This window comes from Crocodylus siamensis, chromosome 4, assembly GCF_052110815.1.
Source record: "Crocodylus siamensis isolate JL-2025a chromosome 4, ASM5211081v1, whole genome shotgun sequence".
Taxonomy (NCBI): domain Eukaryota; kingdom Metazoa; phylum Chordata; order Crocodylia; family Crocodylidae; genus Crocodylus; species Crocodylus siamensis.
Window position 1 is genome coordinate 84596778 of NC_143398.1, and position 72089 is coordinate 84668866.

Below are 72089 nucleotides of genomic sequence, written 5' to 3' on the forward strand. Positions count from 1 at the left end.
CTTTGCTGGACTCTTTCCAATCTGTCCACATATTTCTTGAAGTCTGGGAACCAAAACTGGACACAGGACTTCCGGTGGGGCCTCACTCAGACTGACAACTTTTACTTGAAAAAGAAAATTAAAAATTCTGCTTCATTTCAGGTTATAAAGATATTCATTTTAGCAGTCACTAGTGGCCCCATTCACCAGCCCCAAGACTCAAGGAGGACTCATTTGGATGGTCCCATGTGTACAAGAGTATTTGAAATGTGTATGTTGTCACCAGAGCAGCTTTTATGATGTGCCCTTATGGCCTTAGAAAAAGGGGGCAATAATTAGACTGGCTTCCTGTCCCAGCAGTTTCTGAATGTCCCAAATTTCCCTTAATTAATGTGATCTTGTGCCATAAATTAGATAGGTCCTCTTCTGGCCCTAGAACCAAGAACACAATAGATTCACATCTACCTTCCTCAGCTGTGCCTACACAATGCCTCTAGCATAACTAATGCTGAGACTGGGGTCCAAACTTCACCATGCATTCCAATAGTTCAGGTTTCTCTTCAGTAGAGCTCATTTATACATCCTAGTCTCTGGGTAGAGTTTTAAGGTATTCTTTATGTCATATAAAGTCCTAAATGATCTGGGGCAGCGCTATTTGAGAGACTACCACTGTATTTCTCTGTGCCACCTCGGTAGGGCTGGGGTCAAAGGAGCACAAGTTGAATGCCCTTGCCAGAACACTGAGGCAGCGCCTAGCAGGGCATTGTCTGGGAAGGTTCCAGGACTCTGAAATTCACTTGATAGGGTTTGTGGCAGAGGCTGGGCATTTGCTTCCCAGAATGATGAAGGGATGTAAAGGAGGTCAGGTAGGCATTTATCTAGATAAGTTCCTTATGAAATGCTACTAGGATTTTACTTATTTATCAGTTCAAGATATATTGGCTGTCCTCTGGTATCTCAGCCTGTTTTACAGCCCCTACAATCCCTCCCTTGCAGGGAGGAGTGTTAGCGTTAGGCCTGCACTCAGGTGCTCCAGCCAAGCACCCAGCAGGCCCTGCCTCCAGGCAGACCCAGTGCCAATCAAACACAGCCCCACCTCCAGCCTCCATTCATCCATCAGTTACAGGCAGGCAGCAGGGGGAAGCAGGGCACCTGTGACCCCCGCATAAGCCCTGGGACTTGGGCAGGCTGGGCACCTGGGCCCTCAACATGCTATCATGAAGCACCCCATGACACACAAACAGATCCCAACACTGAGCAGGAGAACCCCTGCACTCAGGCACAGCCCCATGGACCCTGACACCTGCACATCCATCCAGAGACCCCCATGTCCCTGTGCTTGGGCACAGGCCCACAGATCCCAGCCCTGGAACCCACAAGCCTCATTTCAGAGGCCAGACCCCAACACCCTGCAACTCAGATGCCAACACAGACATCCCACCCTGCAAGCAGGATCCAATGCAGGCAGCTTGCCCATGGTGGGTCAGGGAGGTGGAAACAGAACATGGGGATTGGGTCTGCATGGAGGCAAACTTGTGAGGCCTGCTGCTAGCAGGTATCAGGGCCATGTGCACCAGGTGACCCACATCTATTGGGTCCCAGAGTACTAGGATTGGGGGGGGGGGCACTAAGCATCCAAGCCAGGTCAAGCAGTCTGATGCCCTTGGAAACTTCAAGAGTAGGTTGGGCATGGCCAGCTGCCTCAGTGTTGCAAGTAGATGTCCCTGGAAATTTCCAGGCCAGGGTATGGGGCATTGCCAGCATCATATGGGTGTCTGCTGAAAGCTCCTGGAAAGTTCAAGGTCTTTGGGATGACCTGGTCAGTGGAGCACTCATCACTCTAGAGCAGAGGCTGCATGCAGCTGAAGTGAGAGGGACAGCCACATGCTGGGACTCACATCTACACATACACACCCAGTTCTTTCCATTCATTCACCTTTCCATCCACCTTCAAGGCCATGGCCTTGAACCCAGAGCCTTGCTTTGCTCGATGACAGCTGAGTCTGGTTTGCCACCTCCACAGTGCAACACTGGGGTAGACAAAGGTGGCCAGAACCCTCCACCTGGGCCTAGCCATACACTCACTGATCAGCTATGGTCAACTGACCTCTTACTCCTTTCCATATAAACTTCTGGCTTGGAGGAGGAAGTATCCAGACAACAAGGCTCAATCTTCTACCTAAATTGTTGCACCCTTGGCTTGTGCTGCTATTGGCTGACAAATTCCTTGGATACCTGATCTGGCTAGCCTCCCAACTTTGCTCTCTGCCTGACCCTCCAGCACTGCCTGATGCAATCCCAGCACTGTCCTGATAATTGGCCTGGATAATTGACCTGACTAGCTTTCTGACCTTGCATTCTTCCTGACTCTCTGGATCTATTTCTTTGTTCCTTGGATAGATTCTCCTGGCTTCTGATCCTGAGGTGACCCCTAGATCTGGCTACTAATGGCTCAGAATGACGCTTCACAGCTGGACCCTCACCCCCTGTGGATGCTGACCATGGAAGACCCCGTCCTGTCCTCCTCCAGTACCCAACCCTGATTACGCAGCTGGGGCCATGGGGAGATGAGGGATCTCATGCCCATCTAAGGTGAATAGAAGATCTAGGACTAGCTCTTCAAAGGGCACCATGACAGGGATGTGTTCAACCATATAGCCTAACAGTTGCAAGTGTGGGACTGGATGCAGTGCCACGCCAAGGCTAAGTGGATGACAATCCAATATAAGTGCATGCATGACACCAATAAAAAGTCCAAGAGCAGGAGGCACAGTATACCCTTCTATGAGGAGCTGTTCTGCTTTCTCACCACAGACCACGCTACTGTCACCCTGCACATGTAGGACACAACCAGGGACCTGGAAGAGTTGTCAGCAAGGTTCCCACCACAAAAGGAGGAGCAGGAAAGCCCCAGGATGATGGGAGAACTGGGTGCTCAGGAGCAGGTTTGCAGAGGCCATAGGGCGCAAGGTCTGCTGCTGCCAGTGGTCCCAGAGGACTCCAGCCCATTGGTGGTGGTCCCTGAATCATTGCAGGATCCAACAGCAGAGGTGCACCTGCAGCTGTACCTGAGACCTCTCTGGAAATCTTCTTGGGGATGGTCAAGTATGAACATGGCATACAGGATAAGAAGGAAGCTTTGACACCATGGTAGTTCTGACCCAGGACCTGGACCCCAATGCTGTGCCCTCCACACTATAGGAGCCCCTCCACCCTAGTCCCCAGTACACAGACCAAGGCCAAACATGAAGCCCCCAGGACACCATTTCCAGTGCACCTGCCATGGATGAAAATGTAACTCATAGCATCAGAGAAAATTAGGGGTGAAAAGAACCTCAGGAGGTTATCTAGTCCAACCCCCTGCTCAAAGCAGAACCCTCCTCAATTATATCATCCCCACCAAGGCCTTGTCTAACTGGGTCTTAAAATACTGGGTGCAGGCATTCAGGGACTTAGTCTTCTGGCTCTACTCATCCAGGGAGCACTCCTGGCCCCTTGGCTAGGAAATTGCCAGCCAAGGCTTCGCAGATCTGGACTCCCTGCTGGTGTGCAGGGCCGGTGCTCTGAAGATCAGTGGGGGGGCTCTCTCTCCCCAGCCTCCGTGTGCTGTGCATGCTCAGCATGCCATGCCTGGTCTGCAAATCATGACTCCCTTGCCCAACCTTTGTGGAAGACATCTCCCCTGGTCTCACAGATGTTGTGGACGACATGTGTGGTGACAATGAGGCATGGCAGGTTTCTTCCACCTTGAGGCGCATGCTGAGAGCCTGCCAGCATGCCTTGAGGCAGCTGAAAGTGCATTCCACGGGCATGCTGCTCTTGCTCAGACAGTAGTTGAAGTGCTCCTTTTGGTGATCCAGCTGCCTCGTATAGGGCTTCATAAGCCAGGGCAGAAGGGAATAAGCTGGGTCCCCATTGATGAGAAGTAGGACAAGGATGGCTCTAGTGATGAAACTGGGGGCCCCAGGAATGTAGCACTCATTCTCCATCATCTGGGGGAGGTGGAGGGAGTTGTAAACAATGTGGGCAACATGGGTGCTGCCCACCCAGCCTGTGAAGCTGTGTATGAAGCAACCCTGGTAATCAACAACACCCTGCAGGATGACTGAGAAGTAGCCCTTGCAGTTGATGTATGCCTGGGTGCCTCAGGGTGGGCCATCCACAGTGCAGTTGGGGAAGTCAATGTGGCAGAAGCTGGCACCCACCAACTGCAGGTTGATGAGGTAGATGAAACAGGTGGCCAGGATGTTCTGGATGTCCAAACCAGACAGCCTCTCTGACCATGGACCTGCCCACACTAAACTAGTTGGCAACATAGTGGAGATGGCCAGGGGTGGCCAGCTTCAAGATGGTGATGGCCACCTGCTTCTCTGGAGTGAAGAGTTGTCCACATGCTGATTTCTTGGTGTGTGATGTCGGGGGGTCACCTGGGAAATAATGCTCATGAAGGTAGCCCAGTCCATGAAGAAGGTCTGGATCTACTGTTCATTGTCTCCGGTGTCTAGAACAATTTGCTCCCACCAGTTACTGGTGGTCTGGAGAATCAGTGCTTGACAGTCTGGAAGTGATGACAGAGCAGTCCAGCATCCAGGGCATCCTGGGTGCCCTCATCCTGATTGGCCACATGCAAGTTGGTGGCCCAGTCCAGAGTGCTTGATGGGCACAGGGTGTAGTAGCTGGCCCTGTGTGGGACAGCCATCTGCTGACTCAGGGTTACAAAGCTGCATCCTATGACAACCAGATGCTAGACCAGGTCCAGATGGCTATGTGTGATATCCTGCAACCTCCAGCAAAAGTTCCACAGGGCAACAAGCAGGACATGGTGCAGCTCCTGGATCTGTGGGCTTTGGCAGTGGGGTGCCATGGCAGGGTGCAGGTAGGCTGGGGCACAGAGGCATGTGCAATTAACAAAGGAGAACACTTGCTCTGAAACTCTTCTGGAAGCCTCTGGATGGGGCATAGGGGAGAGTCTGTGGTGAGGCAGCAGTAGGTTGGGGGCATGGTTGTCTGCACCCAGCTTCCAATCAGGGGTTGCACTCTGCTGCACTTGGCAGTCTCCAGGAGCCCAGGGAGCTGTAGGGCACACTGGGAGGTATGCAAGAACATCCCCCACTTGCAGGCCTCTGCCAGCACAGGCTGCCTGTGTGCCCACACTCCCAATAAGAGTAAACATGTATCCTGTTCACTCCCAATCTAAACTAAATTGCATAGAGGAAACCATGTAACTTAGATTCCTCCTCCAGCTTTTTGCTTCTATGTTTTTATCCAACAAGTTTAAAAATAAAAGCACGCACAGTGCCTCTATACTTGCATATGTTTAGACTCAAAAAGACAAATTCAGAGATGTAGAACTTGGACTTTATTCAATCATACTTCATTAATGTCAGCCATCTTACATTTTCATAGGTGGACATTAGTAAAAATAACAGCATTTAAGATAGTATACTTTATACTCTAAGAAACTGCAATGTCTGGTAGCTAGTGTAGGAATCTCCTTAATTCCCTCCCTCTCATCCTTTTTTTTTTTTTTCTGTTTTCTTATATTTCTGTCCTCTGGCTTCACAATCTGTGAGTTAAACTGACTTGATTATTTAATCTACTTGAGTATTTAGAAATCTGTTAGGCCTGTGTGAAGCAGCTAGTATTCGCTTCGGATTTGGCCACTTCGGGGGACAGTGATTCAATTCAGTGATTTGAATCACTGTCCCACATCAATCAGCTGAATCTGAGTAGGAATCTCCGATTCAGCCAGGCCCATTCCCCTCCCCCAACCCGGCAATGGCTTCCCTGCCCGCCCCAGCTCCCAGCGCTTGTTAAAAAAAAAAGCCCTGACTCAGCAGGCACTGCTGGATGGGAGGTGATCCCTGCTGCCCCCCACTGCCCCATGCCACATGGGGAGCTCTACACAAGCCCCTGATCCTCCCCCCACTTCCTCAGTCCCACCACCGCATGGCTGTCCCTCCCAACACGGCTCTGACCGTTTAAGAAAAAAAAAACCCCAAACCCCCTGGACTCACCGTTCCTGCCAGTGGGGGGGCAATCCCCACTGCCCCCCACTGCCCTGCACCATGTGGAGGGCTCTGCATGAGTCTCTCAAAGCCCCAAGGCTGCAGCAGGAGCGGAGAATCCCAGGGCTTTTCTCAGGGGGGTGTTTCTTGAAGGGCCGGAGTTGACCCAGTCAGGGTACCCGTAGTGGGGGGCTAGGAGAGGGGGAAGGGGTTGGGGGTTCATGCAAAGCCCCTCATGCAGCCCCTCATTCAGTGAGGGACAGCGGGGATTGGCCCCCGCTCAGCAACACCTGGTGAGTCGGGGCTTTTTTTTAAAGCACCGGGAGCTGGGGCGAGCAGGGCAGCCATGGGCGGGCTGGGAGAGCAGGCAGGGGATGAGGGCTGGCAGGGGTCCCCCCCTGGTCCCCTCCCCTCTCTCCTGCCCCTAGTATTTACCAGCTCAGAGTTGGCTGCAGCTCCCTGCTGCAGCTACTGTGGACTGCCCAAATCATCATGGTCTCTGAATCTTTTTTGAAGATTCGGAGAGCTTTGAATCGATTCAGACATTTTAATCGGTCTCCTTATTTGTTTCAGATTCAGAGATTCAGCCACTGAATGAGGCCGAATCTCCTCCAAATTGAATCACCACCCAAAGCTTTGCACAGGCCTAAAATCTGCAAGCTCACTTCAATCTCTTACCCTCAAACCTTTTAGTCTGAAGTCAGAGAATAGAATGTGTGGAGTTATTTTGCTTTAGCTTTTCTGAAGGTGAGTGACAAGAGATTTACAAACAAGAAAGGGTTAAGTTCTTGGCTCCTATGTTATCTAGTTTATGTTGTCCAGCAGTTAGAAATCTAACCTAAATGGGCAGTCAGTGATCCTCCTGAGACCACAAGATATTTTAGGTGGAACAAAGCCACCTCTATACTACCCATTCTACCTCCATCTTTGTAAGGTGACCTGTCCATAGTGGGAGGTAACAAAACAGAGCATATGCTGGTTAACTAGATCCTTGGCTAGTGCAGTGGGTCACTGCAGACAGCAAGGTTTGCAGAAGTCCCGAGGTTACCTATATTTGCATTTATGCAAGTTCAAGGGCTGGCCCAACTCATGGTTAGCAATCTAGGTCTCACAGCTTTATCAGCAACCTCAGTGCAAATTCTGTGCAACAGGAGACTGATTTTAAAAGGTGCAGTTTTTCACCTTAATCAAACACAAAATTGACTACGAAAATTTTCATAGGATCGGAAAGACACAGGGATAAAAGGGTGTCTTTGCACATGCTCTGGAGGGGGGGAGCACTTTAATTAGAATGGCTCTGAGAGGCTCTCTAATTAAAGTGCCCGCAGTATCATATGTATTCACCATCCCATGCTTCAAAATGGCCGCGGAGGCACTTCAACTAAAGTTTGTTTGATGAAGTGCAGGGACTTGATTAATCTGCTGCTAATTATCACACATTGGAGCAGACGTTCAGCACATCTATAGATGTCCAAAGAGACTTCAGGTCACCCCTGCTCAACATAGAATCATCCCTGTCTAAATCATCTCATCCAAGTATTTATGTATCTTACCTGCTCTTAAAAACATCAAGGATGGAGTTTCCACAACCTGTCAGGGTAGCCAGTTGCAAGGCTTAACCACCTTCAGTGGAAAAGTTCTTCCTAATACAGGAATCTCTTGCTTTATGCAGATTATCTATGTGCAAATTTGCTTTTATGCAATGACCCTTTTTATACCAAAAATTTTTTATATGCGAGGTAAATTCACTCTTATGCAATCAGTGTGGTAGAAGCCCTCAGTCAGCTGCTTTGTGCATTTTGGGAGTGATGTGCACCAAAATATAGTCTCCTGTGTGGATCTGTGCTCCTCACTCATTGCCTGCGACACACGTTTCTGTAGTTGCCATCCCCATTATGATAGTGCCCTGTGCTTGTGTGCACTGTCTGCTGTTGGTGAGTACAAAAACTGGCTTGTAAAAGTGGTAGAAATGGGCCTGGGGGTCAGTACAATTGAGATCTTGGAACGTATACCTATTTGTAACATGGTAAAGTGGGTTCCCTTTATGCGATTCCGAGTTATGCACTGTTTTCCAGGAACACATGTACAGCATAAAGCAAGGGAAACCTGTACCCACTCTAAATTCCCCTTGTTACAACTGAAAACTTTTTGTCCTGCCCCCTGAGGCCACAGGGATTAATTTATTATTGTCCTTTTCAAAACCATCTTTCACGTGTATGAAGACTGTTACCAATATTTCCTTGTCAATCATGTTTCCCAGACCTCTAATCATTTTTGTTGCTTTCCATTGGGTTCTTTCAAATTTATCTAGGTCTTCCTTGAAGTGTGATAGCCAAAACTGAACACAGATGAAACCTCACCAATGATGGATGGAATAAAAGAATCACTTCCCTAGATTTGCAAGTGACACTTCCTTTTATACAACCCAGTTTGCTATAGGTTTTTTTCAGATTACATGGTCAGCTCATTCACTTTTCAGTCCCCTATTTTCCAAGGTCCTTTTCTGCAGTACTGCTGCCCAGCCAGTCATTCCCCAGCTTCAATTTTTGCATTTGATTGTCTCATCCTTTACATTTGCCAAAGCAAGAAAAAATATCACCTTTGGGCAAAGTCCAAACTTATACCATTCCAACCCAACATGTGAACATCTTTGTAAATTTGCAATATAAGGAAACAGGAATATTTTTTTAATCTTAATTATGACAGATGCCACCAACATTATTCATTATGTTGCACTTTAGTAAAATTCCCAGTCATGAACCAAGATTCAATTGTGCTAGGTATTATACACAACCTATAAAGATGGTCCATATATTCAAATGTTGCAGACCTCACAAAAATCAATTTATAAAATATAGTGGAAGAAATCTTAAAAATATATGTGAAGAAAGATTTAATCAAACTACTGCTTGCTGAGATATATGTCAGATTAATAATATGTTAGAATGACATCTTTGCAGACTAAAGATCATAAGGCCTGTTTTATGGTGCATTAAAATCTCATAACAACAATTTCAGGGAGTTAGCATAATGTATTATTCAAAGTTAAACATTGTCTTGAATGATAAGACAACCATGCCATCAGGCTATAATAAACTAGAGCTCTAAAAGATCAATTTTTATTTATCTGTTAGGTCATTTACATAGTTAGAGCTAGAACATAATGATGTATTTTTTCTGTCTAAAAGGGAAAAAAATGCACTTATTTTACAACATAACCAGAAAATATGAAAATTCTGATAGAAAGCCATTATTACACCATTTAACCTTTTAGATTAAACAAATTGTCATGGATTTACTTATGAAGCTTGAAGTAAATACATTTCTAGTTTCTTATACTGCATGTAAATAAAACTATTTTAAATTATACAGAAAATATTTCACTAGGCACAAATGTAATTTGTCAAGAACTAACTATAGCAATATAACATATTTGTCCAACATTTCAGTCAGTGACACTGTAAAACCATGCACCACTCCTTTGCAATTTTAATTCCAAAGCATCAGCATGAGTTACTTAGGGATGTACATTACCCTTAATCTACATATGAACTATTTAAAGTCTTTACATGAATAAAAGAGTGCATTCACATATCTAGTAATGGGTTAGAAAAAAGGCAGCTGAAAGAGGAGACAAGGGGAACTGGTACAAAAATGCCTTTATCCTCAAATGTGAGTCTACTCCTGCCTCATCCTGATCTAGAAAGTTACAGGAGTGATCATTGCCAAGCCGTATCTTTCAGTTTGGTATGCCAAAGGAATGGTGCAGGGTCCCTTACGCCCAAACCTAATGACTCGTGTTTAGTGGTGGTATGTGTATAGCTATGCTTTCTGTAAACTTTCCTTCTGAAAATATGTAGCAAGAGAAGTCCTGGAACACAAACGAGACTTACAGCTACAACAAGAGAGGAGACAACAGAGATTAGCTGTTTTGTAGGTTAAAGGATGAACTGCTAAAACAGCAGCGATCAAAGTGCCTTTTTTGCCATAAACCTGAGGGAAAGAGATTATCACGGATAGATAACAATATAAATTGCCACAGAAGACATAAGATATCAACAAGTCATCAGATGCTCTTCTCCTGTACCATATGAGCACTATATGCCAGTGAAAGATAAACTGGCTATCACAAACTGTCAACACAATAGCACCACTGCAAATACTTATTTAAGAAGATATAGGACTAGTAATTTTTCTTTTTTACTAAAAGTTCAATCAGTCCTTGAGCCCACCATTGAGGCAGTTAGGTGGATAGAAGTGACTATAGGTGCCTGAAAAAACATACCACTGGAAATATGCCAACTTACACCCAGCTGAGAATCTGGCGCTCTTTATGCAGTGGCTCCTCATCTATTATGGCTTTGTCTACTGTGACATCTTTGGCAACAGTCTGAATTGTAATTTATATCATAATCCTTAATCCAAATACTAGGAGGGTCAAGACCAGAGCAGTGATTTATAAACACATTATAATGCATATGCATTTGAACCTACTGTAAAGGCTCCCTCATTTTTATAAAACTCTTGGAAATGTTTACTTGGGGAAAAAAATTATATCCCATTTGGCTTCATTCCATTAATCTATTATGCATCCCAGTCAATGTTGATTTTATAGTGTAATTAAAATGTTTTTGCCATACCTGAGGCAATCTACAGCTTTATATATAGAATGGATTAATTTAACTGAACAGTCAGACTCACAGTGAACTCCCAGAATACAGCATAACCCAAACCCTAAAACTGAACAGCATTTCAGGTCCAAGTTCTGCAGCAAAGAGAAGGATATTTTGCACCAGGTCTAATTAAATTCTGGAGCCAGAATAAGCTCTCGCTACCTACAATTCTTTATAGATGAATTTCATTGTTACCACAAAAGCACAGAATGCTTTATATAAACCTTTGTTTCCTTAGATTTCTTCTCCCCTTTGGTCAGGAATAAAAGCAGTCATCTCATCTTTTATAGCAGTTGCCATAAAAAATATGTGGGGGATGGGGAAGAACTGGCATTTCAAATAGAAGATAATGCTGAGTCTCTCCTTACTTATTTATTTTGGCAGGTAATTGCAGATGCCATTTGCTCCATTCATGTGCTGTTCTCTGCACTGGTGACAAAAAAAAAAATTCAATAGAAAAGCAAATTTAAATGAATATTTCTTCCTCCGTCTTTCTAAATAGTCCCCCCTCTATTGATCCTATGTTTTTTTTTGTTGCTACCCTTATTAGTGATGTAGTGGAATAGGATTGTGAGGGACCTCAGCAGAATGAAAGGATGTTGTCAAGCATATGTCAGGTCAGATTGGACTCTGAAGAAAGGATCAAACAGCCTCTTTTCAAAGTGATTGATGCCTACAGCTTTAAATTAATCATTTTGTTCATTGCTATCTGGTACACTGAAGAATGAAACCTCCAATTCTGCTCTTATCACTCTTGCTAAATAAAGTGAATTGTTCAGATTTCCACCTGGTTTGGGCCATTACAGGTCACCACAATTAAAAAGAACCCATGCCCTATCTCATCCCAACGCTCAGTGTACTGGGAGCACTCAAAAGTAATGGCATTACTCTGATGTTTTCAGACTTGGGATCTGGGTACAATTTAACAACAAGGATTTTGGTGGTCTGATTTTCAAAAGTGCCAAAAAGTTGCTTGGGGTTCTCTTAAAAAAAAATCAGAGAACATACAGAGACACCTAAATATGGATTGTAGACACTAATGTTAAGTACCAAAGTTTAAAAGCCTTGGCCTGCTTTGTTTCATTTACATAATATGGGGACTTAAAACAAAGTGACAGCATATTGTTATTTGTTTCCATTTTGATTCACTGAGACCTGCCATTGACAAATGATTCTGAAAATAAATGAACACAGTTCAATTGCAGGAAGCTAGGGTGTCATTTTTAATCAATAATGATCAAGGCTCAAGATAGATTCTGAAGACTAATGACTGGTAGGGAACTGTTAATCACATCAAGCCATTTCTCCGAATGGATTGCTAAACCCAGAACATAACCTGAATCCTCACTCATTATGGCTACTTGAAACATTAAACAACAACCAAGAAAAACATTTGGGTAGGTATTTTACAGATTATATACTAGGTTTGTATAAAGGTTGTCCATTGCGGAGGTACCTGTAGATTTGTGTTTCATGTCATGGACCTAGTAGCACAGGGCATTTCTGGACAAACACAGTCTGGCACATTAGCCATTGAAGATTCATCAATCTTTTCCCAGAGTTTCATTTAGTTTATAACATAGCAGGTCACACTGAAAAAGTTATGGAGATAAATCTGACTATTCAGCATTCTGAAGAGGAACCTCTTCATAAAGTTCACACTTGATGTATTCCAAGAAGCTTTCTGTTTCCGTTTATTTTATAACCTTATTGTACAGCAGGCAGCCTGGTTGTTTGTTCTAATCATTTGTTTCAATGACCTTCACCTTTATTGATTTGTTTCTTTTTTCCTATGTTTAATGTTGTCCATGAGATTAAAGTCATTTTTCTCCAGCAGTAGCTGGTTAACATTAGCGTTGCTTTTAAGAGGTGTAAACCATTTTAATTAGTAAAAATTGATTTGTCGCCATAGAGAATATGTTTTTAAGTAAATAAAAACTATTTGCAGAGCAATGCACTATAGACAGGCTTCCAACTCTGTGACACAAGCAAAGACAACATCTTTAAAAATATAAAAATAGGACATAAGAAGGAAATAAATAAAAGACAACATTGCTCATGGCATATTTATGAGTGTTGTCAAATACAACAAAATTGAAGAATAAGGTACACAGAATCTTATTTTTCCCTCCCAGATGTTATTTTAATCAAGTTTACTGTTGCAATTGATGGAGAATCATATTATGTGAAGTAATTTTCCCAACAGACACAGGAATATAACTCAGCATTTTGAAAGTGAAGCAGGTGAGATTATAAATCAAAGACTGAATTTACTGCAAGAATCTAATAAACCGGAGCCCGTTTTTCTTAACAATTTATAGTTCTTATTTGATTATACAGCTTCTTTGTTTAGTTCTGTTACTGGATTAAATCCCTGTCCCTCCCTACCCATCCCACCCCGCTTTTTTTTTCCTAACAAAATTCTTTCTTTAAAATCTACACTTTACCTTCAGTCGCTATATTTCAATTGTCAGGGAACTTTGGCTATTTAGCATATGCCAAGTAACACTGACTGCCTTTCCTTATTTACACATGTACACATTAGGTTCTGTCATCACTATACCTCACTTCAGGGTATAGTAAGCAACTGGAGACAAGCAGCATTAATAGCTTGATCCAAAGCCTGCTGCAGTAAATGGAAAAGCTCCTAATTAACCTCAAAAGACTTTGAACCAGACCTTATATTCCTTTCTCAACAGCCGGCATTTCAATTCATGGTCTCAGACTCCACCTGCATAATAAATATATTACACCCAATTTAACTCTATTCTATATTAAAATGAAGCAATAAGAAATATCTTCTAAAGATTCTCTGTTGTTACTTGTCTGTGTGTATCCTATATAAAATGTAAGGGTCTCTACTTCAAAATTATTCAAGTTGAAAACAAGTTCCAGCAAAGTCTCCAATAATGATTTTTTCCTTCCCCCATTCCCTTTTTCAAATATTTTGACTACTGCCATTAACTTGACATTAGCACAATATAATAACTATTGGAAAGAGAGAGACATTTGTGCATGAATTATACATTTGTCTTATAAATATTTGAAACACTTACTGCTTTCTGTTTAAATGTTACAGAATTACTGGAATCCAAAGCAAATAGTAACTCTTCAGTCACCACTTCCTGTTCATAAGAGAAACCCAACCTATACGAGCTTGCAGTTCATGTATGTCTGGAGTTTCCCTTTAGTGGATTACAATGGCTTCCTTCACTATTGCTTTGATTTTGTCCCTGGGAGTTTCCTGTAATTTGCCTGTAACTGAACAATGAAAACTCATCAGTGTTATTGCTATGCTAACAAAAAAGATAAACAAGGTAAAAAAAGTATGCTTCAAAATGCAAGTTTCAGACCATCCTATAACATACACTTACACTGTTTGGTACATTTGTAGTCAGACAAGTGAACTTTATTTACTCCGGAAGTCCCTGTTTAAAGGTGTTAAACTCAAAGGATGTGTTAAACTCAAGGGATGTATTTAAGATAGAGCCATGGCATTCTCTTATTAAGAATAAAAGTTTCTCTTTGCTTTGCCACACCCTTAGGGTATGGGCAAGATAAACCCCTGTCCCCCCACCAAACAAAATACTTACATGTGAGATATATTCCCTATAAAACAATATTTCAAGAAAATATAAAGGTCACACATCCAGGTCAAGAGAGTCACCATTAAGGATGTACATTTAATTTTGTGCCCCTTTACAGGAATGCACAAAACATTTTTTATTTATACATTCTTTAATTATAATATCACATTACATCTGTCAGATTGGAATAAAAGGGTGCTTGTACACATGACGGGGGTTTAGTCCCCTAAACTGAAACAGTGCATTTTTAATTGTGATGATTAAAAACCCACTATTTCAATTTAGGGGCTTCTGTCACTGTTAGGGGCCCGATCCTTCTTATTTTTCGCAAAGCCTGCCTCCCTCTCCTGTGGCTGGGGGTGAGCTGCCAGTGGGCTGAGCAGCCCCTGAGCTGCAGGGGTCCTGGTTCTTCCCTCTACAGTGGTGGCATCCCCCAGGGCCACCTGGGTGGGCTGCTAGCAGGCCGGGAACTGCCCCAGCTCAGAGATATCCAATTCAACACTTCCCCGAACTCACTCAGGTTTCCAGCACTCCATGCACCGTCCCTGCTGCCTTCTCCAGCTGCTAGCACACTAAGCTGCCTTTTGTGCAGTTTCCCAGCACTACCCCAGGGACAAGCCAGCTCATTCCTGGACAGTCCCAGGTGGCAGGAAGGCAGTGGGACAGTGGGGTGCTGCAATGGGGTACTGCTTCCCAAGCGGGCTTGGGGAAGAGTTGGATCTGGTGGGTGCTGCCTCTGAGCTGGGACAGCATCCAGCCCACTAGCAGCACACCCAGGTGGCTGTGGGGGGCACTGCTGCCATGGAGGGAAGGACTGGGGCCCCCTGCAGCTCACTGGCCACTCAGCCCACTGACAACTTGCATGGGAAGGCTGCGAGGGGCCTGTTCCTGTTTTGCTGGGGGTTTTTGGCAGAGCCTGCCTGCAGCCAAGGGGTGAGCTGCAGGGAGCCCCAGTCCTTCCCTCCACAGTGGTTGCGCCTCCCTGTAACCACCTGGGTGAGCTGCTAGTGGGCTGGATGCTGCCCCAGCTTGGAGGCAGAGTCTGCCAGATCCAACTCTTCCCCAAGCCTGCCCAGGGAGCAGCACCCCATTCACTGTCCCTGCTGCCTTCCTGCCATTTGGGATCACCCAGGAACAGGCTGCTTTGTCCCTGGGGCAGCACAGGGAAGTGGCAGGAGGGCAGCTAGGTTTGCTGGTGGCTGAACAAGGCAGCAGGGATGGTGCACAGTGCATTGGAAGTCCAAGCGGGCTTGGGGAAGCATTGGATCGGGTGCAATGGGGTAGCATCTACTTAGCTAGCAACCCACACAGGCAGTCCTGGGGGTGCCACTGCTGCAGAGAGAAGGACTGGGACACCCTACAGCTCAGGGGCCACTCAACCTGCCAGCAGCTCATCCCCCAACTTCAGGAGACGTGGACAGCCTCCACAGGGAGAAAAAAAAGGATTGAGCTGCTCGCCGCTTCTGCCTTCAGCCCTCCTCTCCCATGACCAAAGGGCGAGCTGTAACATTAAAGGCTCCAATTAAAAGTAGATAGAGGCTGCAATGTCACACACAGATGTTGTTTAGTTTGCAACGTAACAAACTCATTTCAATCGTAAGAAAACCCTGTATGTGTAAAGTGTGATGTAATTAAACTTCAAAAATGGACAATTTTTGTCATGTGTACAACTTCCCAAAGGGTCTCTTGGGTTATTGTTTCCAGTCTGCTGCAACTGCAGGCAAACACGTCATATACATGTCCCACAAGCTCTATGAAGCTCCATCTTGAAAGCAATTAGTGGCTTTTTTGCCCCCAGTAGTTCTGTTACAATGCTGTTCTGGAACCTTGTTCCTCTGGTGGTTACAAAACCTTTTAATTTCCAGGTCTTTTGCTTTCTCTGGTGTTTACGCCCCTCCCAACACACTCATACGCATTTTTACAGAGGGTTCCTAACCTTTCCTGTGCTAAGTTAAACAAGCTAAACTCTTCTAGTCTGCTTTCCTGGGACAGGTGATCACCATCCCCCAGATCACATTAGGGGCCTTATTCTACACCAATTCCATACTGAGTTAATTTTCCTTGAACACAAGTGACTAGAACTGCACACAGTATCCTGGAACAGTTCTCATCACGTCATTACACAAAAGAAGTAATACTTCCCTATCGCTACTGAACATCTCTTATCTGATACATCCTCGGATACAATATCGTGCATTCTTGCTGTGTTGCATGCTAATGTGCAAGCAGAACTGAGACAGTTACAGCGGTTTATCTGAAAATTACACAGTAAGCAGCATATTACATCTTAAGTTTCACCATTTCATAGACAGTAGTGCCAGTAGATGACTCAAGTGACCCTCCAGCATGTCACAGGACATTAAGTTAACTGTATATCAAGCGCAAAGATTTTAAGTTAGGCCAAATATTTTAGTCCTTAAAAACTAAAACACATGTCAGAGGCAAAGAAATGGGACCAAGTCACCACTTCTACTGAAGGGCCAGAAGCATTGCAGAGTGTTTCAGAATGCAACAGTGATATAAAAAAAAAAACAATAAATACTCAAAAGACAAGTCAAAAGAATTCCAAGTTGAAGACTACTCATTCACTCGGTGTCACCTAAATGACACCAAATCGTGTCCATAAGTCACAAATGAAGTGGCTATTTACAAAGTTGCAGGGATGCTAATGGACTAACTGCATCTAGAAATGAAAAGAGTATGGCAGAGGGCACGGCAAGGAATGGAGCAGGAATAAGAGGCTAGATGAAGCGATCAAGACAATTTTTTTTGTAAGAGAGTTAAGCTATTTCCATCAGTTTTGCTGCAGAAATAAACATGGGAATAATTTCCTTTAACAGCTTGCTTTAAAAGTAATTAATATCTTTTTACAACAAATATGCCCCTCTATCTCAGTCCCAGAGTAAAAAATTGTAAATGCCTGGAACAACACTGTCTAAAAGCTGATGAAAGGAGGCAGTCAAAAATACATTTTTCTGGCATTGCAAAGTGTAAACAAGAAGCTGAAGGAAGTAAAGCAGCAGTGGAGAGAAATAAATCACAGTGCTTTGCACAGTGAAAGCCAAATCTTGATTGCAAAGTCTAAATTTCACTAACAGCACATATAAATGCTTTGCAATTGTGCTGATACAGTGTTTTGAATTAGATAAGAATCCTTGCTAGTGTATTTTGTGTGAGGTGATAACTCAGAGAACTAGAAAAGCCTGTAAGATGAACAAAATTTTGCAATACACTATCCCTTCAGTTGACAAATGCTCACATATGTAGCATAGTGTCACTTTGGTAAAATGTAGGCCTAAGTCATATAATATAATATGTTTGCAATTCAGTGCTCATATAAATGTGAAACTGAGGGCATTGGCTAATGCAGGCCAAAGCTCCAGCAAGCAAATTGCTGGCTTTTCTCCCTTTCAGTCAGGATCCATTTCACTCTTGTTACTATAGCACAGGGTAGGGAATACCAGATGTGTCACTGTGTCTGTCTGCAATCAGAGTGTTGGTGCCGAATAATAAGGCTAGAGGTTAAGACAAACTCACAGTCCCTTCTGATCTCTGCAAAAATTTAAACCAAGCTCTTCCAAAGCAGCAAGCTAACTGAAAATATTAAATATTGTGGGGAGGGGGGCATTAAGAAATATTTTGCATGAAAATATTTAATCAAAATTTGACAGATGAAAAGAAAGTACAACCAGCTAGCTCTCTAGTGTGGAGAATGATTTGTGATGTACTTGAATCCACAGTGCCACTTTGAAGTGTATAAACATACAAGACAAAAGTAAGACATCAAGCATTCAGCAAAATTTTACAGACTAGAATGACAAGTATCAGGATGATGCCAAGGGCCTAGTGAAGCATTATGTTTCATCCTTTCCTTTCTTACCTTTCCTTGGATATTCATGTCTTCGTCTCTCAGACCAGCAGGTTGACTACACATGTAACACAGTTCATCCATCTGCTTGAGTTTATTTACATATCAGAGTCCTAAACAAAAAAAATATGATATGAACGAATTAAAAAAAAAAAAAGGAAATGGCAATTTATACATGATGAGCAATAAACGCAAGATTTTCTGCTGGTTTAATTAGACCTCAGTGCAGCTATGTTCACTTACACATCTTTGAAGGACTTCTACCATGGTTTACTACCATGAAAGGGTCACAGAAGCCCCATGTTAGTCTGAGCCATAGAAACTATTGTAACAATTGCATCATGATGAATGAAATAGGTTCACATCAAGTTAGAGCAACTTTAGACAGGCCAGTATACATTTCTACCAGCAGACAGATTTGATCACACATGGCAGCAGAGATAAGCTAAAGTACAGATTCATATTACTATATCCTGGAGCAGGTATACAGGACCCAAGATGGGGGTTTTCAAAGGGACCTAATGAAGCCAACTCAGGCACCAAACTGCCACTATATTTCAGAGTTATTTGAAAACCTAATTCCCTTAGGCACCTTTACATTTTAGACTTGGTTCAGATGCTTTTAGGTGTTTAAATTTGATATATTACTAACAAGTCTGATTTTCAGAGGGTGGGTGCATAGCACTTTATGGAAAATCCAGGCCTTCTAAAGTGTCTCCCGTTTGCCACTTCACAGACCTGAACATGGAGAGAGCTTAAAGCTTGATTCTCTTTTGAAAATTAATCCACTTATATTTTGAGGGAAATGCATCATATAATACTTCCAACATCTACAACAAAAATGAGATATTTCCTTACGTATTGTTTCTTATTGTCATCTCTTAAGAAATCTTGAATTAATTTCCAGTGCATGTAGAATATTCCAGGGGGTTCATACCATAACCATGTAGAAAATAAAACCAGACTGGATTATGTATGTCCTACCCTTGTTTGTATTACAAAATTTATCACCAAAATGAGATTTTAATGCCAACACAGACCTGCTTAATCTGTGCTTAGTTTATCCATATGTCTGGCGAGCTGACAGACTTAAGGGGTATCTAATCTGAACAACGTATGTACTGCTGATTTATTCATCTTAATTTTATTTTAATTCAGGTAAAAAATGACCTTGCCAACTTATTCAGATGAATCAGATGTGACCAGTCTTCTTTGAAAGCCAGGAATAAAATCTGCCGCCTTAAACTTTTGGTGTTCTGTAACTGAATTCACAGGCCTTTGTTACTGTCTGCTTAGAGTCACAGAAACCTATAGGGAAAAAGAGGAATATATGGACAATCAAAACACAGAATGCTGAAAAGATCACACCATATGTATGTATTTCCCCTCCTGGGACGGACGGACACACACACACACACACACACACACACACACACACACACACACACAATTATGCATGTAGTACAGTTTGGGGACTACATCCGATGTTTGTGGCAATGCCGAAGGTTTGCCTGAACTTTATACTTTAACAATTTAAGTTGGTTACAGCATTATACTGACAATGGAAATCAGAAGATGACTGATCTCATAGTGGTATGTAATGCCCAGACAGTAACTCCTCTACACAGACTTTTTGAGTAGATCTATACACAAGCAGTCCTTGACTTACAATGCTTCAAGTTACAATGTTTTGTACTTACAACGTTTATAAATTGAAACCTGTTTCAACTTTCTGATGTCAGTTTTGACTTTACAACGCTTGATCCGATGCCACGCCAATGAACGAGTTCGCTGCGTCGCTCATCTCCCTGGACAACATCTATCCAAACTTCCTTGGACGCTTTCTTGAAGAAAGCAGCCAGAACTCCAGAAAAACCTGCAGCCAAGGCTCCTGAGAAGACTCCAACCAAAAGCCAATCAAAAAGTCCAGCAAAGTCACCTCAAAGAAGTCCTTCCAAATCAATATGATTGCTATTTACAATATAAATACATTAATGTAGCCATATTACTCATCTATAATTGACTGAGTGCAAAATTCTGGGTTATTTTTGGTGAAAATAGGGTTTTGAGCCTTGGTTCAAGAACCAATCCCCCATTTATAACGTTGTTTCCTATGGGAAAATCGGTTCCAGGTTACAACGTGTCAACTTAAGACATGGTCTTCAGGAACCAATTTTGTTATAAGTCCGAGGACTGCCTGTATAGCCTTCTCCATGAGCAAACTTGTTTGTACACATATACAACAAACCTGTACATATGAAGTACTGTATTTTATAAACATTGCATGAATTTAGTTTGCTCACATGCATACAAACACCCCTCAAAAGTAGTTAATAAACATTAATCCCATTTTACAAATGGGAATATAGAACAGAAAGATTAGCAGACAATAAACCAGTTACAGAGCAAATCAAACACAATTACTATACAGTTCCCCCATGCTGTCAGTCCCATGCCTAACCCTCTAAATGAAGCTAGTTGCCAGGCAAATTATTAACCATTGTGTAAGTTAAGTTTTCCTATACCAGCTCTACACCGCAGCAGTCCAACTGCGGTAAAAAGGAAAGAGGGGAATAAAGGAGAGCTATCAGTCTATCATCTGCTTAATTTACTGAAAAGATGTATACTAAATGATACTTAGGCCCTTTGTACATGCAGGCCTTTAACGTGGCTTAAATGTCCTTCTGCACCGCTTTAATGGCATTGCTGTCTGCACGTTCAGTGGCATATTCCACTTCAAATGACTTTGTAACATAGCAAGATAAAACCCCTCCAAGGGGTTTTAGTTTTCTACCTAAGAAAGTTCAATGGTGTATAGGGCATTGGAAACCAATGTGCTCAGGGAAGCTTGGGCTTGGCAGGCTTCCACCGTGCCGTGCACCGTCCCTGCTGCCTTCTCCCACTGCCAGCAAACACAGCCACCTCCTGCCTCCTCCTGCTGCTTTTGCCCCAGGGGCAAACCAGCCATTCCCAGGTAGTCCCAGGCAGTGGGAAGATGGAGGGGATGATGCAGGGATACTGAAGCTTACCTGCCTCTCCCACGCCAGGGGGAAGAGCTGCCGGTGGGCTAAGCAGTCCCTGAGCTGTGGAAGACCCCAGCACTTCCCTCCACAGTGGTGGTGCCCCTCAGGCAGCACACGCCTGCTGGCACCCAGCCTGGGAGGACCCGGGGGGGCACCGCAGCTGTGGAGGGAAGCACCAAGCCCCGCACAGTTCTGGGGCTGTGAGACCAGGCAGCAGCCAGTTCACTGAAGAAAAAAAAAAGTGAATGTTTCAATCTAGGGAGAACTAAACTGAACTAAACCCCCATGGCATGTACAAGCACCCTTAGATAGCATCACATGCATTCTTACTGCTGCAGTGCTCATTCCCATTTTCTTCCTGTTCAGTCTTCCTCCAGAAAAGCTGGAGCTCAAACATGTACAGACAATTTCATCTCTGGTATGGGTGCAACAAAGCCATGGGCCACTCAAAACAAGTCTAAAATCAATGCAACAAACCTCAGCTTACCCAGCTGCAGAAGAAGGATATGCAACACTTACATAATTCATAAGAATATTATCATGCTTAATTAGTTCAATCTCTGCCTAATTAAATGTTTACAGAATATTATTAACGTCACTGGAAGGATTGGACTAGAACTCAAAAGTCTCTCTTCCCCAGTGTTACTCCTCAGCTCCCGCTCTTTCCTGTTTGCAGAGTTTCAGCACACTGAACCAGCTGGATATAAGCTTCCCAAACTGCCCATAAGTGCTACACATGCTTTCAAAATGCCATATGGCTCAGCTGCTCCAACCCAGGCTTGCTGAGTCCTGCATCAGAACAGCAGCTGCATTATTCAGTGTTCAAAAACTGCTCATGAATGTCACATGAGCCTCCAGAAACTTGTGTCTGTTTGATAGAGGTTTGCAAGCTCTGAAAGGGCCTGATCCTTCTCCCTGTGACGTCAAAGTCCTTTTTGAACCAATAGGCAGACCGTTCATAGCCTTGTATCTATCCTGAAGTAACCAAAGGCAGAAGTCTCAGCCAAAACCAACAGTCACAAACAAAGCTGAAGTTTTTCTAGGCCAACCCATTATACAGTACAAAGTAAGAATTTTCAACTGAAGGACCTCATAATTTGAACTTTCATTTCCCCCAAATCCCTTCTCCAATTTGTTTCAAACTTTCTGGAACCTGAGGATCACCTCTGTAAAATTTAGACTGATTTAGTTGAAGGGATGTGAACGATGACAGGTACGTGACACATTTTAGCAGACAGTTTATGAAGAGCAGGACTAAGTGGCAAGAGTGGGTTTTCTGGGCAGTGGAGATACACCCATAGTGTGCTTGAATAGTATGACTCTCGAAAGTTGGTTTAATCCATATAAAATAGATCTCACAAGCTGCTTTACAGAGGCCAAATATTAATACCAATTTTTCCATTCTGCAACATGACATTTTTCATTATTAAATAAATGTAGACAATTCAGAGAGTTTAGCAGTGACTTGGTCCCTTCAAATATGACCTAGCTTAGTAGCATGAAAAGACTGTGCAACCTTAAGGTGTACAGATCATGTGTCATTATCAACTCAACATCTTCGCAGTCACCCTTGACAGGACTGGACAGCCATAGTGACTAGGCTACTCAAATTCTGAGGATTGTGGTCAAGTTACGCTTGCAACAAGAAAAAAGGAAGAGCCCCGTGTATTTCACCTTTCATATTCTAGTTCTAGTAGTGGATCCAGGAATGAGGCAAGGGAGGTATGGCTAACTACACTGACTCTGCTGCCTATGTGCAGTGAACTCTGAGCTCACTGTCTGGTCACAAACCTGAGCGCCACATAAGCAGTGAGCTTTGTACACACCACCTAACTTGAACAGGTTCTGACCAGAGTCCCTGCTTTTGTGTCCCTCCAGAGCCCAGGGGCTGAGTGTTGCTTCTGATCACCCTTCCCTTCCCTTCCCTCCCTCTTCTTACTAAATTCAGCAGGAAGGGAAAGGAGAGGGAGAGCAATGGCAGCTCTGTTTTCTGTGGCTCCAGAGCTACAGGAAATCGGGGACTCCAAGCAGACCCTGCACTGAAAGCTAATGTGGAACAGCCAAAGATGAAACTACACCAACACACCCTTTCTCTATCTGCCCCTGTCTGGACCTGGACCTCAAGTTGCATTAAATTACACTCAGCAACAGTGAGCTCCTTAGGGTGATTCAGTATTTGAGACCCAGCAGAGTTCAGCATGAATTATAAAGAAAAGGGATGACACAGAACAGTGGTTTTCAAACTTCCTGAAGTCACAGAACCCTTTCATATCATTTCTGCCATAGACCCCTACCGCTATCCTAAAGACTGACATAGAAGTAGGTGACTTGCCTCTCGGCCCACTCTGCTATTACCTGTAATCCCTTTGCACAACCCTATCATGGTTCAGCCCCGGGTTCCATGGAGCACAGTTTCAAAACCACTGGCACAGAGTAAGAAGCCCTCCTTTTATACTAACGTAACACACTGGGGCCAAAAACTGGGAAAAGCTTTCACATGACATAGTTCTGTGTTTAGAACACAAATTCCTTGGGTTGAGGTTGGTTTACAGTGTGGTGCAGTTTGTTGTGTTCCATTTACATGTATCTTGTGACCCAAAAGATTTCAGGCACCAAGGCTACTCTTTATGAGCATTGAATAAATCAAAGTAAAGAGTGCCTATACATGAGTATCAAGGCTGCTCTGACACACTTGATACTCTACATAATATATCTACATACACACACAATGACACTCTGGACCACTATATATATAGATGTGGCAGGCTGGCTGTCAGGCTCACTGGCAGCCTGGATTGTTAACTTGAGCCCAAAGGGCTTGGGCTCCGACTGGGGGAGGCAGTTTCCCTTCTTCACCAAACAGGGTATGGCAGGACGAAGGCAGCCCTGCCCTGACCCAGGGGTGAGGTGAGAATGAAGACCTGAAAGGGAAATAACCCCACTGAGCTCCCTGATCGGTCCATTTCCAAGCTGGGGGCAGAGCCTCCAAAAGGAATAAAAAGCCAGAGTGCCTAGCACGCGGGTGGCTTCAGCTAGGGATGATGAAGAGGGCAGATGAAGAGCTGGTGTAGCTAACCAGCAGGGTGGAGCAGTTGCCCCAGAAGTGCCCAGAAGACGTCTTCACTGGAAGAGAAGCAGCAAGAGGCTGCATCCCAACCCTGCCATGGAGACAGCTATGACGATGGTGCACAGGTCGGTGCACGGAGAGTCCAGGAGTGGATGAGACTGTGGCAGCTGCACAAGGCAGCATGGGTACCCAATCCTGCACGAAGGGACAGAAGCCCTTTGTGTATGGAGCTGTGCACAGGGCTGGAGAGCCAATGTATGGAGCGGTGCACAGAGAGTCCAGGAGTGGATGGGACTGCAACAGCTGAACAAGGCAGGAAGAGTCCCCAATCCTGTATGAGGCAGGAGCTGGGCCATCGGTGCCCAGGGCCATAGAGCTGATGGGACGCTGGGGCTGCACTAGGCAGCACGGGCCTTTCCTAGCCCTCCCAGCCCCCCACCTGCATGAGGCCGGTGTCCCTTTGGTGCACAGGGGAGTGCACAGAGCAGACAGCAGGCTGACTGGCTGGAAGAGCTGCGTAAAGCAACTCGTGCCTTGCCGCCACACACAGTGCGGGTCAACCACCCCAGTGAGGTGGGTGACACCTTGCCCCCAACACACCGCTAGAGACGAGCCCAACCCTTCAAAAAGCCACAGAAGTCATGAGTCACCTGGGAAGAGGATTCCCACAGGGGAAGAAGGGGACCTCCCCACTGCAGGTGGCTGAGGGGAAGTCCCTGATGGGAGGGGGCAATTTGACCTGGGATATAAAGAGGGATCCCTGGATATAAAGAGGGCTCTTGTTTGTTATGAGGGGGTTCCTGCTTTAGGGCCCTACCTAGCTGAGTAACCTAAAGAGGGTAATGGTGTTCTGTTAGGTGACAGGGTGCCTGCCTGGGTTGCTATTTCTTCTTTAGGCACAGCTGCTGTTCCACAGTTGGGTTCTGTTTTTTCCGTGCTGCTGGGATTCTTGTTGCTACCCTGCATCTTTATTGTTCCATTCAAAGAGGAACATAAGCTGCCCTGTATTTGTATTTATGGTATTGGTTATTTAATGAATATGTGTTCTAGTTGACATAACCTTATTGCATATGTTTATATACTCTCCTATCATTGTCAAGTATTCCTGTTTTTGGTGTAACCTTATTGTGTATGTTTAATTATTGACCCATAACTGTCTGTTATTCTTGTTATTGGTCTGTTGATTATCCTCCATTTTATTCGTTGAGTGCTCCCTTCCCCTGTGGCCTGGAGGGCCCTGACGAGGGTCAGGGGCTGCAGGCTAACCCAGAAACCACTGGGAATTAGGCCTATGCTTGAGTTCAGGATTCACTAGAGCTTTTGTTTGGGTGAATTCATACTTTAAATAGCATTTATATGTATACATATATGTATGTAGGTCTATGGCTGTAAATCATTGAGTAACATTAAACCTGTACATAGTTAAGAATCACTGTGACTCCTGGTCCACTGTGCTGTGCTCTGAAGGGAAGGAGGTGAGCTATTTATTTATATATATATAGAAAGAGAGAGAAAGAGAGAGAGAGAGAGAGAGAGGTCCAGAGTGTCATGTATATCACTGTCCCTCCACTGAAGAATGGCAGCATTGAATAAGCTCTAGGTACAGCACCCCCATGCCATATTTCAGCATAGGGATGCTGATGCATGTGAGACTAGAGTCTGCTGGAACATGGTAATTACCATACCAGCTCTGATGCACTGTAATTACAGTGCGTCGGAGCAGCCTTGATGCATGTGTATATGTATATATAGAACAAAGACCAGAAAATGTAACTGGCTGAAAAAGTCCATATTAACAACAGCAACCTGTTTCCCACTTCCTATAAGGAAGCCAGGATACAAAAGAAATTATTGTATTGGTCAGTCTTTGCCCACAGATTATGCCCATTGGCAATTCTTCTCTTACCTTTTGGAATAAAGAGCACAAGGAAGAAACACTTCTATTCTTGCCCTTAAAGACTAACCCAGGACTTGGCCAAATCTTCCTCTGGACTCAAGGAACAAGTTACATCAACATCAGAGTTGAAAGCTAGATGGCATTTTTGGAAAGCCTAGCAATTCAATCTCAGTGAGGGTCCAAACAGGATCATGCCTTTGTTCCACTTTGACAGATGGTGATTGTATACTTCCAATGGAAAGCGAAGATAAATCTTGGCCCCCTCTTTAAACTGTTACCTTCTTTTCTGATCAATATCACCTTAGTTTGGCTTGGGTTCATTCACCTTGACCCAGTTCCTGTTCACCCAAGAGATAATTACCTGGATGCTATGTCACATTTTACTGGTGACAATGTAATAACCGAGTATCATAAGAATGCTATTTGCAGCTAAGGCCACAGCAACTTATCATCTCTCCCAAAAATTCAGGCAAAGTACAGACATTCAAAAAGCCCCTGGCAAAAGCGCTCTAACTATTATGCTTTACTTAAAGTGCTATAAGAGTGGCAGCAAACTGAACAAGCGTTCACTGTTTGGTGAGGGGTAGGGGCCCAGAGTCTGCTCACACTGGCCAAGGCAACAGGTGGGTGCACTTCTGCACATCTTCTAGGAGACAGCCAGCATGTCCCCTTTCCCAAACCCTACCCCCCTGCCAGCTGGCAACTGTCAGCAGCAGCTGGAGTGGTAAGGGGAGCCCCCATGTCATGCAGGTCCCCCCCAAATTGCTGGGTCTTTGTGGTGGGGGAGGGCTTTGTTCCCCAACCCCAGTTCCTGGGGTGGCCAGTATCATGCTGCATCTCCTGCCAGCAGCTGCCAAGAGGCTGGGCTGGGGGGGAAGGAGCCCCCTACTATGTGGGCCCAGCTCAGCCCCCCCTCTAAGACCCAACCCAATAATCAGGGGCAGGGAGGGAAGGCACATGACATGGAGGCTCCTTCCCACCCACATCCTAGCTTGTTGACAACTGCAGGCAGCAGCATCATGAGATTTCCCAGTACAGCTTTTGGCTGCCTGGGGAACTGGGGGTTGGAGGAGGGAGCCCCTTGTCATGTGGACCTATCCTAGCTTCCCCCAAATCCTGACTCAGCAATCCAGAGCAGCGTGTGGCACAGAAGCTCTGTTCCCCCACCATGTGCCCAGCCATGCAGAGAGGAGACAGAGCATTTTCTGTCTCCTCTCTTGTGACAGCCCAGGAGCAGAGCTGGACTGGTGCTTGCCCAAAGGAGATGAGCACCGGCTGAGGCTAGCAAGCTGCCCAGCGAGGGCCCCCTGGGATGTCAGGAAAATGCAACCTACCTTGACTCAGGTTGGGGTGTTGTACAAATAGATGTTCAATAAAGCTCTTTAACCTAAAGCACTTTAGTCTGATACCAAGGTTCATAGTACTGATCCGTCTTTCAAGGTTAACTCAGAGAGGGACCCACCTTTTTTAAAGAACTTTATGTGCCATGACCATTTGTTCTGTTACAGCTGTAAAGCAACTTCTGTATACTTAATGTATGGTAAGTGTAACATCTGTACCTAGTCTTAGAGTATGGAGTGGGGAGGGCTCTCCATTTACCCTATGTGCTCCTGAGATTTGATCTCATCCTTTTTATCCATATTTTGACCAACATGCCAGAGGCCCTAGTGAAAATTCTTCCAAACTGAAGGAAGGGTTAGAGTCTTTGTCTCCGATGGAAGGCAGGGCAGGGTGGAACTTTAGAGATTAACTGATTCAGAAAGGCATAAGCTTTCACAGGCAACAGCCTACTTCTGCTGGTCCCTGATGAAGTAAGCTTTTATAGGCTACAGTCCATACCTCTCTGAACCAGTTTGTCTTCAGGTACCACCAGGCCCCACCTTCTACATGACTTGACTAATGCAGCTAACTACCTCTCTCTGTCTCTGATGGAGACAGCATTCTTTTCCAGATGCTGCTAGCCTACCTCTGCAGGAGGTAGAGAAAAGAGGTCCCCAAACACCTTAACAACACTGTAAATCAGCAAAACAAAAATACATGTTAAAACATTATAAAATACTTCTGAAAATCAAATGGTTTGCTTTTAAAATGTACTGGATGTCACTGTGTCCGGCCTTTTCAGTAACAATTTTCTATGGGAGATCTAATAGTCCCTTTTGATTTTCATCGGCCATCTAAAATAATAAAATGGAACACTGTGCCATATCACCAATACATTTAGTTTGATTTTCAGGAGCAAAACATAAATCTTTCCAGCCAGTTCACTTAAGATAAGACAGAATGGCATTGCTATTGTATATAGTCATGGTTATGAAATATAGTATATGGGGGTTAGATGGGAAAACAAATATAGATCCCTCTGGCTCTATAATATCCGACTCTATAAAATTATAGAGCTTCCACAAAATTAGAATCAGAACATACTAAGATCCTGAGCCTACAAAGCAGGCATATGAATAAAAACTGCTTGCACCCATAAATGTTTGTTTGTTAGAGAATACTTTTGGGAGCCTCTCTTAAATTTCTGTTAAATAAAAAAATATTGGCGGTGTACATTTTCCCCAGCTTTGTATGTGGAATTGTCATCCTCATCACTGCAGCTAGTAATGAAGAAAAATGCTGCTGAAAACAAAGGTAATGGGTGCTGGTACAGTAATGAAGAAAAACGATTGCAAGTGTTACAAGAATGGCACATATAACAGTTTTCTGATGTAATTGCCATGATATAATTGCTTTTTCATCTTTCCTTGTTTTTGGCCTAGGCTTACAAAGAACTCAAAAATTCCATACATACTATTACAAAATAGAAACCCGAGCTGAGAAAACAAATTAAAGAGAAAAAGTAGTAGCCATTCTTGTATTAACTCTGATAGAAATAAATAAGTACATTCACAGGTTCAACAAAGAAAAAGATAATGGTTGAGGGCAAAACTATTCATTCTCATTGTATTTCTTGGCAGGAAAGCCTAAGCCTCCTGTCAGAGAAGTATAAAGATAGAGACTGCATAAAGAAAAACACAGCCATCTTCACAGCATGCCCAATATACTCTACAGGAAATACGCTCTTCAACTAGGCCCCCATTGTTCAATCTGTCCCACATAGGTGCACCTCTATGTTCCTGCATAGCCCTTGCAACCTTAAACATGATGGATCAGATGCACTGGTGATGGTATATAGGGGATACCTTCTACCCTGCACAGGCCTGCTACATCCTAAGTGAGACAAACCCATCGGAAAGTTTAATTCCTCCCCCATTCCAAAACAAACAAGCAGTCTCACTATCACTGAACTCTTTCACATTTTTTACCATAGAGGGTGTTCTGATGAGGCCACTATGTCCAACTCCTATTGTCCTGGGTTACTTTCTTGCATCTTGGCCACTTCAGTTTTGTCAGTATTTAAAACCATTTAGATTAAAATGAATGCTAGGTGTATATAAACAGTGCATGTTAATTAACACTGCTGTCAAAGCTTAGTTTCAAAGAGCAGGCATCCCTCCCTTGACAGGTCTTAGAACTATTCTTTCATAACAGGGGAGGGCAGGCAGAAATAGGTTATGGTGTAAATATGGAACTGGGAATCAAACTGGATGTTTTATTTTCATTCACTGGATTTTATTTCATTTCACTTGATTAGTCATTTACTGAGTGACCTTGAGCAATTCACTGACCTCCTCTGTGCTTCAGTTATACTGCCCACGCTAGGAACAATAATAATTAATACTTGTGCTTTATTAAACTAAATCAAACCATGTAGGTATTTTAAAAATCATTATTCAAGCAAATATATTCTTGTCCTTCGCATTTCATTTCAGTAATCCTGAAACTGGATGTTGTCCTTTTAGGTTTCTTTTGCAACCATATTCTGACTGACACTAGAGAACACATGAGCTCATGATATGCTGCTTATAATATCCAGCATTCACTACTATTTACAATTATAGCCCATAGACATTTAATTTAAAACAAATCTAATCATGTTCTTTAATGTTAATAGAAGAAGGCAGCTTGGGTTTCAAGGATTTTTTTTAAGCTTGCATGTTTTTTTCTGAAATTGAAATCCCTATCTGTGTTTAGATTTCATATTGACATTTTCAAACATGAAAATTACAGAATAGAATGAAGAACTGATGTAGAGTATCAGCCTTTAGAAAGTAAACAAGCATTGGGTTGCGGCTGGAAAAAGATTCATAAAATGACATGGCTGCAAGAAAGAACCAAAGTTAATAGTTTCCAGCCATCCTAATTTTAGCAATGTGGTATCAGCTGGGTTTGAACTACCCTACATATTTCTAGGGAAGTCTTTTGTGAAAGTGTGCCATCTTCTCAGGAATAAGAGGAGGAAAACATAGCAGAAACAAGAAGTATTTATCTGTTGAGAGGGAAATGCGACAACCAGTTACAAAATGGCTACTCTAAAGCTGCACTTGCTTTCCTCTCTCAAATTTAAGGGCGCTTTCCTTAAAAAAAAGCATGCTGGGAAACCTGCTGTGGGAGGACTTGTGGACTACGGACTGAAATTCAAAAAGACTGAGCCTGAATTAATTCAATCTTTGCAGGTTAGTCTAACCTGCCTAGGCTGAATCAGTTTGTAACTGTACAGACATCCCCTCTGAACTGAAAAAATGCAGGCACATGCCTGCAGTGGCTCAGGCTAGATGCTGGGGGGTGCTAGAGCAGCCCTCCCTTCCCTTCTGAAGTGCTGAACTGAGGGGGGGCATGGCCAGGCCCTTGCAGGATACTCTGATTAGGGAGGGTGTCCCCCCTCGCTGGTCAGTGATGGAGCCAGCAGGGATTTATACAGCATTTAGTCACACAGTAGGGAACATTTATTAGCCCATCAGCAAAACAAAAGGATCTCTGATTAGTTCAAGCTTCTCTTAAATAAGTTGTTCCAGAGAAGGAATGGAGGGACAGTACCAGCTACCTGTTGATTAGCTCCAAAAAGCCCTAAGCAGCACTATCCTGTTTGCCTTTGTCCCGTCTCCCACAGCACAGACCGTAGCCAGCATGTGGTATGCTAGCTAATGCTGAGAGGTGTCTATGTAAGGCAGAGGGCAGGGGGAAATCCCTGCTTCAGCAGGGAGTATGTGGGGGAGCAGGAGGAAGCCAAGCAGATGCCCTGTACCTGCAGTCTCTACTGGAGCTGCAGCCAGGGAGCAGAGGGGAGGTGCCAGCCCAGCTGTCTGGAGCAGAGAGCCCCACCCAGCCCACAGAGCATGCCAGGATGCTGCAGAACTCTGATTTAACTTAAACCAGGAAGGAGTCTGGGACAGACATTGCATAAACCAGTTTGACCCAAATCAGTTAAGTCTGATACTACACTCAACCAGATTTATCTCAAACCAGTTGCAGTCATTTTCAAACCGGCTTATGTACACTGAACATCTGTTCTGTTACAGGTTTAAACCAATTTCTGATCACTTAAACCAGTTTATGTGTAATGTCTATCGCTAGCTGTGAGGACCTAACAGTCACCAAGAAAGGTGTTAAGAAATGGGTGCTGGTTTCAATCTTAATTGACTTTAGACAATTTGAAACCCGATACCACAAATAAACTTAGTGAGAGAGAAATCCTGCAGCTAGATTCACTGAGTCTGAGTATCATCTTGACTACATCAGTTTGACTATGCTGTCTCCAAAGCAGTTATTCCTTGTGTAACAGGAGAGGAATTAGATTCATATATATGCCATATGTATATACTCCCTTGTGCTAATCTCAGAATGGGACCTTAGAGAGTCTATTTTGTTAGCTCCATGTTACCTGAGTTAGGAGGAGCTATGTTTTTCAAAGCTGACAGATTTATACATAAGGTGCACATTAGCTCATATGCTGCTGGCAGTGCATAATGTCAGATAATTCAGCACTTTTACATCTTCCATCAGTTCTCTTGCACTTCTGTGCTCTGCTTCCCTTGGCACAGACTGCTTAACCTTTTCTACAAGGGATATAAATAAACTCTACATCATATGCAGGTTAGGTGGATCTGTTCCAGAGAGGAAACTACTCACCCTGAGGAATGAAAGCACCAGAACCAGAAACATCCAGAAATCTATCAACACCTTCCTGTTGCTCTGTGGATGTAGATCTTAAGCTAGATGCTTGAGCACCTGCCTAACTTTAGGCATTCAAAAAGTCTCATTAAGAATTCAAACCAGTGGGCCTTGTCTTTTTAAATATACTTAAGAGCTGGGTTCCTGGGAAAAAGAAATTGCTTTTTTTTCTTACAACCAAAGGGTAAAACAAGATCAGGAAGCTCCAGGCCACATGAGCAGGAGATGGGAAACAGACCAACTGCGTGACATAAAATGAATAAACTCTTTTCACTATATTTAAAGATTGTTTGTCTTTCCCTAGCTGTGGCAAGCCCTCCTTTGTTAATCATTTTTAACCTTTTTTTGGACCAGGTTGAAGAAATTCCCCATTCCCTGAACACTGACTAGAGCAGAAACTGTACTGTGCAAAGTTATGTGTGCCTTCTAGGGACAGACTCACTGCTCCATTTCTTTTCTTTCTTATTTTTGTTTGCTACCTATAGCTGGGACCTTGGGCCACACCTGCATACTATCCGATTTTTCTTTGTTAGGGTAGATATTTCCTATAACCTGGACATGTTCTAGTCCTCCCTCCATCTGACCTAACTTATTATGTTCTGAAACATCACCCCACCCATCCAAAATGCTGTACTGCACCCCCTGCTACACTGACCACATTGCACACAAAGGACTTGGAGGAAAAAAATGTTTACACTGCCGTACACCAGTGGAACCAGCCTTTGTGTTAATGCAAAACGGAACAGACAATGCAATCCCTAGCACTAGGGTATCTTACTAAAATCTGTTGTAGAATTACCTGTGGGGGGAGGCAGGAATCAGAGGTAAAAATACTCCAGTGTAATGTATACTGGTGTAGGCTTTTTCAATCTACTTCCATTCTCCTCAGTACAACTGTAATTACCTGCTGCTGCACTACCCAGTGGCAAGGTGCCATAATATTACCTACTGGTATCCTAGAATAGCTTCATACCTGTCTACCTGAATCCAAGTTTAATTTATACCACTATACAAAATGAACATATTTACATCTGTGTCATCTGTCCACAGTCACAGATTCACCACCTGTTCCTTGAAAACATGCTCTGGCTCCCTCTCTCCTATTGTATCATATTCAAATACCTCACATCAGAAGCTCTGCTGTCTCCCATCACCCCCATGCTTGGGCCCTGTGCTCTGTTGAGTTTTTTCCTTCTGATATTTCTTTTGTGTCCTCCCACACTTCCCTACTTTCCTCTTTGCAGACCCTGTGTTTGGGTTTTACATAGCCTTTTCCTTTTAACCCCTCCTGCAAATATATTGCCTTCAGCTCTTCCCTCTTTGTGACTTACCTTCTTCATTCAGCATGATAAATATTGAATTATTTAAATAAATACTTAAACAACTCCCTCCCCAAAGACTTCTAGAATGCAATGGATACAAGTAAAATAGTAACCAGAATAAAACTCCTGTTCCTCATCCCAAACCACTAGTACCATCTTCATTTATATTTTATCATGCCTTATCCAACCTAGATTGTAGGATCCTTGGGAAAGGGTCTCCCCTGTGACCATAAGCATTGTATGACCATTAGGGTGTGCATAGACAAAACAGGGGTTTACTTCACCCTAAATTGAACTGGTGGGTTTTTAAAAACACCATTTCAGTTTAGGGTGAAATAAACCCATGTGGTGTGTACACCCATGTTTTACCTGCCTCTCTGGTGGTAGGGAGGGGAGGGTGAGCTGCCAGCAGTTGGATCAGTCCCTGGGCTGCAGGGGGGCTGATGCTTCCTTCTGTGGCAGTGGCGGCCCCCGAGGTGGCACCTGCCCACAGGTACCCAGCTCAGGTGATCCCAGGGGACACTGCAGCTGCGGAGGGAAGGACTGGGTCCCCGCACACCTCATGCAGGCAGGCTTCGGTGGGGGGGAGGGGGAAAAGATCAGGCTCAAGGCTTTTCTTTTTTTTTCTTCAGTGAAGCCTGCCTTCCCAGGATGCTGCCAGGCTGTCTACACAGCCCCTGAGCTGTATGGAGCCCAGTGAACACACCTTCAGAGGTGTTTTAGTTTGCTGTGCCCCAAAGTCATTTAAGGCGCATTATGCCGCAGAAGACACTACAGGGGCTGGAATTAATGCGCAATACACAACCAACACTTGCAAACACTAACACCATTAAAGTGGTGGAAAAGCATTTAACCCACTTTGGAGTGTCATGCACACAAGCCCCTCATTTCAGCTTCGGACTTCCTATGTCATCATTACTGGAAAGAAAGGATGCGGCTTGAACAGTAGGCTGGGATTCATAAGGCCTAAATTCAGTCCCCAGTTCTGCCACAAATGCCCTTGTGCAAAATATTCAAACCTCTCTGTAAAATAGGGATAGCACTCCTTTCTTTCAATTCCTCACTCTGTGTCTGGCATATTTAGATGACCGTAAATTCTTCAGAGCAAGGTTTCTCTCTCTCTCGTGTGTTTGTACAGTGCCTGGCATGATGAAGCCCTATTGTCAGCTGGAAGCCTCCTGGTACAATTGTAATACAATAAATACATATCTGGTTCTCATCAATGTATCAGTTTATTGGAAAAGATAAAATGTTTTCCCCTCTCTCCTTTACAGGCTTTCTTTGGCCACCAAGACACACACACACACACACACACACGCACACACTGACCTTTGAAATATGAAAATAAAAGTGCTCTGAAATCAAGCTGGCGGGAACAGCAGTCTGACTGTCATCATTTGGAGCCTGAAACAAGTGGGGCTATAGTTTGCAAGCTGTCTTCATAATTAGTTGAAGCAGTTGTCACTCTGGCTCTAGTTTGTTCATTACACCCCAAACAAACAGCTGATATTTGTTAAAGCACATAAGTCACTGTTGGTGCAGTGCTCTACATTGTGGGAAACCCTGCAGCTGCAAGTCACATATAGTTCATAGTAGTTTTTTTTTTTATTTCCATTGTTTTATTTGCTTGCATGCATTCCCTCTATAGCAATGCCCTTTTCCTGAAGAAAGAGAATCACAGTAGGGTAAATATTAACTAACAAGAAAGCTGGATGGGCTTAAGGTTTATGACCCAAATCTGGTTCTCATTAAACAACTATTTTTGCAGGGGAAAGGAATTCTTAGTAATAAGAAAGTCATTGCTGGAATTCAGAGCTTCTGAAATTCAGAGAAACTGCTGCCTCCTAGTTCATTGTGTTCCATTTTTCAACAGATTGATTTGGAAATTATTTGACAGCATCAGTTTGAGATGGGTTAGGCCAATTCTTCAAAGCTGAAACTTGGGTTTCTTTGCTTTAGATCCTTTCTTCACCCTAAGGCTAGGGGCAGACATTCAAAAAGCCCAAGCCTAAATTGATTCAATCTTTGCAGGTTAGTCTAACCTACAGAGAGTGAACCAGTTTCCAAGTGGATAGACAGTCCCTTTCCATTCAGGAAATGCAATGCTGGGGCTGCTAGAGAAGCCCTCCCTTTCCCAGGGCAGCTGAGCTGAGGAGGGGGAGTGTGGCCAGGTCTCCGCAGACTGGCCCAGCAGCTCCCTGACAGCTGGGAACAATTTGGGCACACAGAGCTGCTCAGCCCCAGAGGAGAACTCTTCCCCTTCCTCCCTCAACTGCCATGGGCCCAGGAGAGGGGCCCTGTTCAGTGCTGGGGGGGGCTCTTCTCCCTCCTCATCCTCCCCACCCCTTCCCACCACTGTGGGGTGAGGCTGCCTGGCCCCAAAAGGGAATCCTTCCCCCTGCTTCACTGCAGGGTGGGGAGGTGAGGTGGTGGGAGGGGGGGCTCTGTGGGATGCTGCCCAGCCCCAGAGGCAGGGGGAGGCTCTGTTCCATGCTGGGGGGAACTCTGTGTTCCTCAGAGGGGCAATGGGAACACAGAGCTCAGCTGGGTGTGTGGGTGGGGGCTGTAGGGATCCCCCACCCATTCCCCAATGGCTTGCAGTCCCTGCTGCCTGGCAGCAGCATCAGGTGGGGAGGTCAGGGTGCTTGTGCCCAGCGCAGGCCCAGCTCCAGCCAGCGCTGTGCGGGAGAAGGGATGCTCCCCTCACCTGTAGCTCCAGCACTTGCAGTAGGGGAAGCCCCACACTGGAGCATGCTGCCTCCCCAGCTCCCAGCTTCCCCGTGGAGTCCAGCACAAGGCGTCTGCTCTGTGAGTGTGGAGCTATAGGCAAGCAGCACAGAGCCCCTGCAATAGAGGCAGCCAGCTCTGCACTGGGGGCAAGGAGTACAGCCCTGTGCAGCCTGCCCAGCCATTTCTATCCCCGGGGCTCCACGCCATGTGCCTGCAGCTCCATGCTTGCATAGGGGAAGCCCTGTGCTGGACTCTGCTAGGGCTGGTCCCTGCTCAGGCTGGAGGGTGCAGGGTCAGCAGAGCAGAGGGGCAGAGCTAGCCCTGCTGTGGAGCAGAGAACTCCGCTCAGCCCACAGAGCATGCCAGGATGTTGGGGGAGTCTGGTTTAATTTAAACCAGCAAGGGATCTGGGACAGACTTTACATAAACCAGTTTGAGCCAAATCAGTTAAGTCTGATACTACATTCATAGTTTCATAGTTTCAACCAGGTTGATCTTAAACCAGTTTCCACCATTTTGAAACTGGTTTATGTGCACTGAATGTCTGTTCTGTTACAGGTTTAAACCAGTTTCTGATCACTTAAACCAGTTTATGTGTGATGTCTGTCCCTAGCCTAAGAAGGAGGTGTCCAGTGGGTATCCTGTTATATTCATAACTTAAAAGCTAGGTGGTTGTATGTTTTCTCTTTGATGGGGCACTCTGTGATCAGTTGGGAAGTGGTTTCCCTTTGTGTTCTTAGGTGGACAGATCTCTGGAGACCAGGGTGGGATGAGAAAGATGCAGATGGTGATTTGTAAGGCAGCTGAGGCAGTTTCAAGTTCCCTTCTAGTACCACTGACTTCAAAGATGATCTGGCAAGATGTTCTGTTAATTCTGACAGAATAAATAGCCAAAAAGTCAAAGGTGGCCATGTGACCCTGTCATGGCCTAGCACTAAATAATTCAACATCATTTAGGATTTTGAGTACAGAGACTCTTGGTCTGCTTAGACTAACCATGGGAAAAAACTACTAATAAAAAATCTTTTAACATTTTATTAAAGATACAGACATTTTTTTTAAGCATGAAGTGTTAAGTTAAAGCCTTCATTTGAACAGTACCCTATTTTCCTGTACCTTGTAACTATTGAGAATTGTTATAGCAGAGGGAAACAAATATACACAGGAGAGGAGGGGGGTGGGGGAAATAAAATTAGAAAATGCAGCTGCTGTCTCTAATGCTGACCCTCACTAGCAGAGGCATAGGGATGGTAACAGTTTTGTCAGGCACACCCAGACTTGGTAATATCTATCAGGCTGTTTAAGACATTGCTTTTACTGTTTTTCTGGTCACAAGCCTGCATCAGTGTTGGAAGACATGGAACCTGGCCCAACTAAGACAGACTCTTATTAAACTGAAGGCAGAAAGAGAGTGCTAGGAAAGAGAGGGAAAGTACACTCATGGGAGGAGTGGCAGCAAAAATCAGAAGTCCCATATACTGAGTGTTCTTCAGAGCATAGTCAAAGCTGAAGGAATTATAGACATCACCTGAATCCCCTTCTCTGGCCTGGTCTGATCAGAATGCAATTTAGGCTCAGAATAATGAAAACCCAGTGCTGGCACAGAGGGCCCAAAGGATGGGAGCAGGGGAGGACAGCCAGTCTAAGTATGACTATACTGCTTTTGTGGGAGTGCCACTCTCGAGCATTGAGGACAAATTTCCAGTATGTCAAACTGAGTTCATTAATTCTCAGCCCCATTCTCCAGCTGTTTACCAGACAGGATCTTAACACAGTCCTTGGGCAGTATCCAAGGATTTGTTCTGTTTGGACTAGTCTTGTCTAACTTCTAGAAACAATTGTATATAATGGTCTTTGTTGGGTGTTTATTAACCTGCCAAATTTAGACTACCGGCTGCTGCACTGGGGCAGGCACCTTGGAAGGACACACAAAAGTGTTTGTGGGAGTCCTGCTCAGCACAACAGCCATTTGGCCCTACATCCTCCTCCCCATACACTGCTGAAATGTTAATATGCAGTATGTGCCCTATGCCCCCTTTGCAGCATTTCTGAGAAATGCAGGAGTGTTTCATTTGCAGCAGCTGTAACAGTGACAAGAATGGCAGGCAAACTTATAGCACAATGGAGCCTTGTCTACGCCGCAAAACTAGACCAGTGGTGACCTGGGCTAGCTGCAAGGAGAGACAAAGGAAAACTGTTTTCTGTACCATATCCATAACAATCATTCAGCCTTAGCTGAAACAGAAGTAAATTCAGTCACTCTTTTTCTATACCTGCAGCTAAATCATATTCAACACAACTTCAGCTGCAACTACTCTGTTTTGGCAGTGATGGGACAATTTTGTAGCATGAACAAAGCGTCAAGGATCATCAAAATCTGGGGAGGTTCATTTCAAATGATCCTTTGAAATGAAATGCAAACTTAATTAACTGATTTCTATAGAGTACAAGCATCTACTGGCATGTAGCCTATGCTACCGGTAGGTAGGAAAGGAAAGCATCTTTTTAATACACTTCTGCAAATTTAGGTTTCAAAGCAGAAGTTTATCATTGTGTCCCTGTGCTTTTTTTGTCAGGAGAACATGCAGGTATACCACTCAAAATGACAGCACTATGATTAGAAGGTGCAAGATGACAAGCGAGGGACTCCAAAATATATTCATGTCATTGTATGAACATGAGATTAGATATTTCAATTTGAAACTATTGAAACAGGTTACAATCCAGATATAAAAGCTCTAGGGCCGATTCCCTGCTGCCTTAACCTTGTGCAGTCATTAACACTTGTGCAAATAAAGTGGACAATTTGACTGAATTAGTGCTGAGTATTGAAAAAAATCAGGCACATTATCTTTAAAGATTCTTAGGGACAGACAAAGGATTCCAATTAAGTATTTTGACAATAGGCAGGTGTTGTTTAACTACAGGAGGGTTATCTGTTTGGACTGGGAGGCAGTTTTTATTATTATAGGCTAGCAGATCTCTCTCTTTTCAATAGAAGTCTTCTTTATTCCACCTCTGTGACAGAAATGTCTTTGTGGCCAACATGAAAGTGTCCTGTGTGCCTGTTTTCAGCAATGGAGAGTTAGGAGTAGCCATATACGGAGACAGATTTGAAAGCCTTTGATAAAACCATAATGCAGCTTGCATTTTCAGTCCTAGGGCTTGCTTAACTGTAATACAAATTACATTCTTACAGGCAGATCTTGTAGAAAAGATATTTTAAAGGCGAGTTCTGCTTCCTTCACTTCCTGTACTCCCCCTCCTCCCCACTACTTCCTAAGCTTGTTTCTTTCTTTCTTTAAATATTTTACAAAGACAAGCAGCATTCTTCTTCAATTTGAGCCCTTATAACAGGACATTAGGGGAATGTGACAAGCCCATCATTCAAGGATGAGGGTTACACTAGTGCCTTGTTACTCCATTTTCATGACAAAGATTGCATCTGACATTTAATACCCAACATCTTTCAAGAAATATAGTGAAGTGCTCCACCATTTTGACCTTTCTTTCGCTCTTTATTTCTGATTGGCCTAACCACTGCACTCCTCCCTAGTTATTATAACCTTATCAATCAATGAGAAAGAGATTACAGTCGATTGTGAAACAATACGCATTGCATTTAGATGTTTAGGCCTTATATGTGCTATATGTTAGCATTATTACAAATGGATCATTGGAATCCAAAATATTTTCTTGAATTTTTATTCCTCTCACCACAGGAAATTAAAATTAAAGACTGTGTGGTCCACAAAAATAACTACTCTCTTCCATCTCTGCAGCCACAGCTGAAACACGTACTGGATATATGCTGGGCTGTGGGAAGGAGCAGTGGATTTTAGTATGGATTTTGTCCACCTCATAAAACTAAGATGTGGAAAAGACTTATTCATTCATCTTCCAGCCATTGCAGTTCATTCCCTGCTATATATTTTTCTTAGGCTTTATGGAGCCTAGCTTTAAATATTGGCACAAACGTGGCTTCCAGAAATGTAATAATAATGCCTTGCTCTTATACATAGATTTCAGAGCACTTTATCATGAAGGGTATAATCATTTGACTGGCCCAGGCTCACGTAGCAGTGAGCAGCAGGTAAATTATGCTAAATTATGGAGTCAAGTAACCCCATATTGACATGCAGCATGCTTTGCCTGCTTTTATCAACTCCTGGATCTTACTACAGTGTTATACATGTAGCAATAAGCTCTGGTTTGGAGGATGTGTATGTTGAGCAAGCTCAACATGTCTTAGCACAGTGCTCCCTGATACCACACTAGAGCAGTGTTGACAAACCTCCACATCTCCTGAATCCCAATCCAGTGTTCTGTCCACAAAACCACACCACTGAAACATAAAAATCAGAAGTAAAGAACTATATTCAGGATTCTAAAAGGTTAATAGAAAGAAGACAGAGAACATTTTATTAAGGGTTACTCACCTACACCCACTTTACCCACTCTGGACATATCCCCACAAGCACACACATGCATTTCCCTGGGGACAAATAACAGTAGCACATAGTTGTGCTGCTACTTCTTGTTCCTGGAGAATGCCCTGCATGCACAGTCTGGCACATGGCAAATTGCCCCATATGGGGAAGGGAAGGCTGGGGTCAGCACCTGGGCTGGCCCCAGTAGCCTTACCTAGTGTCCTGGAGGCTTCCCAGGATTGCAGTGGCAGCAATCTGGGTGCATGAAGCCTGGCCAGCAGTGGGAGTGTGAATCTGGCCCGTTACAATCCGGTTGCAAGCAGCACCCACTGCTGCCACATGTGCCACCCCGCTTTTTTTTTTTTTTTAAGTGTTTTTTTTTTCCAAATACCAAGATTTCCTGGTAACTAAATTTGTCTCCAGCCTGCAAATAGCAGTATGGAGAAACTTTTGATATGTGCTGTGTGTGTTTTGCAGCACCTCCAAAGCCCTTGAGGGGCCACTAAGTGCATGTTTCCAGACATCTGGGTGTGCCCCCTTATTATAATCTTCCTCATACAAGGTACTACTATGTTGCAGCTCACAATAATGACAATAAAACAATGAACTCATCATAGTTGACATCAGACATGATTTATGGGGCAGAGTGCTCCAAATTATTACCCATATTATCACAAACACAAGAAAGTAACCATCATTTCCCTTGGAATCTACATGTAGTTAATGCAGTACATCACAGCTTATTGCTTACTTGCCCATCAGCCAGCCTACAACCCTCTTATGCGAGTGCAAGGGAGTTGGTAGAATCACTTTTACATTAGCTGATGGGAAATGGGCACTTTTATCGATGTCTTTTGAAAATTTGATTAAATGGAATCTTAAAGGCAAGCCCACGTCTATAGTACTCATGTAATGGTGTGAGGTTGCTTGAATAAGTAGTTTGTAAAGAGCTGAGCAGGCATCACCTACTTTAATGAAAACCTCCACCAAAAGAATCATTCAATTAGTTTGCCATATCTGTCATATAATGCATGAAAAAACTGAACTGGAAAATTATAATCTAAAATGAAAAGGGCCAGTGATGTGCATACCATGTAGATGTTTGCAGCAAGTGTCTTGGGAAAAATAAAAAATATGTTCCTTTTAGAGATGAGGTCTTGGCCCTCCTTTCTGCTCTGAAGTGTGAATGTAATTACATCTGAGATTTAAGGCAGCAGAAAAAATATAAGTTATTATTTCACAGTGAACATGGCTGATCCCCACCCCCACGCTTCTAGTACTACTTTTAGCAATTTTCCTTAAGGGTTGGGGGTGGTCAGGAATTTTTCAACAAAACATTTGTTTCCATTAGAATGCCAATCATCAAAACGCAAACTCTTTATAGGGCCATAGCAGTTTAGATGAACCTTCCACTAAAAAACAGATCTAATGTCCAGGATAAAATTTGTGGTCAAAACCAGAGAGACCCACCCCAGAATAGCTGATGCCTGGTCAGTAGCACACCAGCCCAGGACCTTTAAGACCCAGGTCCCTGCTCCAAATTAGAGCAGGGACTAGAAGCTAGGCCAATGGAGTCCTGGCAGTTCCAGGGCAGAGGGCTCTCTCTCTTCTCCCAAGAAAAAAATAATTAATTTTGGAACTTCTTGATTTCATCCCAGTGAGGAATAGGGAAAAAATGAAATCTCAAAATGTTCCCTGTGCCATGTTCCAGAGGCAAGTGTTCAAATGGTGCCATGTTCCAGAGGCAGAGAAATAAAGTGGTTTGCACAAAGCCACACATCAAGCCCACAGCAGAACAGCAATTCAAACTGAAGAGTTTCTGTTGGCATTCCCAGCACACTCCTCACACTTCACAGCTCATTTTTCTGGATGGATCAAGCTACCTCAATATAGATACTGCTATTCTTCAATTATTCTCCATGTCAAACCTACCACAGTTATTTTTAACCCTTTTATTGTCCATTATGTTGTTCCAGAATATAAGTACTCCCAAGTAATAGCATTTTCCTCTCCAGCTTAATAAATAAATAACCCACATCCAAATATTGTTATCAGATTCTGCACAGGTCCCCATTTTGTAAAGAGAAGTGACACTCATAGATCTTGCAATCCTGTAAGATGGATTTGACATTAAGACTCCCATTATTTCCTCTGTTGTTTCCTTCACTGTTCATCTTTTCCCTATTTTTTTTACTCATGATACTGATGGCTTTAACCTGAAGCATTCTTGGCTTGCCTTAAGGTGCAGCCTATTAAGTGGATGTGGCCCAAAAAGCTCTATCATTTTAGGTGTGGTGGCCTCACCACTTTTGCATGGCAAGCCAGGGTTGGAGAAGGACATTTTGAATTGGTGGAACATTTCCACCAATCAGGTAACAGCTGGGAGGGGCTTGGAGGGGCAGGGCAAAGAGCCCCTGAACCTGATCGAAGACTGCACTTTGCAGGTCCAGCAGACTTCGGGGCAGGGCCTCCGGTGTAAATAAAAGCTTGATGCAACAAGAAACTCAAGAAGAGTGGGTCCCAGAAGAGCTGAGAGCAGCCCAGTGGGCACAGCCAGCACCCTGGAGAGCCACTGAAGACACCACTTGGGGATCCAAGCAGCGGGAGGCTCCAGTGATGCACGGATTGGTGCACAGAGCCCAGACCCTGGGAACAGCATGAGTCTGCTTGGGTCCACCCACAGTGCACAGAGCCGAGACCCTGGGAGCCACTTGGGGTGGCTTGGGCCAGTGGTCCTGGCATGAGGCAGAGCAGCTGAAGCTGCTAGCATGGTTTGGCATTGCGGAAAGAGCCCCTGGAGCCTTGAGTGGGCTGGCGCGAGAGAAAGCCCTGGCGCGAGGCCGGACAGCCAAAGCCCAGGTAGTGTGACTTGGCTTAGCCAACAGAGCTTTTGGTGCCTGGAGTGGGACACAGAGCCATCTGGGAAGCCCTAGCAGGAGGTTGGGTGGGCCCAGAGCCGGCAACAATGCTGCTCCAGGCCAGCAGAAGAGCCCTGGGTGCCCTGGGTGCCCAAAGCAGGGCACCAGGCCATTGAGAGGAGCCAGAGGCACTGCCAAAGAGAGGCTCTTGCGAGACTGGCCACCAGGGGATGAGCCTTGTCTGCTTCAGAGCAGGAGTGGGAGCAGGAGTTGTCGGGCAAGCGGTTCCCACAGGGGAGGCAGCCTTGGAAGAAGAGAGTCTGCAGCCTCCACCCTCCTCCATTGTGGGGGAGCGTGTTCACATCCGAGTCCTAAAGGGGAAGGACTCCAGGGAACACCTTATGGGGTGCTGAGCACACCTCATATTTTGTGATTGATGTTTGTTTCATACTGTTGATGTTAATATAGTTATGGGTACCCCTTAAGAGGGGTTATATTGGTTTTCCTGTTTCATTGCCTATATATGTTTACTGCCTACTACCTGAACAAAGTGGTGCATTGTGTTGATTGCACGTTATTATATATGGTATTACATACCAATTCTCCTGTAAATATTTAATGTCTCTTATTCGTATTTATTTTGTATAGCGATAAATTTATATATAGTTAAGTATTTTGTCCCAGCCTGGCTCTATAGAGAAAAGAGGGAACTGCTCCCCAGTGGCAGGCCCTTCTCACAGCACTCTTGCCTGACCACCCCATCCCTTCCACTTACAAACAGTGCACACCCCTGGGTATATCTGGGCTGCATAGGGCAAAGAAAAAATAACCCCCACAGACATGATTCCATGTTTTTATTTTGATCCAGGACTGAATTTAAAAAGCTTTAAAAGATATTAAGAATTAGGTTAGAAAAAAGTATTTCAAAGGCCAGTTTTATGGAATACCCTTTGATTTAAGTTGAAGGTACAAGGAGAATCAATACAGGTCCTTGGCTCTGGTTTTGCAGATGGTTCACATTAACTTCAAATTAAATATACATTCGGTGTGTCTACACGAGGCATTTACTGTGGAGCTGCCTAAGTTAGCTCTACAGTAAGTCTTCACCTCTACACATGCAGCCCTATTATGTCACAGTAAACTAATAAATGCTGCCATAGGTTAGTACTTGTAAATACAAGTACTATCCTCCAACAGTGTTATTTACTGTGCTAGCCCCACACTGAATCACCCTTGTGCCCCAGCCAGCCCCTCCACAGCACACTGAGCTGAGTCAGAGCAGCCCTAGGCCCCCTGGGGTTGCTCCAACCTAGCTCAATGTGCTGCAATTCCAGGTACACATGTAAACACAGCACCTAGGAGCAATAAACTCCAGTGCAACATGCGCCAGAGTATATTGCTACACATTAATCGTACATGTAGATGCACCCATTTAGGACAAAGTAGCCATGTTTTGAGTATGTTCCTTGTGTTAGGTAAAGGTAGTGATTTGAATTGAGTAGCAGCTTAAGCCACAATGGACACATCTGAGAGCCATGGGACTCTTTAGCCTGGAAAAGCGCAGGCTCAGGGGTGATTTGATGGCCACCTATAAGTTTATCAGGGGTGACCACCAGGATCTGGGGGAACATCTGTTCACCAGAGCGCCCCATGGGATGACGAGATCGAAAGGTCACAAACCCCTGCAAGACCGTTTCAGGCTGGACATAAGGAAGAATTTCTTTACTGTCCGAGCCCCCAAGGTCTGGAACAGTCTGCCAGCGGAGGTGGTTCAAGTGCCTACATTGAACACCTTCAAGAGTAAATTGGATGCTTATCTTGCTGGGATCCTATGACCCCAGCTGACTTCCTGCCCTTTGGGCAGGGGGCTGGACTCGATGATCTCCCGAGGTCCCTTCCAGCCCTAATGTCTATGAAATATGAGAAGTTTACTGTGGAGTTGCCTAATTAGCTCCACAGTAAACATCTCAGCATCTACATGTACAGCACCATTAGGACAGAGTAGATGAATTAACTCACGTCCTATCCTGTTTTTTACTCCACAGAAACACGTGTAGATGCTGACAGGGCTGGCTGGGGCATGAGGATGCTTTAGTGCAGGAGATGCCTGCTCACTAGTCCTGCTCTCAAGCACTCTTGTGTCCCAGCCAGCCCCCTCTCCCCACCTCCTCTCACCCCTCCTGCAGCACATTGAACTGGGTTAGAGCTGTCCTGGGCTGGCAAGCTGACCCCCCCAGGTCCTCTGCCAGCCGGACCTGCTCCAACTCAGCTCAACATGCTGATTTTACAATATGTGCCAGACTTTATTGCTGCACCTTAATAGCACATATAGATGTGCCCAGATAGCCCCAGCAAAGTCAATAAGACTAACTGGGGTAAAAAGGTGCAATTAAACAGGAATAAGGATATCAAAATCTGGATATAAAGAATATGCTCTGGCATACTCAGAAATATGCTGGGCTTTTTTTGGAAGTGCAACTTGGGTTGGAATGAGTAACACTGTTGTGGGTGTCAAGCTTATGATGGAAAGGATTTTTCACAGAAGAAGATTGTGTATGATCACCTTATTGTCACTAAAAGTTCATTTCATGGCTAGACACCCTCAACGAGGAAAGTTTGGTTCCTCACTCACTCACACTTCAACATGGGAGAACTGGAGATTAGCCCAAGATGAATGACATGACTGGGAAACCCTAACTTTCAGCCCAGCTATGGCTTCTGCTGCACACTAGGGAGCATAACTACTGGAGAAACTCCAGATGTATCAAATGTTAGACTCAGTAGTTGTCTTACTGCTCATGCCAAGGTTATGTATATATATTGCACAGTCTTTCAGCAGTCAGAGATTACTGGAGCTTTCTTGCTGTAGTTGCATAGACCCTCTCCCACTGGCTCTAAAAAGGGTCCTGGGGACAGCAGCAGCTACCAGTATAAATAAGCAAAGAAAGAAGGCTGAGAGCAGAGACTGCCTTAATAAGTTTGCACAAAGAGCTTCCAGCTGCTGAGCTGATAGAGCCAGAACTTCATTCTAACCCATCTGAGGCTACTTTATTCAGTCAAGAGTAAATAAAGGTTTTAAATTCCACAAGACATTTCAGGGCTAGAATACTAGTGGAATAATTCATGAAAAGGTGGTGTGCTGGTAGCAACCAGTCTTGGGAAATATGCCTGTGAATCCACTTCAGCAAATTACTGCACAATAATTCAAGCTCTCTCTCATCTTACTGCTTAATGAAATTAATATTGTGATAGGAATCAAGAAGTCCTGAAGTAAAAACAAGCGACTTAGTTACTTTTTGTTCTGTAAGTAATGTGAGAAAGCGTTGTGCGTATACTCTGACTCATTTCATCTTTCAAAAAGAAAGCAAAAACAGAAGGCTCCTGGAGTTTTATTTGTCATGGAAGTAATTCAGCCCTTTCTCCAACTTCCTCTAGTGACGGAGAAAGGAATGATCTAATGTTGTGAGCACAGTACTGGGAGACAGGAATGCCTTGATTCTTAACTGGTCCTACAGAGCTTCCTGAAATAAAACAGCAAGGGAAAAGAAACCTATTACTGCTCTTTTGGTAAGACACCTGAATAATTTCTGCCAGGCCATGATTTTAAGAGCAAGCTACTGCCCAACTCTTCCCTTCTCCTGCTCTCCTCCCAACAGGCCCCCTAATAGGCCAATAAATAAGTATCAGCCCTGAACCTAGCACCATCTCAAAGATCATGTAGTGGAGTTATTGCCGATTTTGAGCTGTACAACACCAGACTGACTGAAAGGTCTGAGAACAAGCAGCTGTAAAGCATGTTTAGCAAACATTCCTTCTTTGCTCTTTTACGCAGGAAGGTGTTTGGAGCAAGTTGGCCTTTTCTAAAGAGGTCATTCTATCAGGAGTCAATATGCAGCTTTACAGCTTGTACAGTTCAAAGGACTGCCAACTAATGCATGTGGGGCTTGTCTCAATGCAAACAAACATTTTGGTTTTCTATTTATATAGAAAATAAATGAACTAAGTCACTTTATTTGGAGACTCGTTAAACTAAAACTGGCTCCCAGGCTAAAACTCTGAATGCTTATGCACAATTTAGAGACTTTTTTTAAATCTCCAAGATGTAATTGCTCCAGAAAATAGTGATTATAATGGCCATACTAACTTCAAGCAAGACTGAGCTATAATGGACTCATGAGTAATGTCCAGATAAATAAAATATGCAGATTCCTATTAGGATATTTAACAACACTTTATTTACCAATTATTCCTGTTACTCCAGCACTCAAGAGCTCCAGTCATTGGACCCTGTTGTGCTATGTGCTGTACAAAAAGAAGCAAATAAGACAGTTCAAAAGCCTGTTCTCACCTTTTGCTATGCTCAGATGTGTATTGGAATAGAACAGAGAATAAAAATAGGTCAGAGAAACTGTGATATCTACTCATTGTGTTTTTAACTGGCCTAAGCATGTCTCTGTTTGGGTTGGGAAACATGTACATACTAGTTCTGGAATTTAACAATAATAAGAAAAGTGTTAGCTTTGCTTTAAAAAAAGTGAGAAAAACCCCAATCTCAAACACAGCGCACTTCTACCTCATCAGAGAAGTTTTTATTAGGACCTTGTATTTTGAAAGAGCAAAAAAATCAGGTTCTGTTTCAGCGTACCCCTCCCTTTAACCTGGGGTATCAAAGATATGCCCAATAGTTCAGATCTGGCCCACATAGTCACATCATCTGGCCCCAGTGCCTGCATGGGGCCTGTTCACTCTCCACTTGTCACATGTCAGATCTAGCACCCACGGCACATGCTGGCCAGGCAGGAATTGTGCTGTATGCAGTGCCCACTCCTGGCTGGTCACAGGTGAGCGCCACGTGCAGTGCAGGTCCCAAAGCAGGTGCCATGTTTGTTGCAGTAGAGCATGCATTGGCTCTAGCATGGCGGGAGAGGAGTGCTCCACAAGTCCCTCATGCCAGACCTAGTACCCATGACTGTGCTGCATGTGGCAGCTGCTCTAACCAATCCAGGACCTGTACTGCATGCTGTGTCCACCCCAAACTAACTGGAGCACGTGCCACCCCTATTTTAACCCATGTAAAGAGTGATGTACTTCTTTTTAAGCTGCTTCCCTAGTAGATTCCCAGAGATCCTTCTGCATATATTAAATGATTTAATTGGGGTTCCACATGAATGAGGAGCCCCTCCACATAGACGTAGTTAAAGGACTATGGCCTAATTTAGAAGATGTGCCCTTGATCCCCAGCTTTGTTTCCACTCCTCAACCAGTGAAAGCTCTACCACTAGAACTGATGGATATTGACATTCAGTTCACCTTTCTAAAGGCAAAAAGTATGTAAGAGGCAAAAAGTTCAAGGAAGGGTAAAAGGACACAGAGGGTGCATCTACATGAGATGCTAACTGTGCAGTAGCTGAATAACGCTGTGCAGTAGTGTGCCGAGCAAACCTGTGCTAATATGCTACTGCACCGTAGTATTAAGCTGTTGTGCAGTTAGTGTTTGAAAAAATGAATGTGCCAGAGTTACTGCACATTGACTTAGTATTTGGTTATCCAAGTACTAAATTAATGCTTAGTAACTACAGTGCATTAATGAATGTAGGCTCACCCAGATAGTAGTGGGACAAACCTTTTGGGCAGATGTGCCACAAATTAGCCTTGCATCTTCCCTGAGTGTCACTCTGATCCCCCTCCTCTGCCTAAACTTTGCTTTCTGCTTCCCTCTTTGTGCTCCATGCCTGACCTCCTCCTCTGCCTTCTGATTCCAGCCTTGCGTTCCCTGCCTGATCTCTTGCTCTGCCTTCTGCTTCCTGCCCTATCTGCAGCTGTACTGCTTGCACCCTCTCGGATCTGCCACATGCCACACTTACAGACTGCCCATGCCACTTAAGGCAGCCATGCAGCACATTAGCCACCACTAGCTTAGAGAAAGTAAACTATCTCAGAGAGAGAAAAAAATTAGGTCACTGACTCTGGGCCAGGAAAAACACACACACGTGGAAATGAGAGCAGCAGAAGTATTTTGTATTAGCTCATCCAAAGATTTGACATGCATGGGCAGCAGATTGTTCTGTCTTCTGGAAAACGAGTGTGGGCAGGGAAGACTGTCAGAAATTTCTAAATCATCTCCAAAATCTAACCAAAGCTATCCAGCAAATTATGTGTTGTGGTGCACATGTGATACAAGATGCTTCAAAGCCTAAAGTCTAAGTGCGGGAGTGACTCTAACAAGCAATAGCAGAAGGCATGTTTGTTATCCCATTGCACATATTCTACTAAACAACACTACCTTGCAAGCTCATTAGTTTATCTCTGTGATCATTTGCACTGTGATACAGTGTTCAATTGCATGATCGCAATCTTTTCTGTAGGATCATTGCCTCACTCAGGGCACCAAATAGATATAATTGTGGAGAGAAGGAGGGGGAGGAAATCAAGGTTGTGCCATGACTCTCTATAGAGCATCTGCTTCATTTGTTGAACAAGCTGGAGGGAGCAGAGTGAATGAAGCAGGGACAGGTAAGAGAAAAGGATGGTCTCACAGTTAAAAACCTGGAAGGTCTGAGTCTCTCCTGGCCTCTGCCACAGAGATACTTCAGGATGCTGGGTGGGTCACTTAAACCAAAATTTTCACAAGTGGCCACTACTTGAGCATTCTTCTTTATCTGACTAATTGTCTTGAGATACTGAAGTCTGATTTGCAAAAGAGCCAGATGCTAACAGCTGCAGGTGAAGTCAATGAGAGCCATATTTTGAATGCGAAAGTGCTAGGCAGCGCTTAGTTCACCACCCCACCCCACCCCCAAAAAAGTGTCTACCTGGTGCATTGAACAGTCACAGAGCTATCTTCTTTCTCACCTCATCATTTCCTATGCTCTCATGCCAAATATACACTCATGCACTACCAGTCACATAGGCTGTTTATAGATGTTACATTTTTCTAAATTAATCCAGACTACAACCATCACTACATACACGGACGTCTGTAGTCCGAATTAAAATTGGTTCCAGTCCAAATTAATTAATCCTCAGTGAATGAGGATTATAATTAATGCAGACTAGGGCAGTCCAAACTAGGCAATTTTAACTGTATTAATTAACATGTATACATGGCAGGTACTTAGGGCTTGCTGTTGCTCATGCCCATAGGCACCAACTTTGGTTTTTTCCAGTGGTCGCTTTCTGACCCCCGCCCAATAGTGCTTTATTTTAAACCCAGCACATTCCCTGCGCATGCCCAGAAGAGGCATCCTGTTACTTCAACCTGGCTCTGCAGCATCTATAAAGATTAGGTGATTTAGTGGGGCATTTTTGACACTTTTATCTAATAGCTGATTGAATCACATTTAGCTAAAAGTGCCAAAAAGCCTCACTGAAGCAATCATTTTTTACAGACGCTGCAGAGCCAGGTTGAAGTAACACACTGCTCTTCCAGTGAAGAGCGGTTTGTTTGTTTCTTAATGTCTGCAAGCAGCCTTCAGCTGTGGCTTGTGGTGAGCACTCACTAATTTTTTTCAGTGGGTGCTTGAGCGCCAGAGCACCCACAGAGTTGGCGCCTATGCTCATGCCTACCACCAGGTATAGCAAGTGAGTGCAGTTTTGTGCCCCTAATTGTGAGTGGTTTGTGATTGCAGCCCTGTGCCACCACTAAAAATGCACAAAAACCTTCCTGATGCTCAATGATCATCAGGGATCCTAGTTTTCTCTGTTTAAAAATCACAAATTCTCTGATTAAAAACCCCAAAATCTTTGATTAAAATGAAGCACCACTATATAAATTTTGGTATCAATGGAGCACAATGTTTTATTGATATATTTACAATTTTAAAGCAATTTGGAAGCCTACCAGTGCCTCAGTCACTATAATAAAATAAATTCTAAATACCAGGCAGTGGTAAGGGGCACAACACCACACCGCCACCCCTGCTGCTGCTGGGTGGACAGGGGGCACCTTGCAAGGGTGTCACGGGGCTGGCAGTGGCAACACCAACCTTCCCCACCAAGCCTCACTCTTCCTTGCCATGCTGGATCCTGTCTGCTGGGCTGCAGAGACCCCAGGGAGAGGGCAGCAGAGAGGAGAGCCCAAGCCTGCAGCTGGTAGCCCACACCTAACCCGCACACAAATCTGGGGGGCACATCCCCCCCTACTCCCCCAGGAGTGTGCACAGCTGCACAGAAAGAGAGTCCCCCACCCCCAGACAAGCTGCCCCTGGCCCCATTCCACCCCCTGCCTGGGCCCTGTGGCCATGCATTCCTGATGATCTGTTAGAATTGATGATATATTAGAACTGAAATTTGATTCAAACTGTATGGTCTGAAGCAGTTAACACAATTTAGAAAACAGTGAGTATGTCTACAAACAGCCATACATGCAGGCCCTCTGCTATGCCAAAACCACTACTTACCCTACTGACCATGACTGTCACATTGTTTTGCCCCCTGTTTGCCTATAGCCATCTGCTATATTTTGTTTTAAGCTTGGATTTTAACACTCTTTGGGGAAGAGACTAACTTTATGTTCTAGGCCAGAGCCACTGTTAGCACAAATGGGATCCTGATCCAGGACTGTAGCTGCAGCACCCTGATTGAAAATCACTGGTTTAAGGCCTCAGGGTTGATTTGGTTCTGGAAGTTGCTCTGACTTTCACCCCTAATATAATGGATTCTATAGAGCAGGACAAAGGTGCATCATAATAAGGACATAAGAACACCAGGTACAGCTTCTTTTTGCTTCAGCTCAGCCCCATTACACCAGCCTCCCCCTACACATCCCTCTACTTGGGAGCAGAAATGCAGCTCTCCTGATGTTACAAGCCTCTGCTTAGCTGGGGATCCTATGACTACCCTAAAACCCTTTTGTTTCAGCCTATTCTGAATCAAGTCTAAAGGCACTAGATATGCTAAGGAAGGTGACATCATGTCTCATCACCCTCTTCCCCCTATAATGGTTTACATGATGTGCAAAGCCTAACTGCTATTTTAGAGACTCAGGATTGCAACAGGAATACTGTTGCCATTACCTATGTCACCGATACATGCAACGCTGCATTTTGGAGGAAGAGAAGCATTCTAATGGTTCTTTACCCTGGAAAACATTAAGACAGCTGAGGCCATTTAGCATAATTTGCAAGACGTCCAAGACATAGCCTAAAATAGAATTCCTGTGTATACTTACCACTAGTGATAAGCTGATCAAATTTGCCATTTTGTGGAAAACCTGGTCAAAGCTGATCGTAAGATTTTAGGAAACTCTACAGAAGTTAGTCTGTAGGGCCTCCAACAGTGAGACCCTTCCCCCCAAAGACCCAGTACCCATGCCATGTAAGCATATGTAACTCTATAGCCAGAAACATCTAAGTGGAAGGAACCTTCTGCTCCCTTTTATAGTAAAAAAACAGAAGTATGACTACAGAGACCCCCACTTACCATATTTACCCAAACCCGAAACAACCCTGAATTTAAGATGACGCCCCAGTAATTAGATTATAGACATGGAAAATGTATAAATTTGTTATCTAGAATGTATTATTGGAAAGTCACCCCCTACTGCAGTGGGGAAAGTGGCGGCAGGGGCACAGGCAGTGGGGAAGGCAGTAGATATGCTAAGGTAGGCAGGCAGGCAGTGGGGAGGAAGCAGTAAGAGGGGCTGGTGGTGGGGGCATCAAGCATTCTGTCATCTGCCTTTTGCCCCCTCACACCTTGCCTCCTGCTGCCTGCTTCCTCACAGCCTTTGCCCCCCTGTCCACCCATCTTCTCCTTAGCCTCTGCCCCCACCCCATCAGCTTCTTTCCCCCCTGCAGCCTTGGGCCCCCCATCCCATTTTCCCTCATCTCCCTCTGCCCTCCCACTCTCCCTCTCCCAGCAACTGTTTACCCTTGCTCCAGTTCCAGCAGGCTCTGGCTGTGCTCTAGCACCAGCCTGGCCCTGCAACAGTAGTGGCAGCTCTAGCCATGCCCCAGAGCCCTGCTACTACTGGACTGGGTTGGGGCTGGGGGTGGGGCTGGGGCTGGGGCTGGGGCTTGGGCAGGACCAGAGCTGGAGCAAGGCGAAGCAGTCAGGGTTGGGGGGGTGGGAGAGGGGCAGGAGGTAGAAACAGTGGAGGCAGGCAGCAGCTACAGCTTTGATTCCAGGTTGGGCCTGGTGCTGGAACTGGAGCTGGAGTCTCAGCATCTACCCCCCCCCCCCCACACACACACTTGTTTCATTGTACTCAATTGCAAGACAAGAAAGAGGCTTTTTTTCTCCATATTATATGGGGTGGGGAGAACCTCATCTTGCAACTCAGTAAACAGTTACATCCTCACTAGGACTAATAGTGGAACTGCCCCCTCCCAGCACACACCTCCTTTCTGCAAAGTTTTGAAATATTTTTCCACAGAGGAATTTTTTGAGAAGTTCTGTTTGGGGAAAAGGTTAAGTGGATTTTTTCAGAGCCTTACAGACAATCTGGAAACCTGTTTTGTCAGAGATGATCAGAAACTTTCTAATACTTATTGTTCCAGTCACTTTCAGTCACCCTGATTATTTAAGATTTCTACTTTGACAAGAAGGTGGAGTTGCAGCTCAGAAGAAGGGGAGGGAAAGAGGTTCTTTCCACATAGCTAGAGGCGTCTTCCAAGGAGAAAGGACTTTTGCCCCAAAATCCTAGATGCTGTTTGCTTTCCCTGTTGAGGATCTTGTAGAGTAGAAAGGAGCTTTCATATAGAGATCATGGTGCAGGTGACTATTGGCAGAAACTAGCAGGCAGTGACAGAACTGAACTTGCTTCAGTTATATGTCCATGAACAACAACACATGCACCTGGTGGTTGGGGGGGTACAGTAGCGCTGGTGGTGGTGGTAAGCGGAGAGCTCCCAGAGATGCTGCCAGCACTGTCAGCGGTGGGGAGGCCCGGGGCATGGCGAGCGCCAACCAGGGTTTGCAACCACCTGCAGATGCTGCCAGCAGTGGTGGCCAGAGGCGCCCGCTGACTACCTGCAGATGCCACCAGTGGTGTCGGAAGTGAAGGCAGGGGATGGCGAGCGGTGACCACCTGCAGGTGCCGCCAGCAGTGTCGGCAGCTTCTTTTCATAGGGGGTGCACCACCACGCTCAGGGGGTGTACATGCACCCCCTATGCATTGCCAGTGGTTATGTCCTTAAATTGGGCCCAATGAGAAATGTGGGCTAAGCGGGTGCATCTAGGATTTCATAAAGGAGGAGTGCAGTGCCTGTACTGCAGGCGTAGTTGTACCCCCAGTTCACCCTCCTCCCCCTAACACACACACCAAGGAAGGCAGATCGTGCTCCAGAAGCAGCAGAGAGGAACTTGTTTTTAAGTCCCACGAGCAGGTAAACATTTCCCCTCCTCTCTCCCTTTTCCTCCCTACTTAGCTACATGTTCCCTCCCCTCCCCTTCTCCCACCACTCCCCCAACCATTGCTGCTGCTGCTCTCCCCAGCTGACCCAAGGATGGTGGGGAGGAGGCTCCAGAGCTGCTCCTGCCCCATTGGGCTGCAGATGGAGCCAGGCTTGGCTAGAGACAGCACCAGCAATGGGTGGGTTTCCTTCTTCCACCCCTGCTCCCAAGCTGCCAGAGAACACCTGGGAGGACCAGGCAGGAAGGAGGGACCTGCCTACTGTCACTGCTGTTCTGAGCCCAGCTTCCTGCAGACCCCAGCTGGAGTGGGCAGGGGTAACTCTGGAGCTCCCCTTTGCCTGTTTTTGAGACAGCCAGAGCCTATGGCAACAGTGGGCAAGGGAGGGTGGGAAGGGAAGGAGAGCAGTGGGGAGGGACGGGGTGGGTCATGCTGCTTAGCATGGAGGGGAAGCGGAAGATTTTTACTCCAGGGACTTAAGTCCCTGGCTGCTGCTCTGACTGGGTGGTCAACTGAAAGAGGGATGCATCCATACCACTGCACCCTCCCTGGATCTGCCCCTGCCCTTAAATGGTCAGGCTGCTATCACTGACTTGAAAAGTGACTGAAGTTTCTGGGGTGCAGTGACATGGCTAGAGAACTCCCCTGTTTTAAATATTCACCAAATCTGGCCGGAAGGAGTTGGACAGGCTACTGAAGAACTGCTGAGTACCTTAATTTTTCTTTGAAAGTTATATTATTGCTATGTTTTCCCAGATTGCAACCCTGTTTCCATTAATAAAGATTCCCATGTTCTGAGCATTTACAAGGCAAGAGTAGCTAGAGTTCCAACTAGTGAAGGCAACTTGAAGAGGATTTTCTTTTCCCCAGAGTGTGAGAGGGGCTAAGCCAGGTTTTTATACTGCTGGGGAACTCCAGACATGCTGAATCCAGCCCATTAACTAACTGGCAGAAGGGTTGCATACAATATTGTGTCAGTGTGCCAGGCTGCAGACTCATCACATATGGCCATAACAGAATCTTCAAGTCTTTCCATGGCTATCTTTTTCCATTCATCCTGTTAGCACCATATTCTCCTCATATTTTTTTTCCTTCACTCCTGAATACCTTACTTTCATCTCTTACTTTGTTCTCTAGCAACTCCAATTTCTTTGTTCCCAGACTTTCATCTCTCTCTTACAATTATCTGCCTGCCACCCTTCTCCATTTCTAGTGCCGCCCTCTTCATCCCACACACCATTTATGGAAGGAAGAAGTCAGCATCAACCCACAGTCCTCTAACTTTGGTGTGGTTCTTAGGAGAACTAGGAAAGTGGTAGTGTTCTTCTCTGGCCTGAATAGTTTTGCTATTGTACATTGGAAACAAGCCCCAAAACTCGGTGCTGGGCTAATATTGGGCCCTTTATTTTCACTTTACTGTGCTGCTTAGCTGGCTGAGTTCAGTATGCTGTATTGGCTTTCCAGATGCACTGAATATACTTTTGCTAAACAAGTTCCTGTTCCTCTCTTGACTTGGGGTAAAAGAGCAGGTAAAAGAGCAGTAGCAAGCTTGCTGAAAATAGAAGAAAGTTTCTCATGGCCCTACTACTAGTAGTAGAGACCAAAGTAGCTCTCTTGTAGATAAACTGGCGAGGGCCTTTCAAAATGGTGAAAGATGGAGGCTCACGGATCCCCAAAACTAGCTTTGTGGGTGATCAAATTTGCAGAGCTTTTTCCAGCACTACACTTTCATCCAGTTACCAAAATTTCTGATTGGTTCCAGCACGTTGATTCCAACCCTGACTGGCCTATCTCCTCTATGGCAACATCCCTGAAAGATAGTAGCATGAGAGTATCTCTGATATCCTATTTATATTTTCTTTGTAGTAAAGGTCCTGTCTGCAAGGAAGCTATATCTTCTCATTTTCTGTGAAATTCAGGACAGGAGGATGCCTTAAGCTCAAGTGTCAATAGGAAAAGGTGCAGTATCAAGACCTAGAGGCAGGCAGAGACTTATCTCCTCCAAACAAAATCGCATTTATAAGGCTAGTGCCTTTTCATTCAGAAGCAATCTTTTCAGTAATGGAACAACACTGCTAAAAACAAGTATCAGAGTATGGTACTTCAAGGAAGGGGGATAATAAGCCTAGCAGAGGATAATCTCAGTAGGTATTTAGGAAAATAGAAAACACAATACCTTTTCAGCCCTTGACTTGGCAGGAAACTTCAAACTGGGAAAGACCAACATTTCTAGTATCCTGACATCTCTAAAGGGACATCCAACTGTCAAAATTTAAAGAACTTGCTTTCTTAAAATGAGATTTCTAAGCTGTTACAGAGATTCTTGCTTCAAGAACAGCAATCATGGATGAAAAAGTACCAGTGGTACAACGATCATTGTAACTGCCTACTTTGCCATCAATAACTTCCTATCTCTGAATCAAATAAAACTGATCTCCTGGTACACATTTTTTTTCCCTTGATTTGCTCTCTTCTACCTTAACTTATCCCTCTCTCCAGTTCTCCTCTGTCTGGAAAGTGGCAGCATGAGGCCATGATTCACAAAGCCTTCCCAAATAGAATTCTTCATATTGAAATACCATTCCCCAAAAGAACCTCAGGCACAATCTCAAAGCCATCATTAAGATGAGAAGTTAAAACAGTGGCCTGAAAAAGAGGGAAACCAACATTTAGATTTTAAAAGTAGGAGAAGCACAATTTTAAAAAGAATAGAAAAAATCCAGTGCAGCAAATAATCAATTCTGCCCCACCTAAATAAGAATGTTTGATGATAGGCCAGCTATGTCATTCCCAAAGTCATGTACCATACCAGGGTGATTTATGTTTCCTTTTAATATGTAAAATTCCTGGAAAATAAAATACTTCATGATGCTTTGCCGAAATACTTCATGAAGCAATTCTAGATTGTGCCTCACAATGTCTAATGATCGCAGCAGCTTCATTTATTTTGCTAAAATGAACAGATGGGTACTAGGGATATTTAATATTTGGTTGTTCAGGAAGTGCTTTAGTATTCATAATTGAAAGTTTTTTTATTATTTCTGCTAACATGATTAATAAAAAACAACTTTTCTGGCAGATTTTGATGACAGGATTGGTTGATAAGCAATTATTCAACTAAACACGTTCCAATGCACTATGGAAGGCACAAAGAGGAATGCATAGCTAAATTCCCAGCAGGTGAAATAGCCCCAAAGCTGTGGCATACACTTGTGTAATGTTGATCTAACACAAAGAGAAAAAAAATCCACCCATTTTATTCAATCAGCTTGAAAATTCAAAAGCCAAAAGAACATTTTTCTCATTATGAAATGTATCTAATTTTTTTTCAGAATGTTCTTAGCTTTTCTAAGCATCATGATGATAGCAGCCATGTTGTGGGGAAAAAAGAATAGGATTTGTGACAGAGAATGAGCACCGAATGATGAAACAGCATAATTCAACCTTAAGACTGATTTATCCATCAGGAATAGTTAAGGATTATAGTTAATTGTAGTCTTTATTGCTTTTGGATGTATGGCTTTTCTATGAACTAATAAATACCTATTATTCCTATCACCAAAAAAAATTAAGTTTAGGCCCTCATCTAAGGTTCTTGGCTGCCAGAACGTGTGGAGTAGCTTTCAGAAATCTTCAGAATCAGGCCCAGAAACTATCCGGAAGGCAGAGGATGTGTATTGTCCACTTATTGCTACCTCAAAGCCAGCAGTACCAAGCCAGTAGTCCATCAACATCTAGGCAACAACAGCTTTATAGAAACAAGTTACAGCAAGGGCTGGTTATAACTCAGCCTCACTGTGAGCAATCAGCAGATATGAAGAAAGTACATTTAAAAAGGCAGAGGCTAGGACCCTGGGGATGCCCCGCTACTGCATGAGAAAGAATAGCAGTTTGGCAGTCAGTAAGACCCTGAGGATGCTTCCTCTGCTGCTTTGGCTGAAGTCTGCAGCTAATACCCTGAGCTGCCATGGGCTGGATCCAGTTTATTCACTAGCTGGATCTAGCCTTCAAACTATACGTTACAGACTCCTGAGTTCCAGTTTTGTACACTGTGGTCTTAAAGCAGCGTTATACTTTGGATATAAAGCAATTAACATACATTTAAATATAAGCTATTGAAAATAACGAGTTCTATAAACATTAGTGCCAGACAAGTCTATTCTAAAATAAAGATGCGCAAAATGTTGTATTGAAATAGAAGAAAGTAGAAGCCAGATAGTCATATAGTCAAATCACACTTGTTCATACTTTCTGCAGAAGCATATTCTCTCCACCCACCATATTTGGATCTATTGCAAACTCAAAAGAAAAAAAAAAATAAACCCACAAACACACACAAAATACACTCTTATTTTTTCTTGTTCTCCCCATCAGATCTTTAATAGGTCAAAAGGATGAAAATACACACTAAAAGGCACAGATCTAATATATCCGTACCAAAGATACCACAAGAACACAAATGTGAAGATGCTGAGAACCGTGATTACAATCACCTAAAATTCAGGAAATTGTAGCGGGCATTCCAGAATTCCCTATGAAATAGTTCTCTGCCCTCTCAGCACCTTCTGCCTAAAGCCTTTTCTTTGGCTTGCTATGTTCTGTTTTACAAGGACTTGCAATAGTACTGAAATTCAGATGAAAATGATGAGTCAGAACCAGAATCATTAGATGTGGGTAACATTTTAGTTGGCAAGATAACTATTACAAAATCGTGTTGTGCTTTATAACCTACAAAGAGCAGAAGGATGAAGCTAAACATTCAGATAGAGGTAGCAGCTACAGAAGTAACTTATACCTGCTCAAAAGCAGCACTATTAGCATTAGAACTAGTTAAACAATATTCACTGCATTCAAAGTTACAAGTCCAAGAAGTATTTGTAATAGCTTTATTATCTATTCAATGTACAAAAAAAAAATTCTGGAATAGGCATCACAAGCACCTAAATGGCAGATATGATTTAACGGTCTCAAACCCTGACATTTAGGCTCCAAGTTTCAAAATTCATTAAACAAGAATTTCTGTGGTTAGAATAGCCATACATTTTGATGTCAAAGGCAAAATATTTTTTCACTGAATAAGCATATTACTTGCTGAACACATGTATTCAATCAGGCTATGTAGATCAGTTTCAAAGATTGTGAATTCACAAAACTTAGAAGTCTTAAATATCCCCAAACAAAACAAAAGCTCTATTATTAATTTGATTTTAGAGGGATTCTCCTTTTGGTAGGGGGAATTGGGGAAGGATATTTGTGATTGTTTGAATACTAACAAAAATCTACTATCTTGTTGGGGTTTTTTTAGTTATACCAAATAGATATATTTGTACTAGTATATACCATTCCAATAATATAAAACCGCATGACTTTCTTCTGTTAAAAGAAAAGTGCAGGAAGGGAGTGGGTGTGGGGGGAAGCTATAACATCATTATTTCAGATGTTAATTGCAGTGAGGGCCCAGGGTCAAAGTTCTTATTGTGGGTATGAAAAATATCTCCTCTGTTCCAAATCAGTAGCGCCAGACATGGCAAAGAGTAAATTTCATAATGGGACGTGAATGACAACCAGCCACTGGGGCCCGTGGACAGCTTGAGTTTTTAGTTTGTTTCTAAGACAGAACAGCACATTTTATAAATTTACCAATCCCTGTCAAACTTAACAGTGGTCATCCAGTTGTGGCATTTGGGGAAAGCCATGTCTTTTGAAGTGATGGGGAAAGGGTATGTTACCAGCCAAGCCTGGCAATGAACTTGTTCATTGAACAGGAACATTCTTGTGCCCCTTATGCTTGTCCAGCTATATTGTTTGTTATTTTTCCACAGAGACAAAAACAATGGAGAGATTTTAAAACCATTTGTTAGGCCATGTATTTATTTGAAATTGCTCAAAGCAGAATGATAAATAAAGAAAGATCTTCTTTCATATAGGTACAGATTACACTTGAATAGCATCCAGTCCTGCTCACTGGCATCTATTTATGCCACTAAACTAGATCATCAGGTGGTTGGGGACATAGGTTAATTACATGAAAACTAAATCAATAAAAAGAAACATTACATAGTTACCACTTTCTACATCCCATGTTCAAATTCAAATTACAGTTCTGCTACCTTTATATAGGTGGATTTACACATGACCTGAAGACCTTCAATTTTATTTCTGTACAACAGGTGCAACAAAAGATAGAGAAAGCCAACAAACCCCACATTTGACAATGGAGCTTGCTGTCTCATACAGGCACATGGCAATATAATATTGGCTAATACTTACAGACCTCGCTGCAGCTAAACTTTGGATACATCCATCAGGGTATACTGCCTCAGTACAGAGGGACTGACCAGGTGAACCTCAGAGATGCCTTCCAGCACTGCTTCCTCTGATTTTATTTGCTGAAAAAAGATACGTTAGTGAACAAGTTGTAAAAAACCTTTAATTTACATTGTGGGCTGCACTATCTTTCCATGACAAATACCATAGATCAGATAAAAACCTGACTAGGACTAAGAGCTGTATCCAAACACATGTAGAATTTCAGAGATGTTTGGGTCTGGAGATTCAACTCTAACAGGCTAGTAGGGTAGAAACCATGCTCTTCACCCATTTCTGAAATCCAGATCAAAGAGTTCTTAATTCTCTTTGCTTGTGCATTGGGATTTGCATCACAAGGGGTGCTTACATGCTACATTTCAAACTGTAGCAACACCCTGGGCACAGACAAAAGTTATATTTGTCACATGACAGGCCCCCTGAAATTGCTCTATAGCCGTGCCGTGACACATGCATGGCTGCAGTGTTTTAAAGTGGCTATTTATGCCACTAAACTAGATTGTCAGGTGGTTGGGGACATAGGTTATAAGGGGATTTACACACTGATCACAAAACAAATTAACCTTCATCAGTTGAGGGGTCAGATGAAGGCACTCCACTTCGGAGCACCTTAAGGAACTTATGTTCCCTAGGGTCCATCCATCGTGTGATTGGGGCTGGGCTGATGCAGACCAACCCCACCCCAGGTGCTGTCTGCAGGAAGGGAGAAGGGAGAGGAAGTGAGTTGTGGACTACGATTTGCCCAGCCTGAGCTGGAGGGGTAGAGGGTGAATTGGAGTCTCCCTGCCTCATACTCCCTTGAGACCCTTTGCCAGCTCAGGCCAGGCAAACCCCTGCCCGCAGTTTGTTCCCTGTACCTTCTCCCCACTCCCATCCTGCATATATCATGGGAGCTGGGAGCGACACAGCATGGTGGGGCATGGCTAGGCTAGTGGAGAGAGATTACAGGCGGAATCCTCTGCTCAATCATCTCCAAAGTGGAGTTTGAGTCTCCTCCCCCCTGACCCAACAGGGGAAAGAAGGTCATTCTAACTCATGGTGCTCTATGTAAAGTGCCATGAGTTACAGCAAGGGCTTGCGCATCTGGCAGCACCCGCTAATGCAAAGCACACATGCTGTGTGGTTATAGGATGCATTCTTCTGCATTGGAGAGAATTTTGACTGTGCCCCATGCATATGCTCTAAGAGATTAAGACAGATCCATTTCTTAGTAAATTTAAGCTTAAATATTTTAGATAATATTTGCCAGTAAATATTACCTAGCAACAGCTGTATAATGACAAGACCTGTACACAATGGAAAGAAACACACCTTAGTACATATTAGATGGTGGCAGTGACTCTCCTCCCTTTTGATAGCCCTTGATCTCCCAGTAATCAACTGCTTCTCTTTTGCTAATTGTTTGTCTGCTACTCCTGGGAATTTCTCTTCCCCCATTTTCCAACTGTTTTTTACTATCTTGTCCTGGCTTTTCTCCTCAGACCTGAAGAAGAACGTCTGGAGTTTGGAAGTTAGTTTAACTCTGTCCTAACTATGCAGTAAAAGAGATCTTCTAAAGACATCTTTGCTTTGTGTACAAATTACAAAGCAATTCAAAAATCAAAATCCAAAAGAAGCTGGACAATGGCATGTTACAAAGGAACAGTGCATATGTTTAAAGAAATAAAAAGCTGATCTCAAAGAAAAGCAATTAGGGAGGATCAACAGTATCTCTCACACTGAAAAATTAACCATTTGCCTTCAGAAGCGTTAAACTCTTTCACAATAGTGGAATTAATTCTGGCTTTAAGGCTTGTTGTATGTTCTAATAGTAGAGTATATACCTGTGAGCTAGCTCACCAATCCAAGAAGGATCAGTGTCTCAGGGAAAAGTGAATCAAGCAGACAGAATATTCAGGCAAAATACCAATATAAAACATTCCCTGCCCACATAGGTTATGACTGCTGGAGCAGGCATCTACACAACTACCTTATTGCTCATTTGACTAATTAGCTCTTCAGTAAAGCATCACCATCTACACATGTCATGCTAGTAGACTAAAGTAAATTAATTAACTCTGCCATAAGATATCACTGCCCAACAAAGGTATTATCCTATGGCAGAGTTATTTAGTACACCGCAACGTATGTGTAGTAGACAGTGACCAGAGCTGAGTGGGGCACAAGGGTGCTACAGTGCAGGGGCTGCCTGCTGGCTAGCCCTACACTGTAGCACCCTTATGCCCCAGCCAGCCCCTCTGCAGCACTTTGAGCCAGGACAGAGCAGCTCTGAACTGGCAGACTGACTCCTGGGGCCCCTGTTAGCTGGGGCTGCACTGCCCTGGCTTAACTTGTTGCAGTCCCAGGAACACATGTAAACACTGCACCCAGGAGTGATAAACTCCTGTGTGAACTGTGCCAGAGTTTATTCAGGTGCACTAATTTCATGTGTAGATGAGCGTCCATTGTTTTTTCACTCAGTTTTCTCCTCTAGTGCCAGGACCTAGGGATAGAAACCTTTCTTCTCCCTGTAGTTCTCACTCTCCAAGCTATCTACCAGGGAGTCTGCTAATAGCGAAGTTCTTTCTCATGTTACAGAGGATACTAGGAGAGCCTACCCACAGTTCTCTAACCCATCTAAACTCTTAGGGCCTTGTTAAACATTAATTTTAGCCAGTCCTGGAGCTCTTAATCCCTGGATTGTCCACACATTAACATGTGAAACTAGTTTTTAGTACACTTTAGGCAGCTAAAAATTACACCACTCCAGGACAGGATCTGCATTACCCAGCTTGTGTCTATAGTTTCATAGTTGGTAGGGTTGGAAGGGACCTAAGCAGATCATCAAATCCAACCCCCTGCCATTGGCAGGAAAGGATACTGGGGTCAAACAACCCTGGCTAGGTGGTTGTCTAGCCTCCTTTAGAAGACCCCCAGGGGGCAAGTACCGCTTCCCTTAGAAGTTGGTTCCAGTTCCTAGCCTCCCTGACTGTGAAGTAGTGCCTCCTGATGTCTAGTCTGAATCTACTCTCAGTCAACTTATGGCCATTGTTCCTTGTTATTCCTGGTAGCGCTCGGGGGAACAGGGACTCTCCCATTGCCTGCTGGTCCCCCTTGGCAAGTTTATAGGTGGCCACCAGATCTCTTCTCAATCTTCTTTTGTAGAGGCTGAATAGGTTCAGGTCCCATAGCTTCTCCTCATAGGGTCTACCCTGCTGCCCCCAATCGTGCGAATGGCCCTCCCTCTAGACCCTCTCAATGCTATCCACATCCCTCCTGAAGTGCGGCATCCAGAACTGGACGCAGTACTCCAACTGTGGCCTGACCAGTGTTGCACAGAGGGGGAAGATCACCTCCTTGGACCTGCTTGAGATGCATCTGTGGATGCATGACAAGGTACAGTTAGCCTTCCTGACTGCATCCCCACATTGGTGGTCCATGTTCATCTTGGAATCTGTAATGACTCCAAGATCCTTCTCTGCCTCTGTGCTGACGAGAAGGGAGTTCCTCAGCCTGTAGGTATTATGCTCATTCTTCCTCCCTAGGTGCAACACTTTGCACTTGCCCATATTGAAGCCCATCTGCGGCAGGACACTGGTTGTGCCTGCCACTTTAAGGCCCTGGAGCTGGCAGCTGCCAGGTGCCTGATGAGGGTGACCATTTTAGAATCAGGGACTGCCCATATAACAGGGCAGTTTGGCTGCTAGTGGTGAGGCAACATTGCCTAGCTGGAGGGCTGTTGATATTATCTGGAGGTAAGGGAGGAGCTGTAGGGGATGGATAGGAGGCTCCTGGTCCTGGGTATGACCTAAAACTGCACCCTGCCGGGAGTGGGTGGCCTGGTGGGGCTCCCAGTGGCGAAGGAGCCCCCAGGAAATGCCAGGCCAGTTACCACCCTGGTGAAAGGCGGGTTGGGGTGCCTTAATCCCTAGCCGCCATGACCAGGTGGGTTACCCTTCTGTTTGGAGGGCCTAGAGGGGGGATCCGCGGAGAATGAGAAAAGGGCCATAGACTCAGGCCTGTCTGAGTTTCCCCTGATTGGCCCATGCTGGGGCCAGGACTGGAAGGGTCAAAGGGATGGGGGCCCATCATGAGGGACACCCAAGAGCTGAGGGCCTGGGGTCCCAACTGGCCTGGAGGTGGGCCAGGGCTGGTAGCCAAAGGTTCCAGTGTGGGGATCACATCTAAAGGGGAACCAGCTCAGGGAGATGTGGTGCCTGGTATGACGGTGGAAGAGTCCACCTGAGGAGAGGATTCCAGGTTCGGGTTCAATTAGGAGACTGGGGCCAAGTGTGGCGCCGGTGATGATGAGAACATCTAGATGCTATCTGCAAGGCTTCGGCTGCGTTGTAGGGGAGGAAAGGATCTGCAGATAGCGCCCCCTGTCATTGGGGCAGAAATGGGCAGCCTCCCACTAATTAACATAAATTAATTAATTATTAACATCAAGACACAAAGGCGAGAATGCGGACAGTTAGCCTAGGAACAGGTGGGCAGGCCACTGGGAAAGCGGCCCCAAGCAGGCCCCCTGTTAAACCATCCTATTCCCATCCGCCTACCTCTGTAACCTGTTCAGATCTAGTTGTAGCCTGTCCCTGCCTTCTAGTGTGCCTACTTCTCCCCACATCTTAGTGTCATCTGTGAATCTGAACAAGGTGCTTTTCATCCCCTCGTCCAAGTCACTGATGAAGGAATTGAACAGTGCAAGCCTGAGGACCGAGCCCTGAGAAACACCACAGTCACCTAATTTTTTAACGAGGATGGGGTAAGAGACAGTGTCTCTCCTTCCTAAAGTCCAGAAAGACTATGTCCACTGTGACACCTGCATCCAAGGCTTTTGTGACCTGGTCATAGAAGGCAACCAGGTTGGTGTGACAGGACCTGCCTCTAATGAACCCATGTTGATTGCCCCAAAGCATAATCTCCACTGCTGGTCCCTTGCAGATGTGATCCTGGATAATTTTGTCAAAGAGCTTCCCCAGGACCGAGGTAAGACTAATGGGCCTATAGTTTCCTGGGACTTCCTCCCTCCCTTTTTTGAAAATGGGGACCACATTGGCCCTTTTCCATTCCTCTGGCACCTTGCCAGAGCACCATGAGAGCTAGTAAAGATGTGGCAGGGGTCTCGCAATGACCTCTGCCAATTCCATGAGGACTCTGGGATGGAGATCATAAGGACCTGCTGATCTGAACAGATCTAGTCCCTCCAGAAGTTCCCTGACTATGTCCTCACTGACCCTGGGCCTGGCTGTGCCTCCCCTGGGACCGTCTGGAATCCTGAAGTAGGGGATGTCCCTGTCCCTGATCAAAAAAATGGAAGCAAAAATCTGTTAAAGAGACTAGCTTTGTTGTCTGGTGCTACCACCAAATTATCAAGTATGTCCTGCAGAGGCCCCACATTACTTGGTACCTTCTTTTTACCCACCATGTATTTTAAAAAGGACTTCTTGTTATCTTTGATCTGGGTCACTAGTCCCAGTTCCATCTCTACCTTAGTCTTCCTAACAGCCCCCCTACAATCTTGAGCAATGGAGGTATAATCCTCCTTGGTGATGGCCCCTCCCTTCCATTGGGTGTACACCTCCTTTTTGACTTTGAGACATTCCTGGATGCTTTTGGTGAGCCATGAGGGCGTTTCAGCACTCTTGGCCCCTTTGATCTGTGTGGGGATTGTCACCCTTTGGGCTTGGAGGATCGTCTCCTTAAGGAACAACCACTCTTCTTGGACTCCCAACTCCCCTCCCCTCCGGGACCTCAGTGCCTCTCCAACTAGTTTTCTTACCTCATTGAAATCTGCCCTCTTGAAGTCCAGGGCTGCTGTCTTGCTGCAGGCCTTTGACACCCTGCACTGTATGGTAAATTCCAGTAGGCGATGATTGCTATTGCCCAGGTGGTTGAGCCCCTGCAGACCCCTCACCAGGTTGTCGCCCGTGGCTAAGACCAGATCCAACAAGGTATCTCCCCTGGTGGGACTGTGCACCTCCTGGGATGGAGGTCCTGTAACTCAGCTAGGAACCTATGTAAGCGGTCAGACTTAGCTGACTGCTCTTCCCAGCAGATGTCCAGGTAGTTTAGGTCACCCATTATTACCATGTCCCTTGAGCTGACCTTAAAATTCCCGGTCCAGCTTTTCCCCCTGGTTAGGTGGCCTGTAGTAGACCCCCACCGTTAGGTCCCTTTCCCCCTGACCCCCTTGTATTCTGACCCAGAACACCTCAGTCTGCCCTACCTCAGCTCCAGTGCTGTTTGTTGAGGATGTGTATTGCTCTTTGACATAGAGCGCCACACCTCCACCTTTCTTCCCTGTTCTATCCCACCTGTACATCCTATAGCCCTTGATGTTCACCGCCCAATCGTGCTTTGGATCCCACCAAGTTTCACTGAGCCCCACTGTCTGGGTTTGTGTTACTTACCAGGACGGCAAGTTCCTCCTGCTTGTTCCCCATACTACAAGCATTAGTGTAGAGGCATTTAAGGCCTCCTGAGGGTGTATGCACCTCCCCCCTAATCCTAGGACTATCCGGGCCTCTGTCTCTTACCTGGGTATGTCTTGTGCTCATTGTCTGTCTTGGCTGGGCTGTTCTTGTGGGTGTCTCTTGGTTCAGTGTTCTGTGGCTCCCTTGGTCTTTTTCCTCCCCCTCCCCTTCCCCCTCCCCCAACAAGCCTAGTTTAAAGCCTGCTGGAGGAAATCAGCCAACTTGAAAGAGAACACACGCTTACCTTTGGGGGAGAGGTGAAGCCCATCCCACCCAAGCATGTCTCTTATTCTAAAGTAGGGGTCATGGTCCAAAAAGCTGAAGCCCACTACGAGACACCATTCCTGAAGCCACAAGTTGACATCCCAGATCCAGGTCTCATGGCATCTTCCACGTCCATTCACTAGAAGGATGAATGAGAAAACCACCTGTGCCCCTATCTCCTTCAGCTTGCCCCCCAAAGCTTGGTAGTCCTTAATCAGGTGATTTCAGCTGCTCCTGGCTGCACCGTTAGCGCCCACATGAATTAGGATCATAGGGTAGTAATCAGTGGGCCAGATGAGGGCTGGGATCATCTCTATCATGTTCTGAATCTGCGCTCCAGGTAGACAGTAGACCTCGTGTGTCATGGGATCCTGGCGACAGATGGGACCCTCTGTTCCTCTCAGGATGAAATCACCTATGACGAGTACCTAGTGTCTCTTCTTCCGGGACAACTTGCCTCCTTCAGCCCATTCTGTGTGTGGAGTGACCTCCTCACTAGAGGTTTCCTCCGCACCTTCCTCTTCCTCCAATGTCTCGAGGGCCTCATACCTGTTCTCCTGCCTGAAGAAAACATGACAGCTGGGGGAGCTCGTACTGCACCACCACTCAGCCCTAGCTCTGGAGGAAAACTTCTGCCATTTTGATGTGGAGGGCACCTCTTGGGGCTCTTCTTCCTCTGGTGCATGGCCCTGCAGGGAAAGGAAGTACCCATCAATTTCATCCTCTGCTTTCCTGATCCCCCTCAGCCTGCTAACCTCCTGGAGCTCCCTCACCTGCCCACCCAGTGCCCTAAGACGGGTGCCTATGGGACAGGTGTGGGGATTCAGTGTCCCCAGGATTCTGTGTCCCCTCCCACCTTCCTGTTCTGTGTGTGTGAATAAACTTTCCACCCCCTAAATTCTACTGCCCAGGGGGTGGTTCTGACTCAAAGCCAACTCCCCTCCTCCCCTCCCCCCAGGGCGCAACCCAATGTAAACAGCCTGAAGAAAACATGACAGCTAGCCATGTTGCAGGAAACAGATGGGTCCAGAAGTAGGGTCTCAGAGAGTGGAGGGGGAACAAGGTAGGTGGCCAGATTGGGTCCTCATGAGCTAGGGCTTCATTCCTGGGTCAGGGGCAGCAGCTCCATGAAAACTGCTGTCCTTCCCTGCTCCCACCTTCCAGTCACCATAAGAAGCATGACCAGCACCCCCCACACCTCAGTCCCAAATCACAATTTATTAAAACATGAGACCCTCTTTAATTTACTTCTTCTTTATTTTAATTTTCCCCCCACTTCTTTTTACTTTTATCCTGTAGTGGCTAACTTCCTTCATTTCACCCCCTTCCCCCACCTACATTTCCTTTACACTATCCATTTCATTAGCTACTCTATCCCATTAACTCTTTGACTCCCCGCTTCATGTTCCTGCTCCCCCACTCCAACCTATGTCTCATGAACCCCCACTAGAGCAGGGATAGAAGCCTGTCCTGGATTACCAGCCCTGTAGTGGCAAGTCACAGCTGCAATGCCTGGTCAGGCCTCTGTTTTACCAGCATACTAGTGGCAAGTCACAGCTGTGCAGATGGATATCTGTCAGAGGATTTTAGCCTTAAGGGCTAGGGACAGACATTACATAAACTGGTCTAAGGGATCAGAAACTGTTTTTAAACCTGTAACAGAACAGATGTTCACTGCACATAAACCAGTTTGAAAATGGTTGAAACTGATTTGCAATAAACCCAGCTCAGTATACTATCAGATTTAACTTATTTGACTCAAACTGGTTTATGCAGTATCTGCCCCAATCCCTTCCTGGTTTAACTTAAACCAGAGTCCACCAGCATTCCCAAATGCTCTGCAGCCTTGGGAAGGGCTCTCTGTTCTCTAGCTGGAGCTATGGCAGGCACAGCTGAGTCTGCCTGGCTTCCCCATGCCCTGCCCCCATCACCACTCCCTGATCAAGCAGGGATCCCTCCTCCCCTCTCCTACAGCATGGACCATAGCCAGCATGTGGTACACTAGATAATGCTAAGAAGTGTCTGTGTAAGGCAGACAGGACATTGGCAGACAGGACAGTGTCCACTTAGGGCTTTTTGGAGCTAATCAACAGGTAGCTCCTAATATCCCTCCATTCCTGCCATGGAAAAACTCATTTAAGAAGATCTTGAACTAATGAGAGAGGCCTTTGTTTTCTTGATGGGGTGATAAACACCGAGTTAGGGGTGATAAATACTGTGTTATCAACTTCCTGCTGGGCTAGTCAGGAGCAGGGCAGAGGAGAACCCCTCCCTAATCGGAGCATCCTGCCAGAGTCTGGCCACACCCCTCCTCAGCTCAGCACTGTAGAAGGGAGGGACAGCTGCTCTAGCACCATCCAGCTTTTAGCCTGATCCACTGCATGCATGTGCCTGTATTTCTTCAGTCCAGAGGGGATTCATAGATTTATAGAATGTAGGCTGGAAGGGACCTTAGAAGATCATTGGGTCCACCCCCCCTGCACCAAGCAGGAAAGACAACTGGGATCAAGTGACCCCAGCAAGGTGACCATCCAGTCCACATCCAGTCTCATCATGAAGATCTCCAGGGTAGGTAACTGCACCACCTCTGGAGGGAGTTTATTCCACAGTCTGGACACCCTGACTGTGAAGAAAATGTTGAACCTGAAATGGTCTTCCAGGAATTTGTGACTGATTGCACCCAAAGTGCCCTGGTGAACAGTTGTTTACTGAGCCCTGGATGTATGCCCTGATGTAGCGGTAAGCTGCTACTAAGTACACTCTCAGCCTTCTCTTCTTCAGGCTGAAAAGTACCAGGTCCCTCAGCCTTACCTCATATAGCTTGCCATGCAAGTTTCTGATCATATGGGTAGGCCCTTCTCTGGACTCTCTCAAGCTTTTCCACATCCTTGTTGAAGTGGGGCACCCAGAATTGGATACAGTAACTCCAGCTGCAGTCTCAGCAATGCTGAGTAGAGTGGAAGAATCACTTCCTTGGTTTTTCTGGAAATGCATCAGTTGATGCAGGTCAGAGTATTATTTGCCCTGCTTGCTACAGTGTTGCACTGCTGGGTCATGTTCATAATGTGGTCAATTATTATCCTCATGTCTCTTTCATTCATAGTGCTGGTCAGAATGGTGTTGCCAAGCCTGTAGATGTGCAGGGGATTGTTCATCCCCAGGTGAAGCATTTTACAATTCTCAATGTTAAACCTCATCTGGTTTCAATCTGCCCAACTTGCCAGTCTGTCTAGGTCTGTCTGCATCTGCAACCTGTCTTCAAGCATGATCACACTTCCCCATAACTTGTTGTCATTGGCAAAATTGGCCAGTGAGCTCTTCACCCCCACATCCAAATCATTGATGAAGATGTTAAAAAGCACTGAACCAAGCACCAACTCCTGAGGGACACCACTGGCCACTTCTTGCCAAGACAACACAAATCCGTTCAATAGAACTCTCTGGGACCTAGCCTGTGGCCAGCTTTCTACCCAGCTACCTGTCCCATAGTTAAGCCCACAATCTTACAATCTTCCTCATGAGAGGATTGTGGGATACCAGATCAAAAGCTTTTAGGAAGTCAAGGTATACATGTCAACTTCCTCTCTTTTATCCAGGTGGCAAGTTACCTGTTCATAAAAGAAGATGAGGTTGATAATACAAGACATGCCTGTGATGAAGCCATGATGGCTATCATTCAGAATCCTACCTTCTGCAAGCCTATCACATATAGACTCCTTGATTCATTTTTCCAGGATTTTACCAGGGATAGAAGTTAAGCTAATTGACCTATAGTTGCATGGGTCCTCCCTCCTTCCCTTCTTGAATATGGTCATAACATTGGCCTTCTTACAGTCCTCAGGGACCTCTCTGGAGTGCCACAAATTTTGGAAGAGCTTTGCCAAGGGTTCCGCTATGACTTTGGCCAGCTCCTTCAGCACCCCTGGATGAAGTTCATCCCAGCCTGCTGATTTATATATGTCTACTTTTTTTAATTGGCCACATGCCAGTTGTGCAGCAATAGTAGAAAGGTAATCATTCCTACCCTGCTCCTTCCAGATGTCTGTATGATTACAAACTGATTTAGCCTAGCCAGGGTAGACTAACCTGCAAAAATTGAATCAGTTCAGCTCAGGCTTTTTGAATGTCTGTCCTTAGCCAAGGCGTGATTGCTCCAGACTTGATCAAGCACCAATACATTTGAGCAGCTCAAAGTGT

At 44.7% G+C, this 72089-nt stretch overlaps 1 long non-coding RNA gene across 2 annotated transcripts; it reads right to left on the reverse strand.

Annotated features, from left to right (window-relative positions):
* Nucleotides 1-9014: 9014 nt before the first annotated feature.
* Nucleotides 9015-34889, reverse strand: LOC149865931 (uncharacterized). Of its 2 annotated transcripts, none has more exons than XR_016441569.1 (5): nucleotides 34808-34889; nucleotides 19286-19423; nucleotides 18128-18228; nucleotides 13717-13921; nucleotides 9015-11089 (listed from the first exon to the last, which is right to left on the reverse strand). It is a non-coding gene; the product is annotated as an uncharacterized LOC149865931 (long non-coding RNA). The 2 variants fall into 2 exon arrangements; XR_016441570.1 differs by lacking the exon at nucleotides 34808-34889 and adding an exon at nucleotides 19816-19996.
* Nucleotides 34890-72089: the final 37200 nt, after the last annotated feature.